The 72,089-nt window shown below is 40.7% G+C and overlaps 3 protein-coding genes across 5 annotated transcripts; 1 reads left to right on the top strand and 2 right to left on the bottom strand.

Moving 5' to 3' along the window:
* Positions 1 to 14,065: 14,065 nt before the first annotated feature.
* LOC147879635 (dirigent protein 19-like) lies at positions 14,066 to 14,506 on the top strand. The gene has a single exon (XM_087371413.1). It carries the CDS (start codon positions 14,066 to 14,068, stop codon positions 14,504 to 14,506), a length of 441 nt encoding a protein of 146 aa, XP_087227539.1.
* Positions 14,507 to 37,591: 23,085 nt separating this feature from the next.
* On the bottom strand, positions 37,592 to 48,040 carry LOC147879634 (putative ABC transporter C family member 15). 3 transcript variants are annotated; one of them, XM_087371450.1, is made up of 14 exons: positions 47,776 to 48,040; positions 47,328 to 47,464; positions 44,407 to 46,008; positions 43,598 to 44,298; positions 43,201 to 43,287; positions 42,253 to 42,882; positions 41,243 to 41,407; positions 40,343 to 40,637; positions 39,957 to 40,171; positions 39,488 to 39,793; positions 39,302 to 39,365; positions 38,634 to 38,873; positions 38,294 to 38,529; positions 37,592 to 38,175 (listed from the first exon to the last, which is right to left on the bottom strand). In XM_087371450.1, coding segments are annotated over exons 2-13 (4,431 nt in total). In that variant the 5' UTR covers positions 47,329 to 47,464; positions 47,776 to 48,040; the 3' UTR covers positions 37,592 to 38,175; positions 38,294 to 38,404. The 3 variants fall into 3 exon arrangements, with proteins under 3 accessions (XP_087227576.1, XP_087227574.1, XP_087227575.1); XM_087371448.1 differs by having other exon boundaries at positions 37,594 to 38,175; positions 43,598 to 46,008; XM_087371449.1 differs by lacking the exons at positions 47,328 to 47,464; positions 47,776 to 48,040 and adding an exon at positions 46,948 to 47,046 and having other exon boundaries at positions 37,594 to 38,175; positions 43,598 to 46,008.
* Positions 48,041 to 69,763: 21,723 nt separating this feature from the next.
* Positions 69,764 to 70,643, bottom strand: LOC147879633 (uncharacterized). The gene is made up of 2 exons (XM_087371412.1): positions 70,087 to 70,643; positions 69,764 to 69,917 (listed from the first exon to the last, which is right to left on the bottom strand). The coding sequence occupies exons 1-2, from the start codon at positions 70,641 to 70,643 to the stop codon at positions 69,893 to 69,895; spliced, it is 582 nt and encodes a 193-aa protein (XP_087227538.1). The 3' UTR covers positions 69,764 to 69,892.
* Positions 70,644 to 72,089: the final 1,446 nt, after the last annotated feature.

Here is a 72,089-nt window from a genome sequence, read left to right as displayed (position 1 = left end):
CCACCTCTCACTTCCACATGCACTTGATTGATCTCCATGAAGAAGAAAGTGGATGTGGGATTGTTGTCGCTTGCCAATGGCATTAGGGTTGTGGAGTTGAGCAAGCACTTTAGACTTCGCAAGTCCATGATCATCAAGATCACTTGCAAGTTTGTCCTTGCACATCACCCGACTTTCATTGTGTGTCCCATGGATGCAGATGTTAGTGCTCGAGTAAAGTGATGATTCCAACAACAACAATGTTTTTTGAATTGTTACAAGGCAATGGACATTACTTTGTTTTGTTTTGAGAGCCAGCTTCACTGTATAGGCACTTACACCCACTAGGAGATGTGGACTAACAATCAGATAGGCTTAAATCATAGAGGTTAAGATTGACATATTTTATGTATCAAAAGGACTGTTAAATGGATTGTTGTTGTGTAAACAGGGAGTCATAAAAAATGACAACAAAATCATGGAAATGACAACACAACTCCTATTTTGAAAAAAAAACAAAAGAAGTGCCTTTTTCCAAACTATGGAGACAAAATACACAATTTTATGTCAAACATCTTTCAAAAATAGCTACTTTTATGGGAAAAAACATTACTTACATCTTACTCTAAAACCTAAAAACTCCAATATTATGAATTGGAAAGAGTGTTCTAACCTGTAGTTTGGAAAACATGATGAATTACAAAGGAGAAGTAACTATTGTATTTAACTGAGAAAGTCATTGGACCTTTTGCTGCTTAATATATCAATTATTTTTCAATGCTTATCTATCCAAATTTTAATAGCTCAAAATCATACATAAGAATTTCTACAACTTGCAATTTAAATATTTCTACACATTAATTAATTCCACTTTTCTTTTATTTTTTTTAAATTTTAAGCATCTTTGAATCAACTTTCTCTTTAGCACCTTTGTTAAAAGAGTTTTATACCAATAAATGTTTTCAAACTCCATGTTGTATGTAATGTGCTATCCATAAACCTATAGGAATGCATTGTCTTTGAAAAAATATTTATTTTTATACAGTGTTAATCAAATGCTTGAATTTAAGAATATTTCAATATTAGCATAGGTAGTTCTATGGAGTTCATGGCCATCGAAGAGGTTTGTTAAATGTAAAGATGTCTTTAGATTTAAATATTAACTAATGATATTTATCATCTTACATTATTTGGATCAAATAGTTAAAATTTAATATAAATAGTGGCAATTTTAAGTTTATCAATTTAGTTTATTTCAATCCAATCCATTGTGATGTGAACTTGGATTTTGGAATCCGAAATTGGGTGACAAATTAAAATTTCCGTTGAGGGAGTGAAATTTCCATTCAAAAAAGGGGGAGACGAAACGTACCAAATGTGTGAAATCTCACTTTCATCCAATGAAACTTTCAGTGCCAAAATTTCCTGCTGATGGGAAAAAAAATCGTCCAAAAAATCTGCCAATGAAAAAATTTCTATCATCAAATTCAGGATTCTAGAATCCAAGTGGATTTTAGAATCCCAAAGTCCATCGTGACGGAATAAAAGTTTCCATCGACAGACTGAGATTTTCATCGATAGATTGAAATTGCACAAGGAGGGCTTAGTTCCTTGACAAGATGCAAGGGCTTAGTAGCACTTGGTGCTCTGATACCATGATACAGTGGAGAGAGAGAGAGAGAGAGAGAGAGAGAGAGAGAGAGGGAGAGAGAGAGACAGAGGAGTGCACATGATATAGCTACTTATACACTATGTTGTATTAAACATAATCTCATATATATACATGAGAACCCTGGTTTGCCCCTAATGCCCTTAAGGTATGGTGCAATTTACACCATCCTCCAATAGGCATTTCTAACATGGTGATGGCATACAAGTACGAGATGAAAATTTGTATATTCTTCATAAGATTTCCAATTAACTACATGAATGCCTAGAAAAGGAGATGGCAATGGCAAACACTCAAGTCAATTTGGTGGCACAAACATGGAGCAATGGAGAGGCAATGCTAGTCAGAAGGGCTAGGGTTCCCCTAGTGACTAAGTTCTTCCTCAAGGCATCTTCAGGCTGGGTGGAGTGGATTTATCTCCCTTGGATAGATAAATTGAAACACCAGTCATATTTAAGACACTTGGCCAGTGGCCACCATAGACAATTGTAGAAAAGATCAGGAGTGGTGGGGATGATAGAGACAAAGAAACTCCTCCAATCAACCAACGGTTAGGTCTACATGGCATGTCTCATCCCTTCCTTTCTCATGTGTGAATTCTTGCACCTTAGGTGTCTCATGTGTGGATCCTGGTACTTTAGGTCCCTCGAATGAAGTTGAACCTTGTTCAATGGCACCCTGAAAGTATTCAAGCATTATCTTTGACATTTTTATTGCTTCCTCAATGGGAAATTCCTCCCACACATGTTGGAGGATCTCCAATGCGGGAACCAATTCAAGAAATCTAGGTGCTTTTGGAGGTGGCATCACAAAGTGCATTGCATTTGTCTTTGAAAGAAGAAACAATCTGTTGCTCATTCTTGACTTTGTGTAAATCATCAATGTATTATTGTCTTTTTCAAATTTTATTCCTAGTAAGGTGCCCCCTTGAATCAAATTGCTCTTTAAGAAAGATACATCTGATGCCTGCTCATCTTTCTCTAACCCTCTCTTTGTCATCACTAGAATGAGATTTCCTTTTCCAAGAACCATGCTTTCTTTGTGGTGTCAACAATGGTCCAGTTTGTGAAGTTCTTCGGGGCATAATCTCTTCCACTGTATTTCAGTGTCATGCCAGTGACAAATGATCTATCCTCAAGATCCATCCTATATTAAAGCATAACAAAAAATTTAGGTATAAATAATATAATACTTTTGCATGAAAACTACAATTACTTTGATAAATCAAAAGTACAATGAGTCCCATTGATACACCTCAAGTTTTCATTCTCCCCAATGGTATAAGTGTAAATTTCATGCTTTGGGAATATATTGCCTAAAAGGCTTTACAAGGATTAGATACATGCATAAATGTGAAAAAAAAAAGGATTTACAATGAACTCATGGATAGTGTAAAATGAAATAAAGTACAATCGGATACACTGAAGTCTATCTAATACAATTGCAATATGCTATGTCAACTCCCACAACTGATACAGCTGTAATCTGTCTTGTCCACCATAAATACAACTTCCAATCATCTTGAAAGTTTTAAAACCTTGATCGTTGCTTAAATGGTAGGGTTGTTGTGAGTGTGAAATCGCATGTGAACGAATGGACTAACTCCAATTAGGAACTCGTCGGGAAATTTTGAGCATGGCTTTGATTGGTTTTTTTAGAGTTCTCTCCTCTAAGGATAAACTAATCTATGCTAATCTAGACTACACTAGCCGTCGAAGCGAATAAAGGCAAGAAATAATTTCTTTTCCATTGTTCTTTTAATATGCTTAGGTTGCGAGTTAAAAGCAAGAAATAATTTCTTTTCCATTGTTCTTTTTAATACACTTAGGTTGTGAGCTTAAAAATTTTGAGACAAACAATTTTAAAAATGAGACAATATTTTTATTTACAAAAACTAATTTACTTACAACTCATAAGAATTTAACATTCACATTAAAAAGAAGTTAAAATCTCAATAAATTTAAATTTGACTTTATGAAAAATAATAAAAACTAAAAATTAAAATTCACTTCAAACCCTAAACCTTGAACCCTAACCCCTAAACCCTAGTCCAAACCCTAGTCCGAGCCTTCTAAAACCAAACCCCTAAACCTAAATCCCCAAGCCCAAACCATACAAACCTGCAAACCCTAAACCCTAACCACCAAACAATAACCCCTAAACCCTAAACCCCAAACCCCAAACCCTAAACCCTAAACCCCAAATCCTAAACCCTAAACCCAAATCCCCAAACCCTAAACCCTAACCCCCAAACCCTAAAAATGCTAAAACTAAACCCTAAAATTTAAACCCAAACCCCCAAACCCTAAACCCTAACCCCCAAACCCTAAACCCTAAACCAAAACCCTTGAACCCTAAACCCTAACCCCTAAATTCTAAACCATAAACCCCAAACCCTAAACCCTAACCTCCAAACCCTAACCCCTAACCCCTAACCCCTAAACCCTAACTCCCAAACCCAAAACCCTAAACCGTAAACTCTAACCCCCAAACCCTAATCCCTAAAACCTATAGGATCTTGGCCTTCTAAACCCTAATCCGTAAACCCAAAATCCAAAACCCAAACCCCCAAATCCTAACCCCTAACTTCTAAACCCTACCTAAACCCTAACTCTCAAACCCTAAACCTTAAACCCTTAATCCCCAAACCCCCAAACCCTTTTCTAATTCAAATTAATTTCACTTAAAACTAATAAGAATTTAAAATTCACATTAATAAGAAGTTTAAATTTTGACAAAGGAACTTCTGATTAATTTAAACTGTAAATTCTTATTAGTTTGAATCACAAAATTCAAAATTTAAATAAATTAAAATTTAACTTTATGGAAAAATATAAAAATTTAAACGTAAAATTTAGAAAATAAGGCTTAAAATAAAAAATTCAAAATTTACGTAGAAAAAAATCTCCTTAAAAGGAGATAAATTAAACTAGTATATTGAAAATGTAAGCTAAACTAATTTAAAATTTTCAAAAAGGTTAGAAATTTAAAATTGTACTTCCTATATTCCAACACAAAATACATTTTTTTCCTACTATATTCCATAAGTTTCAATTGACAAATTAAACTAGTAAATTAAAAATGTAAGTGAAACTCATTTAAAATTTTAAAACAGGCGAGAAATTTGAGATTCAAGCTTCCACAAGTTTGTCTTTTCACACACTTTTCAAGTTTCCACACGTTTGTCTTTTCACACACTAAGGTTCATAGTTTTGTTTGTTTAAGTTTCGACTAAATCACACACCAAGGTACATAGTTTTGTTTTCAAGTTTCCACATGTTTATATTTAGTCATTCCTATCTTCTCTTTAGTAGCCTCTAATCTCCTTCCTTGATCGTCGCCTCTACTCCTATATCCATTGTCGTCTCTCATCTCCTTCACTATCTCTCCTCTAATATCCCTCATTGATCATAGCTCCCACATCCCTCCATAAAATCATCTCTTCTCCATGCCTCCTTGATCGTCGCGCACTGCTTTCTCCTCCTCATTGGTAAGATTTTCTATCTCTTTCACTCTCACTCTGTCCCTCTCTCTCATACTCTCTCCCTCCCTCCCTCCTTAGATTTTCGTCTCTCTCTCTCTCTCTCTCTCTCTCTCTCTCTCTCTCTCTCTCTCTCTCTTCTCCTCTCTCCCTCTCTATCTCTCTTCTCTCTCTTGCACAAGCACGCTCTCTCTCTCTCTCTCATCTCCCCTCTCCCTCTTCTTTCTCTCTTGCGAGTATGCTACTCTCTCTCTCTCTCCTCTCCTCTTCCTTTCATCTCTCTCTCTCTCTCTCTCTCTCTCTCTCTCGTGTTGCCATGGCAGCGGCACTCTCTCCCTACACCTCTCTCTCTTTCCTCCCTTTCCTTTGCTCTCTCTCTCTCTCTCTCTCTCTCTCACGCAGGCTCATGCTCGCACGATGCCATGATAGTGCGCTCTCTCTCTACACCTCTCTCTTTCTCTCTCCCCTCCCTCTCCTTTGCTCTCTCTCTCTCTCTCTCTCTCTCTCTCTCTCTCTCTCTCTCTCTCTCTCTCGCTCACTCTCTCTCTCTCTCTAATGTGCACTACTATGGCAGCGCACTCATTCTCAGTCTCTCGCTCGCTTGCCTCTCGTCTATCTCTCCCTCTCTCTGTCTCTCTTTGGCAGCGTGCTCTCTCCCTACACCTCTCTATCCCTCCCCTTCCTCTCCTTTGCTCTCTCTCTCTCTTTGTCTCTTTAGTGTGCACTGTCATGGCAACGCACTCGCTCTCCTCTCCTCTTTCTCCCCCTCCCTCCCTCTCTCCCTCTCTCTCTTTCTCCCTTTCGTGCTACCACAGCAACACGCTCTCTCCCTACACCTCTCTCTCTCCCCCCTCCCCCTCCTTTGCTCTCTACTTCTCTGTCTCTCTCTCTCTCTCTCACGTGCGTGCTACGGTGGGAGCATGCTCGCTCTTAGTCTCTCTCTCTCCCTCTCACTCTCCTCTCCTCTTTCTCTCCCTCCCTCCCTCCCTCCCTCTCTCTCTCGCACGTGTTGCCGTGGCAGTGTGCTCTCTCCCTACTCCTATCTCTCTCTCCCCTCCCTCCCCTTTGCTCTCTACTTCTCTCTCTCTCTCCCTCTCTCTCTCTCTCTCTCTCTCTCTCTCTCTCTCTCTCTCTCTCTCTCTCTCTCTGTACTATGGCAATGCGCTCTTGCTACCTCTCGTGCCTCTCGCTCTCCTTTGCTTTCTCGTTGCCTCTCGCTTCTCTCTCTCTCTCTCTCTCTCTCTCTCTCTCTCTCTCTCTCTCTCTCTCTCTCCTCTTTCTCTTCGTCTCTCTCTCCTTCTCTCTCGCCTCTCTCTCTCCCTTCTCTCTCTCTCTTGTGTGCTGCCTCTCTTTCTCTCCCTCTCTCTCTCTCTCTCTCTCTCTCTCTCTCTCTCTCTCTCTCTCTCTCTCTCTCCCTGCCAGGTCTCATCTCCTCTTGCTTGCTTCTCTCTCTCTCTCTCTCTCTCTCTCTCCCCCTTCTCTCTCTTGTGCTACCGCGGCAGTGCCTTCCTACTCTCTCTCTGCTTTCCTACTCTCTCTCCTCTCTACGTCTCCCCTCCCTCACTCTCCCCTCCACCTTTCTCTCTCTCTCTCTTCTTTGTCTCTCTAAGTTCTCTCTAGAATAAAATTTCAAAGAAGAAATTAAAAAAAAAAAACCTGGAAGAAAGTTGAGATAATTGAAACGTATACGTTCCAGAAGAAAGCACAGTTTATACTTGATCAATGCTCTTTGATGGCTACTAATAATGCAATTGGCCTCAAATTATGTAGGAAGGGGCCATTGTAGATGAGGCTAATGAGAAATCCCATCGAGAGAAGTTCAGGATCATTGGATGACAGTAGAGTTGTAGGCAAAAGTGCTATGTAATTCTATCATCAGGTCATGAGCCCACAAAATTGATGAATGTATAAGGATCGGTTGGAATGTAATGCAGCCGAATATGTAGCGTGCCGAATATGTAGCTATCTTGGAGCACAGTATATTACAAAATCAAAACACACAGAATCACTGGGTACGTGTTCCTAGCCAAAAAGTAATTGCGTTGTGTATTTTGCATATAGTACACACCAACTTCTACTCCCAGTAGTAGTCGGGGACTCGACCCATTGTCATGATATACCTATAGCCTCTCACCAAAATTGGCAAGCCTCCCATGAACGGCATTGGCAATCTAGACTAGAAGTCTATCAAAGGACTCAGCAATGAAAGGGATATTAGTATCCAACCTCGTACATCATTAGCATGGAGCTATGTGATTACTATTGTCATGGCAGAGAGCATAAGGTAGGTTACAGTGAAGCTAAAATGCTTTTGAACAGCATTCTATAACCATAAGTGTGCTCATTGATCGCTTGGAAATGGCTCTGCGACTGTGCTTGGAGAAGCCAGCGTGAGCTAATTGTGAACTATTGCCCTATTGCCAACGTAAGTATGCTCTATTAACCTTGGGTGTCCACCAAGGCAAAGAAGAGGCTGCTTTCCATTAGAAGGTTTTGCTTCTATCGGAGGGTCACGGATCATGTGGATTTCATATTCCCTCTGTCAATGAGGTCCGCACATGTGCTCTTGGACAAGATTCATGAAAGCATCATAGAGTACCTACTCTGTATCCTATGCAAGTTTGACAGTCAATTTTCGAGCATGAAGGCAAAGCTGCAGATGTCATAGTGGGCAATATTTCTCTTCCACGGATTTCTTGAGTCATAGGGGCCCAATCTAATAACCTGGTCTCTAGAGTATGAGCAATCTCCATTACGTTTCAGCGCCAGGGCTTCACCATCTTGTAAGAATGTAGCTAGTCTCCTGGTGCTCATAGAAACAACACGACTAGCAAAGGGAAGGTTGAAGCAGGCATCTACGAGCAAAGGGAATGTAGTGAGCTGCTACAAGCAAAGGATATCCAACTAGTAAAATCCTTTCACGGTATACCAGGCTCTCTCTAAAGTTATAGTGTGCACTCTCTCAAGACTCAGAGGCTTGAAGTTTCCTGCCATTTTGGGTTTGAAATCGTATCGCCCTCACAGAGTCATCAAGTCAAGGATCGTGGGGGAGCATCTTTACAGTAGTCTCACTGAGGTAGGAGCCACAACTTGTATGTGAAGGCAAGGAGACTAAGCTCCAGCAGGCAAAGCATATGATCTAGTACAAGGAATAAAGATCGCAAACCTGATGGGATGTGCCTGCTTGTCCCTTGAGTCTCTGGAGCTTTGTGCCATTCTTGAATTTGTTTTGTTTCTCTTCCCTTGAGTCTCTGGAGCTGCATGCCAAATCTCGAACCCGAGTCTTCCTGATTGTTCCGAGTGTCCAATAGTAAAAATCTTGTTGCTCAACCAAATTAGCTAGGAGACCGATGAGAAGTAGGCTAGACACCAGTATGGAGAAGCTCATAGTATAGGGAAGGGGAGGCCAAGAGTTTGGGTGCTAGGAAGAAGAGGAGTCCTGAGCAACAGGCATGCATTCTAAGATAGAAGAAGGGGGAAAAGGCTATGGGCATGTGGCCACCTCTTTTCCCATTCCCAAGTACCAACCTTTTCACCCTCATCACACTATGTGCCATCCATTGGAATAAAATAATGCACTAGATTGTTAGACAATTGAATAAATAATGAACCATATGTTAGCCTTTTGAAATTATTAAGAGGATGGGTGAATCAAGTCACATTGTGGCTTGCACAAGCCAATACTATTTTCAAATGTATTCACCATATACATCCATGTTCCTACCACCACAAGGCCTCTCTTACAAAGCCCCCTTCTAAGTCCGAATTTTCCTAATGTGAAAAAGCATGCAATAAATATCACATGAACGGATGGAAAATTTTTGTGAACTTTTTTGGCGTCCTAAAAAGTGTGCAAATTGTTTCACACATTTGGATAGGTCTCAGCCATATCTATGGATTACATAAGACATTGAATTTATCTATATAAATTCTAGATACATTTATGTGTATATATCAATCTGTCCATATACACCATGATTGAAATATCAAGGATAGGATTCTTGGTCTCTTTGGAGTTGAAAGAATTTTTTTCACACATAACAAGAGTTGTTGGGTGTGTGTGCATGTATGTGTGTGGGAGGGGGTGGAGGGCAAGGGTTGTGTGAGGAATTATTTAAAAACATATCATGAATTCCCAAAAAGCTCATGACAAAAATATCACAAAAATATTTCCCTTGTTAGGAGGCAAGGATCACTTTTTTCAATTCACTATCTATTGTTTTGCTTCTTTTAGTACGTTTTAGAATGTAGAATCAAAATCATTGAAAGTAGCATGGGTATGGCTATAAATGTTAGTACATGAAAATGGAGAGGGCATGTATAAGGGAGGAATATAAGTATGCCTATAAAAAGTACAATGGCTCTCTTCGACTTGCTTTGAGAAAGGAGGGAATACATGCCCTTTGTTGATGTAAGATGTTCAAACTACATGTCACATTTATTTTTTAATGCTCAAATTGAACAACCAGAAGATATACTAACCTCTAATGCATGTGCGTTTTGAACAACCCCAAGATGGACATGAATACTTAGCAAAGGCCCAACAAGATGCTCCACTTTCCCCTCCCCTCCCCTCCTCCTAGCCATTCCCTCCCCTTGGCTGCTCTAGTTGCTCTCCTCCCCCTCTCCACGACCGTCCACTAACCTCCCCTCATTGCACCCTTGGGTAACCCCGTTCCCTCTCCTTGCTGCACCTCCCCTCATAGAAACCCTTGTTAACCCTGTCCCCTCTCCTCATTGCACCCCCTCCTCCCCCCCCCCCGCTCTCTCTCTCTCTCTCTCTCTCTCTCTCTCTCTCTCTCTTTCGGGGTGGGGTGGGGTGACATGGGAAGGGGGTGTGTGAGGGGGGAAGGGACCCCCACCCTCCAACCGCTTGCGTTCGGGACAGGTTGGGAGGAGGGGGGGGGCTATTGGGGGATAGAGGTAGGGGGTTTTAGTCACCGAGAATAGTGGGGGGTAGGGGTAGGGGGGTTAGCTAGGGGGGAGGGTAGCGAGAAGGGGGGTTAGTTGGGGTAGGGGTAGGGGCTTAGCCGAGGGGTAGAGGTAGAGGGAGGGGGCATTAGGGGGACATTGGGGGGGCTAGAGAAGGGTAGCATTAGGGGGGGTTCGCCGGGGTGTGTAGAGAGTGGGAGAGAAGTAAGGAGTCTCACTTTGGCTTTCTCACATACACAATGGGGGAATACACACAAAGGTGGAGGCTAAAAATAGTTTTCCTCTTCTTAGTTGTGAAAGCCAAAAGAACTCTCTAAGTACAAAAGAATAGGTGAACCCTATATGTGGGTCTCAAACCAAACTCAGCTAACTAAAGTGGCATACTAACTGAGCCACTAACTAGAGTACATCAAGATAGCTGTCATCCAGCTATTATTCATGGGCGGTGTACCAACCGCATCTACAGCTAGCCAGTCGGTGACATAAATGCACAACAGTCACCCTGGCATATCACAAGTGGAGTTCAATATCTCAACACTCCCACTTGAGCTCAATCCCATTCCTGCACACCAAGCAGGCCTCTGAACTTGCGCAGCTTCTCTGCACCCAATGCCTTCATGAATATGTTGGCTACCTGATCCTCTATGCTGACATAAACTAGATCAATAAAACCCACTAGAACCTTCTCCCACACATAGTGATAATGCACCTCAATGTGCTTTGTTCTAGCATGATAGACTAGGTTATTTGCCAAGCGTATACAGCTCATGTTGTCACAATAAATGACAACTGGCCCATTTATAGACTGATGCATATCATAAAGTAGCTTATGCAACTAAGCTGCCTCACATGCAGCCATTGCTGCACCCTTGTACTCAGCCTTTGTGCTTGACAAGGCAACTGTAGGCTCTTTCTTGCTGCTCCAAGTGACTGTAGCACTCCCAAAAGAGAACACATATCCACTGGTAGATCATCTATTAGAAATACTACTAGCCCAATCAGCATTTAGTGTATCCATGCAATTGTATCTGAACCCCAGTCTCGTAAAATAGTCCATACTGCAATGTGGACTTCACATACCTCAGTATGCGTCTAGCCGCATCCAAATGCGATTTCCTTGGAGCTTGCATAAACTGACTTACCAACCCAATAGCATAGCTCAAATCTAGCCTGGTAATAGTCATATAAATCAAACTTCCTACTATGCGTCTGTACATAGTAGAGTCTTCCAGAAGCTCACCTGCATCTGCGCTCAACTTCACATTCTACTCCAAAGGAACTGAAATAGGCTTACAGCCTGTCATCCCATATTTGGATAGCATGTCCAATCCATACTGCCTCTGCAAGAGCCATATCCCACTTGTGGATCTAATCACCTCAATGCCCAAGAAGTAATGTAGCTCTCCCAAATCCTTCATCTCAAACTTCTGCTTCAATAGCATTTTCACATGAAGGATATCTTCATCACTATCACTTGTGATGATCAAATCATCAACATAAATGACAAGAAAACTAATACCTTTCTCTGTTTTTCTCACATAAAGTGAGAAATATGCCTTGGAAATCTGAAAGCCAATAGTGACAAGATACTGTCCTATCTTGTCAGAACATGCTCTGGGTGCTTGCTTCAATCCATACAAGGCTTTCTTCAACCTGCAAACAAACTCAGGATGAATAGCATGAACATAACCTAGTGGCTGCTCCATATAGACCTCTTCTTGCAAATCACCATGCAAGAAAGCATTGTTTACATCCATTTGATGTAAAGACCATCCCTTTGATGCAGCCATAGCAATGACTGCTCTTACGGTTGCCATCCTTGCAACTGGACTGAATGTTTCTTTATAATCAATGCCATATGTTGGTGCATACCCCTTGACAACTACTCTTGCCTTGTATGTGTTCACTGAACCATCTGCATTGTGCTTCACCTTATAAACCCACTTGTAGCCAATTGCATTCTTGTCTTTAGGCAAAGGCACTAATTCCCATGTAGCATTTGCTTCCAAGGCATCCATTTATTCATCCATGGCTTTCTCCCATTCTTCTTTTCCTGGCATGGCTTGCTCAAAAGAAGTGGGTTCTGGTTCATGTATCACTTTGGCCATATAGGCATAGTGAATGGCTATAAATCCATCATATTTCAGCCTATCCATAGGATACCTAGCTCTGGTAGACCTGCACAAAATAGGCTCACTACTAGGTGCTCTCAAAACATCCCTTGTCTTCCTTACTCCAAGTGTAACAACAAAAGGAATACCCAACTCAAAATCAAGGCTCTCTGTTCTGAGCCACTGGATTCACCATCCACATAAGAGTGACCTGCATTCACATCAACCATGGGTTGATCTACTTTCTCTTTTCCCTTTCATGATACTTACATACCACTATCTACATTGCTTTGAGGAGATCCTCCTGCTGGCTGTCCATGGTAAAGTATGTGAACCACTACTAGAGAACACTATAGGTCCACTAATATTTTGTGATTACTGTTGTGAATTCTATGTAGCATTACCATTTTGCGCATCTACATCATCAATCACATTTATTGGTTTATACCAGCTGCTCATCTCATAAAAAACAACATCTTTGCTCACTGTAAACTTATGAGTAGAAGGGTTATAGCATCTATACCCTTTCTGCTGCAGAGAATAACCAATAAATCACTAAACTTTGGTTTTAAAGTTTAGCCAAAGAAATACCATTACTAGTGTATTCATAATTTGTGAACTTTTTTTAGTCCATTTTTGAATTTGGACTTTACACAAGTCCAACATTTTGAATATTGTGTTTGTATAGAAAGAATATTTCAATAGTGTGTCTTCAACATTGTGTTGCCATTGGATATTTGAATGCTAACAAAAGTTCCCTCTCTCTCTCTCTCTCTCTCTCTCTCTCTCTCTCTCTCTCTCTCTCCTTTTGGAAGGCCTAAAGGAGAGAGAGAGAGAGAGAGAGAGAGAGAGAGAGAGAGAGAGAGCTAGGGGGGGGGAGATCGGCTACATTTAGGCCTTTTGGAAGGCCTAAAGGAGAGAGAGAGAGAGAGAGAGCTAGGGGGGGGGGAGATCGGCTACATTTACAAATCTCAACATTTTTATGCTTTTAACCTAATTCTTTAATGGAATTCTAGTGAAGTTCTAGTAGTCCCCTTACTTCAAAAAAATATTTTTATATCAAATGCTAATTGGCTACATTTCCAAATCTCAACATTTTTATGCTTTTTAACCTAATTTGTTAATGAAATGCTAGTGAAGCTCTAGCAGTTCCCTTACTTTGGAAAAATATTATTATACCAAATGCATCTCTCTCTCTCTCTCTCTCTCTCTCTCTCTCTCTCTCTCTCTCTCTCTCTCTCTCTCTCTCTCATGCACATGCGCGCACACACACGTGCACGTGCACGCACATACACACAATGGGGAGGGGTATGCAATGCTATGGAGAATGTTTTTCAAATATGCTAAGGCTTAAGAGAGATCCAATTTGAAAATTCCCTTAAAAGCATTGAGAATTACAAATAAAACTTAAAATGTTATTCCGAGGATCCCAATTTCTTTGACTTAAGACCTGACTAAGGTGGGCTAACTCGTCGTAGATGGCTTAGGCTACTTGCAATATTATAAAGAAAGGTGGAATTTGAGTCAAATTTTCCTTATTTTAGTGAGTGCAAAAGACACTCAAGGGCAAGCACTAGTGCTCACAAGGTATCTGTTGTTGTATGGGTGTAAGCACAAGGTATTTGTTGTATGGGTGTAAGCACAAACAAATATATTGGGAATGGGGGCGATCGAAGATGTAAGGTCAATGGAGATGCGAGGAGGAGGAGATAAACATATTCATATTCAAGTATGTCACCATAACGTGTTAAGTTGTCAATGGAAGTGCGAGACAAAGAGAATGATATTAAAGTATGTGTGTAGTTTTTAAATATTATGGACGACTCTCTATATGGTCTATGGGAGGAAGGAAGACGAAGCGAAAGCAAGCTTTCAATAACACAGCCCACCACCATGGAAAAGGCTACTACAGGCACAAACACCTTCTTCTTGGCCTTCTTAGCTCTCTCGCTAGCTCTCATATTGTCATCCACCACCATACCTGGAGCCTGTGAAAACCACCCCCATGGGCAATGGGGCTCTACTCGCCGTGATTCCTTCAGAGTTTACTGGCAGGACGATGTCAACTTCACCGATTTCCTTATCGTCCCTGGCATCCCTAGTCTTGGCTCTAGCACCATCACCCCTGTCTCTGGTCAATTTGGCGCCACGCTTTGCTTCAATGATCCTCTCACAGATGACCCTCAGCCCACCTCGAAGCAGGTCGGTTCTGCCGTCGGCCTCTTTACCATCGTTGGCTTCGATGGCTACGCAGTTTTCTATTCATTTACCTTCAACTTGAATACCACACGCTACAACGGCACACTGAGCCAAGACCACAATGTCTTTAATTAATTTCATGAAATAATTAATTTCAAGTGTCAAGACCAGGTCCACCGAAGGCACCACTTGGCTTGGCTCATGATAAGTTCACTCAACGATTCAGGTAGATGAGTGGCCCTGTGATGTTGACCAATAGGAAGAGCATTTGCACAAAAAATCCCTCCTCCTCCCTCGATCTCTTCCCCCCTCCCCAATGCGCTCTCTCTCTCTCCCTTAAGAAATAGAATAGAAAAAATATAGATGGTCACCAAATCATTTGAGGTATTCTCGAGCCTTCGAAAAGGGATCTCCTTCAAGCCTGCACTTGACAAACATATATGTCCTTGATGGGATTGCCAAATGTCTATATTTCAAAACTTGGTCTTGTAGAGGTTTTGTCACTTTTATTGATGATTTTTCTGGATTCAAAGCCACTTTACTTGCTTGCCATCTTTAGCACTTATGTTGTTAACTTGCAAGCAATCGACAAAAGCTTTATGATTTGCTATGACACGTTCCTAGCACATCTGGGAAATCGCAAAGACATGGCGTGCATCCTCCATGCTCCCACACTTTCCATACTTGTGTAGCGAAATGTTTCCAACAAATACATTTGACTCACATCCATGATTCACTATATGGGAGTGGTTAGCTATTCCTTTCTCTAGGCATCTTGTTTTCATATAGCTTCTAGCCCCATCTGGCTTTTATTTGAAAGTAAGGATCCATCCCTTGTGGCCATTTGGGTAGAAACTAGGGAGCAAGCCTAGGCCCCCGGACATTTTATGGCTACAGCCTCATTCTGACACTTGTTGAAGTATTTCTGGAGTGGCATATTAAGAGGGTCCTCTCTCTCTCTCTCTCTCTCTCTCTCTCTCTCATTTTTATTTGAAAGTAAGAATATGTCCCTTGTGACTATTTGGGTAGAAACTAGGGAGCAAGACTAGGCTCCCTGACATTTTATGGCTACTACCTCATTCTTACACTTCTTGAACTATTTGTGGAGTGGCATATTAAGAGGGTCCTCATTCACTATTTTTCTTTGACCAATGTTGTGATTTGCTTTAATAAATTAATCTTTTTAGTATTTCTCTTCTTTTGTTGAACACCAAAACACTGTGTACCAACAATAGTTCCTTGTGACCTACTAGTTGGCTACCTTTGTCCTTCATGCATGTCATACTATATCTTTGGACATAGCCGATCAAATCTTTCTTGCACCCCTCCTTTAGAATCGCAGTTCTTTCCTCAATCTCAATACTTAAGTCTATCTAGTGTATGACTATCCTCGTTATATGTGGCTCTCCATAGTTTACGTGCATATTTTTACTATATGACTTTTAACCTTTTTTTAACTTTCTATTGATGAATCTTTGTATAGGAGGTCAATAAAATACATATTTTTTAAACTTAGATAACCCATTAGCCGGCTTTCTATATGCATTACTACTATAAACTAATTGAGTGGAAATTGATTGTCCTCTTTAGTAAAAGATAGGCAGTCATGGTACTCGTCTATCCACTACTATGAGTTGATTGAGTGAAATTTGGTAGTTCTCTTAACAAAACATGAGTATGCATGATATTGATGTTGGTAGGGCTCTCCTAAGGCTTGGACATACTATCTCCATCTAATGAACAAATAAGATATAGCTTTATCTCGTCCTATGAAGGTCATGTTAGCCTTATGTGTAGTTTATTAGATGTAGTAGCTAACCTGGATTCGAAATCCTCTAGAACAAAGGACACTTACTTTTAATATATCCAAGTCTAGAATGTAATCAACTTAATAGGGATACAAATTGAATTAATGTTTTCTCAATGTGCCTAAGTGATACGTAGCCTTGGATAGCTCATGGATATCAAGCAAGAAGAGATGGTATACACTCCAAGATAACTTTTGCTCAAGGTGCTATATCAAGTTCAAGAGAAAGCTATTTCTGAAATAGGGTGGCAAACAAACCAATCTCTGAATCCCTCATAGAGCTTCTTGTTGAGATGGAGGATGCTAAGATGTTCTACTAGTGCATCCTTCTATTCCTTGAGGTGCCACGTGTGGGCCCATGTTAACTATATTGGCATCAGTGCCATGCTAAGCATCCCTTTAGCTAAGAGATGACATAACTAGATTGGCAACAGTGCCATGCAAGAGGTGACAACTAGAATGGCAGTAGTACCATTCTAAACATGACTTTATCTACTTCAACCTTTAGGCTATGGGGAGCCATCCACAAACTCTCATGGTCAAGAATGGCAAAGGTTCCATTCTCTCTGAGAATGGCAGTGGTGCCAATCTCTTTTGTGATAGCCATCACAAATAGGATCACATCAGTGCCCACTAAAGGTAGATTTCAGAGAAATCTCCATGTTAACTATATTGGCATCAATGTCTTGCTAAACATCCCTTTAGCTAAGAGGTGACATAAGTAGATTGCAAGCAATGCCATTCTAAGCATCCCTCTAGCTACTTCAACCTTTAACCTATGGGGGAACCATCCACAAACTCTCATGGATTAAGAATGGCACAGGTGCCATTCTTTATAAAAATAGTATCAGTGCTAATCACTTTTATGACAGCCATCACAAAGAGGATCACATCACTCCCCACTAAAGGTTAGATTTTAGAGAAATCTCCATGTTAACTATTGGCATCAGTGCAAATCTCATTTGTGCTTTGAAATATCAATGTTAACTAGATTAGCAGTAGCGTCATGCCAAGAGACAAACATCCTTTTAGCTGCTTCAACATTAAGGCTATGAGGGAGCCATCCACAAACTAAACTCATTGATTGTGCCATTCTCAATGAGAATGGCTCTGGTGCCAATCTCTTTTGTGACAATCATCATAAAGAGGACACATCAGTGCCATTCTAACCATCTCTTTAGCTACTTCAACCTTTAGGCTATGGGAGAGCCATCCAAAAAAAGTTAACTAGATTGGTAGCAATGCCATTTCAAACCTCCCTTTAGCTACTTCAACCTTCAAGTTATGAGGGAGCCATCCACAAACTCTCATGGATTAAGAATGGCACTGGTGCCAATCTCTTTTTTGTCAGTCGTCACAAATAGAATGGCATAGGTGCCATTCTCTATCAGAATAGCATCTCTTCTGTGATAGCCATCACAAAGAGAAATATCCATGTTAACTAGATTGGCAGCAGTGCCATGCCAAACATCCCTTTAGCTACTTCAACCTTCAGGCTATGAGGGATCCATCCACAAACTCTCATGTATTAAGAATGGCACTAGTGCTAATCTCATTTGTGCTTTGAACATAGCTAGATTGGTAGCAGTGCCATTCTACATATCCCTTTAGCTGCTTCAACCTTGAGGTTATGAGGAAGCCATCTACAAACTCTCATGGATTAATAATGGCACAAGTGCCATTCCCTATTAGAATGGCACTGGTGCCAATCTCTTTTGTGATAGTCATCACAAAGAGAAATCTCCAAGTTAACTAGATTTCCCTTTAGCTAAGAGGTGGCATAACTAGATTGGCAATAGTGCCATTCTAAACATCCCTTTAGCTACTTCAACCTTTAGGCTATGGGGGAGCCATCCACAAACTCTCATGGATTAAGAATGGCAAAGGTGCCATTCTCTATGAGAATGGCACTGGTGCGAATCTCTTTTTTGACAGTCATCACAAAGAGGATCATAGCAGCAATGCCCACTGAAGATTAGATTTTAGAGAAATCTTCGTGTTAACTATATTGGCACCACTACCATGCTAATCATCCCTTTAGCTAAGAGATGACATAACTAGATTGGCAGTAGTGCCATGCCAAGAGGTGATAACTAGAATGGCAGTCCTGCCATGCTAAACATGCCTTTGGCTACTTCAACCTTTAGTCTCTAGAGGAGCCATCCACAAACTCTCATGAATTAAGATGGCAAACGTGCCATTTGCTATATGGCACTGGTGCCAATCTCTTTGTGACAACCATCACATAGAGGATCACATCAGTACCCACTAAAGGTTAGATTTTAGAGAAATCTCCATGTTGACTATATTGGCATCAATGCCTTACTAAACATCCCTTTAGCTAAGAGGTGACATAACTAGATTGGAAGTAGTGCCATTTGAAGCATTTCTCTAGCTACTTCAACCTTTAGCCTATGGGGGAACCATCCACAAACTCTCATGGATTAAGAATGGCACAGGTGCCATTCTCTATGAGAATAGCATCTATGCTAATCTCTTTTGTGATAGCCATCCACAAACTCTCATGGATTAAGAATGCCACGGGTGCCAATCTCTTTTGTGACAGTCATCACAAATAGAATGGCACAGGTGCCATTCTCTATCAGAATGGCACTGGTGCCAATCTCTTTTGTGATAGTCATCACAAAGAGAAAATATCCATGTTAACTAGATTGGCAGCAATGCCATGCCAAACATCCCTTTAGCTACTTCAAACTTCAGGCTATGAGGGTGCCATCCACAAACTCTCATGGATTAACAATGGCACTGCTGCCAATCTTATTTGTGCTTTGAACATAACTAGATTGGGAGTAGTGCCTTTCTAAACATCCCTTTAGCTACATCAACCTTCAGGCTATGAGGGAGCCACCCACAAACTCTCATGTGGATGACTGAATGGCACAGGTGCCAATCTCTTTTATCACAATCACAAAGAGGGTCACATTAATACCCATTGAAGGTTAGACTTTATAGAAATCTAAGAAATATAGAGAGAGGGTGGGAGACAAAGGTAGAGCGAGTCATATAGAGAAGCGGGTCTAGCTGCAGAGGGACAAAGAGAGAGATGGGGGAGGATCTAGCTGCTCAGCAAGATAGAGAGATGGGGGAGGACAGACAGAGATGGGGAGTCTAGCTTCAAAGGGAGACAGAGAGAGAGAAATTGGGGAAAGGTAGAGATAGAGAAAGTGAGAGAGGGGAGGATCTAGCTGCTACAACTGCATAGATAGAGAGAGAGAGAGGGAAGGAGGGGGTGGCAGGGTGGAGAGAGAGAGAGAGAGAGAGAGAGAGAGAGAGAGAGAAGGAGGGCGGTGGCAGGGTGAAGGGGAGGGATCAAGAGAGAGAGAGAGAGTCCATGTAAAAGAATGTTGAGATATCGAGCGGGAGGGATCAAGAGAGAGAGAGAGAGTCCATGTAAAAGAATGTTGAGATATCGAGCTCCACTCGTGATATGCCAGGGTGACCATTGTGCATTTATATCACCGACTTGTTAGCTACAGATGCAGTTGGTACACCACCCATAAATATTAGCCGGATGATAGCTATCTTTATGTACTCTAGTTAGTGGCTCAGTTAGTATGCCACCTAGGTTCGTTGAGTTTGGTTTGAGACCCACATATAGGGTTCACCTATTCCTTTTGTACTTAGAGAGAGTTCTTTAGGTTTTCATAACTAAGAAGAGAAATTTTGTTTTCAACCTCCACCTTTGTGTGTATTCCCCCATTGTGTATGTGAGAAAGCCAGAAGTGAGACTCCTTACTTCTCTCCCACTCTCTTTACATGGTATCAGAGCTCGATTCGTGGTAAGGAGCTCAAGAAAGCAAACCAAGTTCGTGGTGTCTTGGTAAGAGGATTAGTGTTGCTTTCCTTTTTCGAGTTTGGGACCAAATCTCTGCAGGTAGCACAGCCAAAAAGTGTAAGAGTGCACTTCTCAACTTTGAGGCCATTTCGGGGCCTGTTTTGGTGGCAGAAGTTTTCTGCAAGCACTCAAAAAAGTGCCATGTTTTTGCTGTGCGACCACTGTTTTGCAGGTCAGTGAAAAGTTGCCGCAGAAATTGCATCATATGCCTGTGCTAGAGATATTGGGAGTGAGAGAATCATTCTTATTACCTGTTGATGCAAAATCGTCAATAGGAAGTGACTGTGTGGTCAAATACCACTTTCGATAGTTTCGCAAATTTGCCCTTATGAGATGGAAGTTGTGTTTTTTGTAGTGATAGAATATTTTTGCAGTGTTCCGTAATGGCGTCTGATGCTCTTTCATAGATAGTCACTGAAAAGCTTGACAAGAACAACTTCCAAGCATGGAAGTTTAGAATGATAAATTTCCTTAAGGGAAAAGGCTATTGGGAGTTCATTATTAGAGCTGAACAAGAACCAATTATTCCTAATTTTCCCAATCAACAGGAGCTGCAGGCATTTAAAGGATGGCATGAGAGAGCCAGAAAAGTTATGTACTGGCTGTCTATCTGTATTTCAGATTCTATGATTTTGCATATTTAGGATGCAAGCACGCCGAAGGAGGCATGGGATACTTTAACAAAAATGTATAGCACAAATATGCAAGCCAGGAAAATGCAGCTCAAGCAGGAGTTGCATAATGTGCAAAGAGAAAATATGAGCATCAATGACTACCACATGAAGGTGAAGAAGATTGCAGATGCACTTGCTTCCATTGGGTCGCCAGTGGAAGATGATGATTTGGTTTCTGTGACCGTGAATGGTCTAGGAAAGGATTATGCACAATTCTGGACATCTATTGTCGTCCGTGAAAAATTTCTCGACTTTGAGGAGTTGATTGCTCTTCTAATTTTTAAAGAGCAGAGAAATGGTGGTGCATCTTCTTCAGGAGGAACTTCAAAAGAAATTATCTTCTACTCAAATGTTGGAAGGGGTAGAGGCAGAGGTAGAGCAGGCGATCTGAAGGCTATGGCAAAAATCAGAATATGTAGCAAATTCAAGAAAACCAGTCCTATGGAGGAGGACATGGTAACATTAGAGGCAGGGGGAGCTAAAGAGGTTGTGGTGGATGGCGGAGAGGCCAAAATGCAAACAACAATGTTGAATGCTACTACTGTGGTAAAATGAGTCATATGGTTAAAGACTACTATAAAAAGCAAAATGACATCATGTGCATCCTCTAGTAGACAGGGTGATGATAGAAATGAGCATTTGTTTATGGTGTAGCACATGACTGATTCTGTGACAAGTACAGAAGAAAGCAATGATGTGTGGTATGTTGACTCAGGTGCGTCAAACCACATGACAGGTCATGCAGAATGGATGCAGGATGCAAGGAAAATGAAAGACCAGGATTTGTGGAGACTGGTGATGATACTGCACATCCTATTGCTGAGTTAACAAATGCTTGATACTTTGCTGATCAGTTTTGATAAGAAACTCAGATCCCATCAAATAATGTTTCCACATTCATAAGGCATGGACAACAACGGTTAATTCTTTATCATATGTGCTATAATTGCATTCTGCTGGTTTTAATTTTCAGCTCTCATATGCTATTGGATGTCCATCTCGCATAAGTACGGCTCCAATTCCATATCCACTAGCATCAGTTACAACTACAAAGAATGGTCTAGAGAAATCGGGTAATTGCAACATAGGAGCTTGAGTGAGAGCTTCTTTCAAAGTTGTAAAAGATTTATCTCGACGCTCAGCCCATAAGAAATGCTTAGCTTTTCTAAGAAGGTCTGTCAATGGATGTGCAATGTATGTGAAATTCTTGACAAACTTTCTATAAAAGCTACACAATCCCAAGAATGATCTCAATTCATGTATATCTCGGGGTTTAGGCCATGTGACTATGCACTCAATTTTCTTTGGATCTACTTGAATCCCATCGACGGATACAATGTGACTTAAATACTCTATCTGATCTTGAAAGAAACTGCTCTTTTTAGGATTTATGTACAGTTGATTTTCTTTCAAGAGTGAAAAGACTAGCTTCAGATGTTCTTTATGCTCCTCAACATATTTGCTAAACACCAGAATATCATCGAAAAATACTACCACACAATCTTGCTCGAGGGGGTCACTCATCATATGTAACCCTATCACGTGCGTTCAATAGAAGGTTATTTTTAATTACTAAAATTTATAAAATTAATCTACATAAGGGAATTTTTAAAGTAATTTTGGAAAAAAATTACATATTTGTATAGAAAAAGGGTACTTTTAATTAAGAAATTTGTTATAGATAAGGGATTTTACAAATAGGCCTTGAACGCACGTGATATAGAGGGTTTATACATAGTGACCCCCTTGAGCAATCTTGGCGTTTAAGAAAGATTCGGTTCATCATTCTACTAAAGTCCTAGCTTGTTGCATTTGAAACACCTTATTTCTTTCTTTAGAAAAGTCCCACTTTTCCGCTTCAAAGAAGAATCTGTCTTCTGTGGAACAAAATCATTTTTAGATTTACAGAAGGGCTTTTGATCAAATCTCTTTTTCTTATGGAAGGGTACATGCCGTTCCAGATCTTTTCCTTCTTTTGGAATCCCATTCTTCCTTTCATAATTCATTGTAAATTCCTTTCATAATTCATTGTAAGAGAAATTGCAGAGCTCAGTGAGTGAGGATGAAACATGTTAATCTCAGCTCTCAACTTAGACTTTAGACTTGCCACATACTTCCTTCGTTGATCACGCTCATTAATTTTCTCTAAAGACTGTAATTGGATCAACGCTTCAAAGAAGAATCTGTCTTCTGTGGAACAAAATCATTTTTTAGATTTACAGAAGGGCTTTTGATCAAATCTCTTTTTCTTATGGAAGGGTACATGCCGTTCCAAATCTTTTCCTTCTTTTGGAATCCCATTCTTCCTTTCATAATTCATTGTAAATTCCTTTCATAATTCATTGTAAGAGAAATTGCAGAGCTCAGTGAGTGAGGATGAAACATGTTAATCTCAGCTCTCAACTTAGACTTTAGACTTGCCACATACTTCCTTCGTTGATCACGCTCATTAATTTTCTCTAAAGACTGTAATTGGATCAACGCTTCAAAGAAGAATCTGTCTTCTGTGGAACAAAATCATTTTTTAGATTTACAGAAGGGCTTTTGATCAAATCTCTTTTTCTTATGGAAGGGTACATGCCGTTCCAAATCTTTTCCTTCTTTTGGAATCCCATTCTTCCTTTCATAATTCATTGTAAATTCCTTTCATAATTCATTGTAAGAGAAATTGCAGAGCTCAGTGAGTGAGGATGAAACATGTTAATCTCAGCTCTCAACTTAGACTTTAGACTTGCCACATACTTCCTTCGTTGATCACGCTCATTAATTTTCTCTAAAGACTGTAATTGGATCAACGTTTGCCAAAATCTATCAGTATATGTGGAGATCGTTTCCTTATCGAATTGCCTGAAAGTGTCCCATTGTTGTCTAGCTTTTTCTTTGAAATGTGAGGGAAGGAAATCTCGCTTGATGAGCTTTTGAAAAGACTTCCAAGATTTTGGTCGCCTTTTATTGTGCTTAGTGATGTTCCACCAAAGTGCAGCACTCTCTACTAAATGATTTGCAGCACATTTAATCTTATCTTTTTCAGAGAATTTCTCCCTCGAAAAATAATCATCTAGCTGACTAATCTAAGACAATACAGTGCGTGCTTCTTTCTTTCCATCAAAATTTTGAAATGAGAAAGCTTCTCTAATTATGTTACTCTTCTTCCTCAAATTTTGTGCTCTCAGTGTGGCTTTAACTGTCTTGATAATAGTATCATCATCAGAATCATCGTTGGATGACTCATCATCAGATGAATATCTCTTCCTTTTCTTACCATTGATTTTCTTTTCCAATCTCTCCTATGCTCACGCTCATCGGCCAACTGTGCCTGAAGTGCATCTAACTGCTCTTGGAGCGTGGGTGGTAGTGGTTGATGCGCCATTAAAATTCAAAAAGTACAAATAAAGCGGAGCGGAGAAAAATAAAGATACTAAGTGTATGAGAAGCAAAAGAAATCACTTATCTCGCTCTTTGATTGGAGGTGGAAAAGACTAGAGTGGGAGATATGTGACCCATTTATGCTCTCGACTGATCTCCAATTAATTGCTCAGTGATTCGTGGTTCCAAGAAGTCTTCTTGATTCAAACGTCTTCACATTTTTCTTTTGTCTCTCTTCTTCTTCTTTTTTTTAAAGGGCCTTTTGAACCTTAGGGACCCTTTGTTTGAAGTCAAAGGATTTCCTTTGACTTAATGAATGATACTCTTGAGACTCCAGACTGATTACGTGCCACAATACCAGAGAGTTCTGCTATCTGTGTTGATAGAGACCCGCGGGTCAGAAACTGCTGGTGCCTTGGAATTTGGTCTACAAGAGGGCACGTTGGCCAAGAGACTGTAGGCGGGCAGAAGCTAATCGGATGTGCAGAACGACAGAGGTAAAATAGGCTGGAATAGGCGGCTACGTAGGTTGGTAGAGACAAAGGAGGTGGTCACTATGTGATGAAACTGCAAGACTGCACTATACACAAAGTCAAAAACTAGACTATCGATTGGCGGTAACTGTAGATGGGCGTGCGTAGACCAAGAAACTCTCGAGTCCAGAGACAGCTTCGATCGTGGCTAATCGAGGTGCTGCACAGTGCGCAATCTAAAAAAATGGAAGAGCCGTAGGCCCTAGAGGGCTCTAGGCTCCTTTTAATTATTGCGAGCTGCAGGTAGGCACACGGAGGTGCTAATGGCACCGTGCTGCTCACTACAGTGCTCAGTTGCGTCCCAAGTCCTCTGGTCCTTTGGCCCTGGAGTCTGCGCACACGTGATGGTGACCCCTTGCGCAATTCGCAATGGCAGCTCCTCTATCACTGAAGTGCTATAGGCCCGTTCCCTTTTGCAACAAGATGACCATGGTAAAAGCTTCGTAATAATTTTATTTTTTTCCCCTTTCTTTCTTTCCGTGGGCTCGATGCGCACATTCTTGAATGCAAGATTTCTCTCCCCCACGAACTCTATTTTTGCATATGTGTCCTGTAGTCCTCTTCAAGACTTCTCCCCTTTGAATTTCCACACGAGGGAGCTTCTCTTTAATTCCTTCACAAGAGCGTGACCAAGGCTCTGATACCACTCAAGCCAGAAGGTAATTCTTTTCACACAAATTCACCACATAATCAATTGGAGAAGAAGAAACACAAACACAATCACACCATGAAAACAACAGCTGAATGGGTACAATCTCCCCCCCCTAGATGAGTGGCTCACGCTTCCTCATCTTGAGTATTTATGATTTTTCATAAAAGCACCAAGGAGCCAAAATTATCCCTCTCATCCAAAAATGAGGGATTTGCTTTACATAGCCATCTTAGGGCCCAAAAATGAATTATGTCCACTAAAATATATTGCTCAAACTTGCAATAATAAAACAAATACAAAATTGGCCCATGGCCATAAATAATGTGCTGTGCGACACCTCAATCGATACCCTCGCACTAACTCTAATCCTCGCTATGAGTTCCATCACCTGTACTCAAGCTGCCAATTACATTAGTTATTAGCAATCGATTGAATGAATCACCGAATCAACCGATCCCAACATAACCGCACTCAAAGCACAATAATTAAGCACAACACCAATAACACTAATGACATCAGTATTAACATGGAATTACCCACAATACCGATCATCTAGCATGGCAAAACACAAGCTAGTCAGGTGTCCCCAACTAACCATACAAAGTATCCACTAGGACCCCCGCCGCGTCCGGTGTGCTCCTATGGAGGACTTTGCCATAGTCACACTCGACTAAAAATAATAATGGCTAAAGCAAGATATAGCATAAATATAATTTTCGTAACAGTTACAGCCATAGAGGGCTACAAGAAGGCTATATGGCTTGATCGGCTAGTGGGAGATTTGGGGATTCATATAGGTGTACCGACATTGCATAGTGATTCCATGAGTGCTATTCAACTAGCACGAAAACTGGACTTTCATGCAAAGACCAAACACATTGAGGTCAGGTACCATTTCATCAAGGAGGTACTTGAGTACAAGTGCTTTGGGAAACATCCTTGGGAAGAGTACCCAAATACTCCTAACCATTATCTATCACCTTAGGTAGATCATGTAAAACAATAGATATAGCTTGTCGGCGGTTAGGTCCAGTAGATGTGGTATAAAGATTCTCTACAAGAGATTGCTTCTTGAGATAATGATGAAGGCACAATTCACATAGACTTGGATTTTTTCTACTTGCTTTGTAAGGGATTCTCTTCTACTCCTAGATAGATTGAGCTCCATGGCCAAGCCTAGGGGTTTAGCTTGCACTTGGAGCCTCGAAGATGATTATTTTTCTTTACTACTATGAACCATTGTAGTCCCTTTCTAAGTCAACCTATATCCCTTTTTGATTAATCAGGACATGACCTAAATACTGAATATTTATCTTGAAGAATTCACTCTTCTTATTATTCAAGAAAATTTCTTCTCCTTTGATAGCTCCACCACTTGGGAAATATGTTTCTTGTGCTCCTCTTCATTTTGGCTATAAACCAACCTAACATCCAAGAATACAACAACAAACGTAGGTTCAAATGACTTTTCCCATCAATCGACAAAAAGGTATAGTTGAATTAGTAAGTCAAAATAAAAGTACCCAAAACTCATAATGGTCATTCTATGTCCTAAATGCAACCTTATGGATGTGTTCTTAGCTTGATGATAACTTCACTTCAAGTCTAGCTTACTGAAAACATTGGATCCCTTTAACGAACTAATAAATAACCTACTCAATTCATCGGATACCTTTTCCACCACTCTTGTTGAGAGCCACACATCCTAAAAGTCCCATTTTTCTTCTTCACTACAAGAACCAAGGCTTCAAAGGATGAATTGCTTGGTGGAATCAATACTCCAACAACTCATCAATTTTCTTCTCCTCTTCTTCTAATTTCATCTTAGTCAATCTATAGGGTGCTCTGCAATGAGATGAAGATCTTTATGATAAGATCAAAGGTCTGATCCTCTAGCCTATAACTCATGTCAATCACCCATAGTAAATTTTTTATCAAACTTTCTTAGAATCTTTGAATTTTGACTCCTATGTGCTATCCTTCATCTTCACATCACTTACATAAATCAAACTACAACTTACTTCTTTACACATCTCTTGGCATGGGATGTGAATTGAATTGGTCGTGCATCTTTTTCTCCTTACAAGGTAATGGTGGATCCTCAATGTATAAAAGAACATGTATGATTTAATACATGCAGAAGAGTTTTAAGTCATCTGTCCAAGGTTTACCTATAATCATGTCAACCTCTTGACACTAGAGAGTCACATCGATCCTCATACTATCTTTAACCCATATCTTTTCTTGCCCCAAAGAATATAAATTTGTATTAATTTAGTGAATAAAAGATTTATAGAAAGAAAGAAAGGGTGTTGCATTGTCAATGCTTAGAAGCAGTTTCTTTGAGTGATTTCACTTCCATCAAGAGAAGATTTTTGTTCATTGTGATGAAAGGTTTCCATTCATTTGAAAGAAATTTTCATCCATTTCTCTTGAGTTATTTGCGAGATTGAGTTCATTCTCCTTGTGAAAGAATTGGTCCAAAATCCATTGTGTTTGAGAAAGAGAGATTATCTTTGTTTAGTCTTCCCTATTGTGAGACTTTATGAACTTCTAAGAGTCTCAAAAGAGACATTTCTATTCTTGCGAGAGCTTAGGGAAAGAGAGTTGTGTGAGACATCTCCCTTTGTAAGAGAAAAGGATAGAGACTTTGTCCAAGAGATCCTACATCTTTAATGGCCCAAATGCCTTCATTACGAGCTCCTAAGATCCTATTGGCTCCATCAACCCAGCCTCCATGCCTACAAAGCATCTGTGGGTGACCTAAAGCGAAGCAGCAAGCAAGGCAATAATAGTTGCATAGGCAATGACTACTACACTCGACAAAGCAATAGCTCACAAGCACTAGGCGACTCCTCCAAGCTCAACGACTTGAAAACCAAGGCTTCTACAACCTAAATAATGAGTCCCTACCAAAACAAATCCTTCAACAAAGCAAGCGCTTGTATGCAAGCAACTCCAACAGGCTTAGACGACCTTCACAACGATAGCTGAAGGGCAAGTGTTTGGCATGTTGTTGCCATCCCTAATTTCCTTATTCCATCTAGGATTTAGCATATTTGCATGTTTCCTTATCTATGACCTAGGTTCAAAGTACCTTCAAGGCACTTGGTTTCCCAAATATAAGTGAGTTGTTGACTTGCTACACACAAAAGATAACTCGTTGGTGACTTTCATAGCAGTAGTTGAGGGGTAGTTGTTGAAGGGATGTCATTGATGTCTCCTCGCATACAATGTCTCCATGTAATCCTAATTTAAAACCTATTTCCCTCATTCATTTAGCTATGTTAGAGAACCTAATCATTGCCAATAAACATAAAAATTTGTCGAGAAATGTCAAACCCATTTGTTGAGATTTTCTCTTAGCACGTGCCCTTGCCATTACTGAATGAAACTAGCTTGAAAAATCTTTTTACCTATAATATCTTTAGAGAAGTGTCCTCCTACTGGTCCTCCATTGGCTTTAGCTAGGACAGCCTTATGCTCATGACCTTGCACACATCTTCTGATCACCTGGTCAATTCCTCTTCTATACAAAAAATCAAAAATTACCAGGAAAGGTTTGCTCTATAAAACAAGTTTCTTCTCTAATCCCTAGTTAATGTTTTAGGGATCAAACCATCAGTAAGAAAGAATAGCATTTTATCATACCAATTTGGTGGTTCTTCAATTCTTACCATGAGAATTCCTACATCAGGAAGTTCATCTGGTATACCTATTGGATCTTTCCTTGATAGTAGCCTGCTCAAGTAATTAGCAATGGCATGTTGCTTTCTAGGCCTATGCACAATGCTATAGTCAAACTCCCAACAAGAGCCTATCCATCTGGCCAATCTTCCTGTTAATTGTAGTTTATTCACTAAGTAAATGAGAGTTTGATGATCTACATGAAAATTCACTTTGTTGCCCAATAAATAATGTCGAAATTTGTGCAATGCATAGAGCATTCCAAGTGCTTCCCTTCCTATGAATGCATAGTTCTTTTTATGCTTTGTTAAGATTCTAATGTGCAAAGTAAATTGGTCTAAACCACTTTGGTGTTTTTTGCTGCATAAGCACTGCACCTATTGCTGCATCAGTAGCATCAACAAAGACCTCAAATAGAAGATTCCAGTCAGGGGGTTGTAGTATAGGTCCTATCATCAACATTTTCTTTAAGATATTAAAAGATATTGTTGTGCATGACCCCAGATGTATGGCTCAGTTTCCCTTGTGAGTTTTGGGAGAGGAGGATAGCATATATCAGCAAGGTATCTAAGAAAAAATGCACATTTGGCTGGGTTTAAGCTGAGACCAACCATTCTACAATTTGCGAAACATAAACTCAAGTGTTGTAGATGCTCCACTCTTTTCCCAAATACTGAAAAATCATCAAGGAAGACTTTCATAAAAAGATGTAAGATACTCGGCAAATACCTCTTGGATGTACTTTTGGAAGGTTGGTGGAGCATTCTTAAGACCAAAGGTCATGACATTAGAAGCAAATACTCCCCATTCAATGACAAATGTTGTTTTGTCCTTGTCTTCAGGTGCCATTCTTATATGGTTGTAGCCATTGAAACCATTAAGAAAACTATAGATTTCATGACCTGCTACAACATCTAGCAAAGAGTGACAAAATGGTAGAAGGAAATGGTCAGTGATGGTGGCAGCATTCAGCTTTCTATAGTCCACACATATTTTGAGTTTTCCATTCTTTTTGGGCACAATGACAATAGGTGAAAGCCATGTAACATAGGTGAGAGGATATATAAAACCAACTCTCAAAAACTTATCAATTTCCTCTTTGACTTGTTTTGCATAGTTGGGATTCATTCTGTATCCTCCTTGCACCACTGGGATAGCATCTTGCTTTAAGTTGATCCTTTGTTGACATAACTTCAGGTCTACTCCCTTCATATCAGTATAATGCCAAGAAAAGATGTCTTTATATTCTATCAATAAGTCTTTAATGCCACTTTGAAAGGTGGAGGAAGACTTGTACTTACCAAAACTATCTTAGGGTTGTCAGGGTCTCCAAGGTTCATCTCTTCCAAGTCATCCTATCGGACTTTGGCACTCTTTTTCATATGCTCCTCAAATTGAGTTTTAGCTTCTAGGATGGCATGTGCAACTGATTTCTAACTGTCTTCTTGTAGGGTGTCATCTGGGTTGGTGGCATGATGTGGTTGATATTGAATTTGCCTCCGACTATTTTCCAACCATGTTCTGTTTTGCAGTGGTCAGTTGTAGGTTGGGCTATTGTGTTTGTTAATTTGAGCATTTATACTAATCACAATAGGATTTCTCCTAAGGAAAATCTCATCCTCATCTTCCTCAAATCCAGCTATCATGTTGATGCCCTCTGCTTGTAGTGGATGAACTTGTTTTGGGAAGCTTCTCTTTGAAGAGAGATTGGTTTTAAACTTCTTTTTGCCTATCTTGATCATTATCCCCAGTCTTGTTTTACTTTGGCAGCTCTCAGCCATGGCCTACCCAATAACATGGTATAGGCACAGTCTCTTTCCTCCATTCTAATTATTACAAATGTGACTATAAAGGATAGTCCCATAATGCTAATTTCTTGTCCTCTTAGTATTCCAAGAGGTTGTTTGGTCAGCCATTATGACCTGAAATGGTGCTGGTGAAAGTTCATTGCAATAAAATTTCCTAAATAGATCCTCAAGGAGGATGTTCAGTCCCGCCGATCCTCCATCTACCAATACTTCTGGTATCCTTTGCCCTTTATAATCCACATCTATGAGTGGGATTTGATAATCCACATCTTCAATGGTGGCCTTGTAAATGACGAGTGTTTCCTCTTCATCTTCACTTTGTGGAAATTTTTTGTTTGAGTAATGTCCTTAAAATACAAATTCTGACATAATTGGTTCTTAAATGCTGGAACAACATTCAGAAGTTGATCCAATGTCTGAACTTTGGAATCCAAAAGCTCTTTAAAGAAGAGTGTGGGGTCTTCATGTTCATATTTGGCCTTTTCCTGCATCTAACTTCTATTCTTCAATGTGGTGTCTGCAATTGGAACAGCGTGCTCCTCTTTGATTTCCATCAAAGATGATGGGTGCTAGTGGGAAAGGGGAACAAGGGAGGGGAAAACATTTGAGGGGGAAGGACCTCAGGTTGGGTGGGAAATGGGGACCGAGGACATGGGGGGGTGGGGGGGTCAATGGGAAAAGAGGAAGGGAATGGGTAGGGTCTAAAGTGGGAAAAGTGGAGGGTTCAAGTGGAAAAGGGGGAGGGGATCAAGTCAAGAAAGGAAGAGGTATTTCCACAAAACAAGGGTAAAGGGGGAGGACAAGTGGGAGAAGCAGCAAGGAGGATGCAAGCAAAGGGGGAGGAACATATGAGAGGAGAAGCAAGAGGGGGGGGGAGGGGCACACACATGGGAGGGCAAGCAAGGAGGGGGCACAATTGGGGGAGGAAGCAAAGGGAGTTGCAATTGAGGATAAGCATGGGTGGGGTGCACATCGGAGTGGAAGCAATGGGGGGAACAAATGGGGGGTCATACATGAAAGGGCCATAATAGGGGGTGCACAGGGGATGTGTAACGGGAAGGGGGGTACAAGGAAAGGGGGGCTGAAGTGGGGTCGCAATGGAAGGGGGAAGATGATGGGACCCAATGCAAAGGAAGGGGTGGGATGATGATGGAGTGCAATGGTAGGAAGGGGATGAAGGTATGTGATTAGGAGTCCAATTGGCTCCCTTTATACTTTTGAGAGCATGTGAACCCCTTCCGGAATACCATCAATTTCGTGCCATTAGGATCCACCACTTTGATACTAAGAATTAATTTTCTTGGAACTCCCTATAAATTTTTGAGCTTCATGGAGTGAAGAGAGACAATTTCCCCTTTCTTTCAAACTCTTGATGTGCCACGGTTCTACCAAGCAAGCCAACTTTGAACAGACTTGGGATTTGGTACAAAAAGCTAGGGAAGGGAAATCTACATCCCAACATTGTCAACGGACAATTATTAATCACACCTTTCCTTGTCCTCTATGTGGTCCTTGGAGTTGGTGTCCAAAGTATGGCTGGCCAAAGCATGTAAGAATGGGGCTACCATGTGAGGCACAATGTATGGAAGAGAAGGTTCTTCCTCAAGTTCTATGGCTCCACAAGAAGGAATGCTCTACAGTAATTATTAAAAAATTATTGATAAATTTCTAGCTTATCTTCTAGTAAGTGTAGCAACCGAGGGGGATTCAGGAGATGCTTCTACACTCCCACAAAATTGGTCGAAGGGTTAGATGGACCAGAGGTTCCAAGGAGAGACTGTGTAGCTATTTCAATTTGAACTTTTGGGAAATCTTCATGTAATGATCCTTGTCCTCTTCATAGATATCTCAATAATGTTCTCAAGTTACTGTTACCATCACGCTTAAGGTGAGAAAAAACTTTTATCTACGTATAGATCTCTAATGATTTTGAATTGTTGGCTCTATTTTTTGGGGTCATTTCAAAACTTTTGCCAGAATTTTCCCAATCCTTCTTACAAGTAGCGTCCCCACCAAACTATCTCTCCCCACATCTCAAATCTTTAATTTGTGGTGGTTCATCAATCCTCACATGTAGTCAACTATTTTTTATCAAGATGCAAGTGTTCTAACATGATGAACTCCCTAGATACATCACATCGTATCTATTACAGAGTTTTTATTATTTAGGGCTTGGTAAGGAGGAGCTCCTTTAGAGAATCTGCATTGGACATTTGTATACTCCCCACACTAAAAGCACATGATGGGCCCATCTTGTAAGGTCAAAGAGGAGAGAATGATGATGCCATAGCATATAGTTGACGGGTAGAAATGGGGACATATAATAGTGAAGTTTATTGCAGTGCATACATTGAAAAAGTCTTGTGGGCATAGGGGAAGGGCCTACAAAGATGTATAGGATTGGAAAAAAACTACATTTGAACTATAGAAAGGGTTAGCTACTTGAAGGAAGGGAAGTTGAGAAGCACTAACCATGTAGTCCTCCACAACGGTGGCACTCCTTGGTGCAAGTCGTTCACTATATCTTTTGCATTCCCTTAAGATAACAGCAATCACCAATGTCTTATCTTGAGTAGAGGTGACCTGGGAATAACAAACATAGATAAAAAGAAGAAAGTGAAGAAAAAGAAAACTAGGGGACCCTCTCTAAGTCTTGCTCTATACACATTTTCACCAAAACATACCTAGCATACCACCTCCAGCAATTGTACCTTCGGCCCATTTGATAGGTCATACTATTTAGTGAGAGTTTCTCTTAAAGAAAAAAGTCTTTGAGTTTCTTCCTTAGATTTCACTACATATAATAGATCTTGTTCCCTGGATAATCTCTTGAATTGGATTTATCATATTTCCCTAAATTCACTTAATTTGAGCACCATGATGTGCACAATTAGCATTATCGACATTTCACTTGGAAAAAGATGCTCCTTTGGTTGCTAGTGCATCAATTTGAGGCTACCTTGTGAAAGAGTGGCTATTTTTGTATATTTTTTGAGGCTATTTTCTTTTCCCATAGGTATAAGAAGGATTAAATATTGAATTGCCAAAGAGTGACTAAGGACAATTGTCTACAGAGTTAGTGGGCTACTTTAGTACTAAGCTTTCACATCTATGCTTAGAGTTTAAGGCTAAGGATGATACAAAAAGATCATACAATTTTCTATCTAGCCTTAAACTCAACATATGACATGAGTTAAAACTTCTAAGCTCAAGTACCCTAAATGATGGCATTAGGTTGGTGGAAGTAGCTTTAAAAAATTGGGACCAAGGAGAAGAGATAATACTCATGAAATCTTACCTGTAGGGGCTAGTCCCATTTTTTACCAGGGTTTTCTTAGGTGTATGGGAGTTAACTCTATGGATGGTGGACCATGAGGACGTTTTACCCCATATAGACTTCTTAGACCACTAGCGACAAGTGCACACGAACAAGAGATATTGATGAAAAAAAGGAAGTGCTTTGCATACAAGAGAGCAAACAAACCATAAGTTATTTGACTGGCCTAAATTGAATAAGAAGTTGGCAAATACAAATACTACTAGGTCATTTTCCCCTAAGCAAGAGGGTGAAGCTTCAAAAACACGTTGTAAAGAAAAACAATTCTCTTGAGAAGACTCTGCCTGTGTAGGAATGGGACCGATGTCTTCCTCTATGGGATCCATGCCCTCCTACTTAAAAATCTTGCTTAGAGACTTTTGCATTACATGATTTGCCCTTATAAACCCATTCTTGCATCGACAAATGTAATATCATTTCAAGCATTGGAACGTTATGCTTGGTTGAAGAATGCATATGTATTCATGACTATACTTCAAGAAACAACAAGATCAATTTTTTGATGATGGGGATAATTCCATCCTTGATGTTCACCTTAATACTATAAATGTTTCTTTCATCCCACTCAATGGATGTTTTGCAAAATGATGGGTTGTCCCGTTAACAATGTTCCACAACTTGAATCTAGCTTACTCTATGACTTCAAAAAGTGGTGTCATCATGATTTGACATTGGCAAATGTACTATTGTTCTTTTTGCAAATAATGTGAAGAAGACTATATATATATATATATACATATACATACATATACATATATATATATATATATATATATACATACATATACATATATATATATATATATATACATACATATACATATATATATATATATACAAATATATATATACAAAAATATATATATATATATATATATATATATGTACATGTATATATATATGTACATATATATATGTACATGTATATATATATGTACATATATATATGTACATGTACATATATATGTATGTATATGTATATATATAAACATATATACATACATATATATATACATGTACATATATATATATATATATGTACATATATATATAAAGAAGACCTTTGTCCATTTTGCAAACCATGCAAACTTGGAGAAGACAAATTTAAATCCAACACTATGGTGGCAGTAGAGAAACGAATGGTAGAGAAGGAAGCGAATTCCCTCTATATTGGCAAATACCTAGAATAAAGCACTAAGTGCTTCTACAAATGATTGCAATAAATGATTATAGTGGTTATTTTTATCCTTTTGCTACTACTATGTTATGCTCTTTGGATGAGCTCTACACAAAACTAAGTGTACCTGAAAATAGTACTTGATTGCACAACACTACACTGAAGATAAATCCAAAATCAAAGGAGGGAAAATTTTCCATATTTTTGGCTTGAAATAGTGGAATTGATTTTGAAGCTGAAGATATTGTGTGCTGAAAATTGAGGACTAAAGAAGAGTTTTGGACTAACGAAATATAATTCTTTGAAGAGCTGACAGAGTGCGAAACATCCAAATTAACTTGAAGTCTAATTGCACAAGAGCATTGCTGAGCATTGGGACTTCATGAATAATCCATCATAATTTTGTGGCTTCCTCAAGGAACTATGTTAGAGTGTAAAACAAACTTTGTAAAACAAAAACTGGTGTCAGAGGGTAAAACAAGATGTGTATAAAAAAACGCTGTCTAGAAGCTCTGTGGACTAGAGCTACATATTGCCAAATTTGAAGTGAAAAATCCAAGGGTCCGGGACCACAAATCTGAGATCTAGAAATAAAGATAGGAGCTTTGCCAAAATCAAAATTGAAGGTTGGTAATGCATCCTAAATGAAAGCTAAAAGCAAGAAAAGACATCTGAGAATAAAATTTGGAAGCCAAGAATAAGTTCAAGAAACAAAAATAGGGAACTGACAAAGGGAGGGTCATCCAAAAAGGGTATTCAAAGAATGAGAAAATGACCTAGAAGCTTTGTTGGAATCTAGGATCGAAACCTATCTAGAATGATTTGGATATTGAAGCCAAAAAGGATCCAAGAAAGGATGTGGACCATTCATGTATGGTCCATGTTACCAAAAAGAAGGTGCTGATGTGGAGTCATTACATATATATCGAGATCCAGCAGTGGTGATGTGTAGCTCCATCCTTTAGTTTGCTCATCTATACTTCTTAATCCATACATATAACTTAACCTAAGGAGAAAGGGGATTGAAAATGCCTTTATTTTTGAGTTGAGAAATTGAATAGATTTCTTAGGTGAAAAGACGAAGTAGCACAATTAAACCAAGGTCAAAGGGGTAGCTTTGAAGTTTCATGCAAAGAGGGGATTTCAACGCAAGACATCCATCACCCAAGGTTTAACCACATTAAGGTGTGATTTATTAAAGTAGAGTATAAGGGTTTTCTTATCCTAATAAATAGAGGAAAAGAGACCCTCCTCTTATAAGTAGAGGCATTGATCACTCTCCTCTTATTCCTCCCGTTGCAATTCTTACCATCATAAGTAAGAGAAGAGGGGATCCCTCCCCTCATAAATAACGGGATGCTACGTTAATCACTCTCACATTAACCCTTCCCTTACCCTTCACCCCTCACCTCCTCCCTTTTCCACTAATTTATATTTTTGAATTATTTTCCATTAGAGGGACCTATGAAAGAATCCATGCAAATTTGAAATTTAGTAGGCCGCCTCTACTTCTAGCCCACAATTCCTAGCCTATTACATGCATTAATTATACTAATCCCCGCCCCCCTCCCCCTCCTTATTTTGTATAAATTCAAGTTGGCGAACATCCTCATTACACTAGAAACTTAACATTGCCATATTGTATATCTTTTACAAGAAATTAGTTAGAGGCACCCTATTGCGCACAAGTAACTTAGATCTCTGGAAACCTCTTTTTGCAAATCCATGCAAATTTGAAATTTAGTAGGCCGCCTCTACTTCTAGCCCACAATTCCTAGCCTGTTACATGCATTAATTATACTAATCCCCACCCCCCTCCCCCTCCTTATTTTGTATAAATTTAAGTTGGCGAACATCCTCATTACACTAGAAACTTAACATTGCCATATTGTATATCTTTTACAAGAAATTAGTTAGAGGCACCCTATTGCACACAAGTAACTTAGATCTCAGGAAACCTCTTTTTGCAAATGGACAAGATAATCCCCAACTAAAATGACAAGACTCCAAATAAAAGGTAGTGGACACAATGACCCTTAAAAAATGATTGCATGTACCTCCTAGAATTGAGATTTAAAAAATGTTGTTATGAATGGCCATTTCTGATTTTAAACTTATGCCTTATGAAAAGGTGGACTGACCACACAGTTAGTTAAATGCTAATTAAACTTATGCCTTATGAAAAGGTGGACTGACCATTGCCCCACCCACAGTTAGTTAAATGCTAATTTTTGTCACACGACGTGTTGAAAGAAGCATGCATTGAAAGCCATGCCATTGTAGACTCAAAGAATTTCACACCTAGATCCTTTAAGTACAGGAGGGAATGACATGGAGGATTTGTAAAGCAACATCTGCATTTACTAAACTATGCTCTTACAGAGCAAATCACAATCCTACCAGGGATAATTCCTGAGAGCATGATTTGCCATGGAACAGAAGCTCTAACTGACTAGAAAAATTAAAGCTCTAGGAATTTAACTAGAAATACAAAAATACAAAGTTCAGATCACCTAATAATCAAGTGTTGCAACAGAAGAAAACCAGTGCTTAAATTGGAGTCACTTGCAGGGTTAAACAAGCAAGTTATACATCAAAACTGGATACAGACATAAATTTGTAAGTATTCCATTTCGTAGAGGATCTTTTCGTCTATATTGTGGTCATTTTGAGTTGTCTAAAGATATAAAATGTGCACAGTAAGAGAATCTATGTGCAAAGAAGTTGCCACAGAAGCAAATGATTGGAGAGGCGATACAAGTAGGGAAATTCTTGCTGTAGTTTCCTGAACCAGCACTGGTTACTCTTGAATTTCAACAGCCAGGAGGATGGGAGGGAGGGTGAGGATTCACCATGCAAATCTTTGAGCTGACCATGTTCCCAATGATAGAGCAAGATGTTGAACACCTGTGCACACATGCAGATATGAAGGGGGCCACATAGAGAACCTGTATGAAAAGGTATTCACGAAAAAGGAAATAACTGTGGAAAATATCATTGCATGAACAATCTCTGATAAACTTACCCACATCCTTATGGCATGGCAGGAGTGTGTAAATATTAACTTTTTGCATAGATCTCTCTCCAGATGGAGCATTGGCAGGTACTCTTGGAGCGTTTGTTGGGCCTAACTCCACTAATCCATTTCTGTAAGATTAGAGACACTGCTCGATCTTGTGGTATACTCTGATACAAGCTTTGCGAAAAAAGAAGATCTATCCTCCAGAAGCCTTGTGGGTGAATTGTATTCTGCAACTCTTCCTGCAAATTAAAGGATATGTACACTGAGTAACTACAGGCACTTCATGGTTCTACCCTTGTGCTAGAACTAAGCAAGTGAATAAAGAACCTAGTGCAGATCATACCATCATTCAAAACCAAAACTGAATCACTGTCTGTCACAGTTGGAATTCGGTGGGCAATCGTAATGACAGTGCAATCAGCAAATTCGGCCCTTATAGTATCCTGAATAACACTATCAGTTTCCGTATCTACAGAGGCAGTGGCTTCATCAAGCACTAATATCCTTGTGCATTTCAATAAAGCACGTCCGAGACACACAAGCTGGCGCTGCCCAACACTCCAATTTTCTCCATTTTCACTGACTGCATGAAAAGTCATCCAAAACTTGTCAAACATGAGGCTGCTTGTACCCTTGGCTCATGTCTTGACACTTTTTCCATCTTTTTTCAAACCATTGTTCTTGACTTCTTATACGCAATGCATTTTGAGCGAAAGAGAGAGAGTAGAGTCAGATCAAGAGCCATTTTAAAATTTTCAATTACACTTCTGCATGAAAAGTCATCCAAAACTTGTCAACATGACAAGAGGACTGTTTTTTTCATATAAAGGCAGAGTCAGCCACTTCAAAGTTAAACACTTACGGTAAAAGCTGACAAGAATGACAATGATTCAACATGTATATTCTATAAGTCAGTCAAGAGTCAAAGCAACAAAATTGCACAGGTCTCACACCTTTGCACTAACAGTTTTCACACATCTTAAGATAAAAAGAAATAGGAAAAGAGATGACCTAATGCATCAAGCTTCTCCTCTTTGGCTCGAACAATGTCGGCAAGCTGACTCTTTTCAAGAGCCTGCATAACGTATAAAGCATGCGGCATAGTTACAATCAAGGTGCGCAAGAGGAACCTTTAGCAATCCTTTTCCTAACATCCTCAACTGGAACCACAAACCAGAACAAAATGAGGTCCCTTACCTTCCAGACCTCTGAATCTGTGTGTTCTTCCAGTGGATCAAGGTTGCTCCGGACAGTACCTTCAAACATAGTTGGGTCTTGTGGGATGATGCTTAACCTTGAACGCAGGTCATGTAACCCAATTTTGGAGATGTCAAGGCCATCTATCAGCACCTTCCCTGCAACTGGTTCCACTATTCGAAATAGTGCTTGTATAAGAGTGGATTTCCCACTACCAGTTCGTCCTACGACCCCTATCTTCTTCCCTCCAAGAAAAGTGCAGCTGATTCCACGGAGAACCAAAGGCATGTGCGGGGCGTATCGTATCTGTAAGATTTCCCTTAATGCTTAATAAGAAAATGTTTAGAACTTATCATCTCAGAATTCCATCATAGTTAAGGTTGGAAATACAGAGAATCAAGCGCGTTTTGGTACACAGGTACAGCAACGATAGCATAAAACACAGAAGGCTTAAACTTAGTCATACTACCTGCAGATTTTCAAGGGAAATGGTTCCCTCGGACGGCCAATCTGCTGGAGCACGAGAATTTTCCATGACTAAAGGAGCCTCACTAGGAATACGAGTGTACTGTTGAATACGTTCTACTGATATTATCTTGTTCTCCAGATTACACAGATTCCATGCGACCATATCTTGCAACAAGCTTAAGTTCAATCCATAAGTCACTGCAAGTCCGGCAATACCTGTGCACCATTCCATCCAGTGAATTCACATCATTAACACAATTTACTGTCCTTTGCTTGTGTTCCCATGGTATCCACACCTTCAATTAATATCTGACTGCAGTCTATAGTATCAACATATTCACGTAATTAAACCTACTGTAGGGAATATCGAAGTATATTATAACATACTTGCATCAATAGCAGCTTCAGGTAAGCTCACAACTAGCACCAGCGAGAATGCAAAAACGGAGTTTGCCAGGAGGTTCAACCGTAGACACAGCCATTCCATTGCTGCAGAGTTATTAAAGAGAGGTCTAGAATAACAATCAATAAGCTGTAAGTTTGCTTCCATGAATCGAGTCTGCTGACCAAATCCTCTAATTGTAGCAGCTCCAGAAATAGTCTCCCCCAAGTGGTGAATAATAGGTGATTTGCAAATCCCCACTAACCTTGCAAGCTCTCTAGCAGAGCGTATGTAATACCGCTGAAAACGGAAAAAACCACCATTTATTGTGACGATGAAGAGTATATGCTCAAAACTTAAATGATAAGAAATGTTACAATGTACAAGCTGATAGAAAACAATTTATGCAAACTGTAGTAAACAAAGTAGCAAATTTTTCCTTGCCTAACATTATCGCATAATGGCTGCCATCTTTACATATTCCATGTTACTGTTACTCTTCATCATTAACCCAAACTATGTAACCCCCCGTTAATCTAAGCCCACTTTGTTTCTCATGGTAATGAAATGGATCGCAGTGATTTATTTCCCAATGCTATGCAAGGAAGGCGACGGAAGAGAGGCTCACGCCCTGGGGTGGGGGCCAGGTTCCCTTCAAAAAGCTTCTCCACACAGTCTCTACTCGTTGCATATATATTTTAACATTTGATTTTGGATGTAGCATATAAATTTCCAGGATACATAGTGCATACTGTTGTTCGATTTCTGATTCAATATTAACATTCAAATGCCACAATTACATTTCCAAAACTGTTCAAAGTTTGGAGTTTATTTTCCATGGCTTTTGGATACTTTGTGAATTCATCTTCGTCCATGTGAAAATAAAGTAGTTAAAAAGTAGATACCTGAAGCCATAAGCAAAGAGCCATCACTGGAATGAACATAACAAAAACTGGCCACGCAGCTTGAGACATAACCGCAATAATGCCAGCAAGCTGGATGATATTGAATGCTAGTCCTGCCAGTCTATTACAGACCTCCAGATCAAGAACGCTCTGGTCAGTCGATGCCTATGCAAAAAGGAAACAGAAAGTAAGTCAAACAAAAGAGCTGACATCTATATTTGCATTTGTATTTGCCAAAAACAAAAACCTTTATCTTTCAAAATTGAATACTAGTCAGCAAGATTTTTGGCAGCATACCTGCATGCAGACATGTATACTATGGAAGCAAAAACAGAATCACAACGGTCTTGAACAGTTGCAGGATATCATGCGTAGGACGAGGTCAGCATGAGCAGCAACTCTAAATGCTGTTGTAGAGGGGTCACACCCATTCATTTCTTTCCTATCGTCTACCATATTTCATAAATTGTTTCTAAAATTTAAGATGGGTGGTGTAAAATGGAATATTCAAGAAAGCTACTCAGACATGATCATCATTAGCATAATGTGGCCCACAGGAGAATGAACAGTGCCTCTGTGGGGCCCGCGGGGGGGGGCATGGGGTGTTTGGGGGTGGGGAGGCCAGAAACAAAATATGGGAAGCAGACATGAGAAGCTAGGGGCAAAGACAAACTACACAAAGAGGAGGAAAGAAGCACGCAACAAATGATGTAAGAACATTGGAGAATTAAGTGGCAGTGAAGTATAGGTAGTACGAAACATGACCGTGCAGGAGCAGGGAGCACCTGAAACAGTTGGGATCAAGATAACCCACAAACCAGAAGCTGGTTGACATACCTGTTTTGCTTAGTGAAAATAAATTTTTTGGGGGAAAGAGTGCTAAAGTTTCATGCTCAATATAGGAATGAGCTCAACCTGACTGGCATGAAAAGAATCCAAAAGATAATTTCCTTTCAAAGCACATATCACAATGTATGAAGCTACAGTCTATTGCAGGGAAAGCATCTTACTCGATTCAGAATGCGGCCAGTTGGTGTGGAGTCAAAGAAGGACATAGGAGCATGAAAGATGCATTGTAACATGCTCATGAAGAACTTCTGAGCCGTCTTAAGGGCAACAGTTGAAACTAGGATGGTCCTAGCAAAGATACTAAGTGCACTCCCAGCTGCTAGCCCAGTGAAGACAAGAAGGAGAATGGTGTTCTTAACCCTTGGATGTTCTCCACTTGTTAGGGGTGTCGCCCATGCCATCCAGTAATTACTGGAAATCTGGAATGATTGAAACATAACCTGTGCCAGTAGCATAAAAGGAACCAATGCACCTCCATATACTGCAGTGACCAAAGACCAGTAAACTGCCATACTGACTTGACCGGTTTCTTTCTCTTCTTCCTGTACAATCTGTCTCAATGGCTTTGGATCTGTGTTTTTGTCATCCTTTTCCTCCTTCCCATTGTTAACCTGCATGTCAACATGCGCCTCTCCCTGAAGTTTTTCCATATTGCCTCGTGAAAAGCTCTGTGTCACATCCATGGATTCTAGAGCTTTGTTGTGAGCCCCTACCAATCTGCTAAATGTAGTTCCAGAATGCAGAAGATCATCAAACTTTCCAGATTGGACAATCTTTCCATCATCAAGTACCTGGACAATTTAAAGGTCAAATGTTACTTTCAATCGTCAGCAGTCATGTTTATGAAATAGGCTAAAACGTCGTGGCCAGCCAACTTAAACAATGGCCCCTTTATAATAGTATCAGAGTTGTTTCACCCATAAATTAGGATGATTTGTAAGAGTGTACATATTGTAAGCCTCCAACGAAATATCAAAATCCATAGATATAGATCACTTGAATCCCTGGACGACAGTAAGGATTGTGTACGTATGTAAGCTTCATCGAAATGTCAAAATCCATTAGATATAGATCATTTGAATGTAGTAAGGATTGTTTAAAGAAATTACCAAAATAAGGTCAGCTGCAGGCAAGAACTCCACTTGATGTGTCACATACAGCACAGTCTTGCCACCAAGCATTTCCAATATACATTCCTACATAGCAAATCGGTCTTGTTAAGGTTGCTTTACATATAGCATAAAAAATATGATACATACAGGATGATCTCAGTTCAGTCCCATAGTTTCTTTCAAGAACACGTTTTCTAATTAAGGTTGATACCAGAGTAAGACAATTCGATGGAGCTTTCAACATTGCTTGCAGGCTTTCAGATTTTATCCAGTAATTAGTACTCTTTCCATTATAAAAGAGAAGGTTATACACATAATTTGGCATGCTTCTTTTAATCATTATCCTATTTACGAAGTTTATGAATATGCTTGTAAAGTCTTCAGGTGTACTTACCTTAAAGAGATGTGACCCTGTATGAGCATCTACGGCACTGAAAGGATCATCAAGAAGGTAAATGTCAGCATCTTGATAGATGGCCCGAGCCAACTGTATTCTTTGCTTTTGCCCACCACTCAAGTTGATACCCCGCTCACCAATTTCTGTTTGGTCACCATGTGCAAAAACTTCAAGGTCTTTTGTTAGCGAACAGGCATTCAGCACACGGTCATACTTTTGTCTATCCATAGGGTTTCCAAACAAAATGTTATCTTGAAGCTTTCCACTCTGAATCCATGCCGTCTGAGAAACATATGCTCTACTTCCAGAAAGTTTGATAGAGCCCGAAAGCTTTGGTAGTTCACCAAGAATACAAGACAATAAGCTCGATTTTCCAGATCCAACTAGGCCACACACTGCCACCCTTGATCCTCTCTTTATCTGCAAGTCCAGCACGGTTAGGTTGGGTTTCTCATGACAGGAATCCCAGCTGAAGAGTGCATTTTGAATTTCAATTGCCATTTCTCCTTCAGTTGTTTGCACATGATCAATGGCATCCACATCTAACTCTTTCTCTTGAAGGAAGCTCTGAATTCTACTAATTGAAACCTTTGTTTGAGCCAGCATTGAAATAAGATCTGGAAGGCTGTATATTGGCTCCTGCAGAATTCTGAAAGTGGCCAGTGCAGATAGAACCCTCCCTGCTGTGAGGGGTATGCCTATCAACACACAAGTGCCGAAGGTAATAACAGCAACCAGTGCTGGTGTACACCAGTAAAATGCCACTATAGCTGATTGTGCGTAGAGAGCTTTACGAAGCCACCCACATTCCACTTTCCTTAAATCCTCCAGCTTCTTCAGATATTTCAACTCCCATGCCTGTAATTTGAGTATTCTCATGCTCCTCAAAACTTCTGTTGTGGCTTTCATCCGAGCATCCTTTGCTGTCATGATTTCATTCTGAAGATTATCCTGAACTGTAGACAGTGGAAGGTTTGCAAGCATACTAAGTGCAGTGGCTCCCAACGTAGCAAGGGCTGCCATGCCCAGGTTCTTGTAAAGAATCAGCAGAGCTAAAGAAATCTGTATAGGCAGTAGCCACACTTCATGCAGGTACCATGAAAACTCACCTATGCGCTTGACATCAATACTTACATAATTAATTATTTCCCCACTCGTATGAATTTTGCGTGATTGGTTTGACAAAGCCAATCCCTTCCGGTAGATCAGCGCAGTCAGTGCTGCTGTTACACGCAATCCCAATTGCTGTGCACCAAAAAACCATTGCCGTTGTGTCAAATTTTCAACAACCTTTGCCCCAAAAAAGACACCGGTCAAAATATATCCTTCATTGACAAACCGTCTCCTTCCACCCAAATATTCCACAAAATCATCAATCAAATATGGGCCAACATACGAAGCACAAACATATGACCCTGCAAAACAGGCATTTACAGCTACTCCTTTCCACCAGGATAGTAAAAGGCAATTGATTAGGCTCTTTGATTTCAACTTGTCCCAAGTAGCTTTCAAAATTCCAAATGTTGAGTATGCACGATCACTCTGTGCGAGCTGAGGTATGTCGTCAAGTTCAAGGGGTTTCCTATGGCCAAATGCCACTAAAGAATTCATCCAGGAAAAAAAAATCAGGCTAAACAGACCTGCTATTGCATAAGGAGTTGTCTTATCTTGGATAGCTGGCTTGTCTGAGATACCATGCAAAAGAGGCTCCTGCAGGCCATCTAGCACAGACATGCTGAGACCTGTTCTTCCATAGATGGCAACAACGCAAAGAAACATGCATATCGGTAGTGCCAACACATCCACCCAAGTATCAATATGAGTTCTCACATATCTCTTCCACAGGATAACTCTTGAAGAGAAAGTCAAAATGGCCAGAAAGAAAGAAAAAATCCACCAGGTACGCAAGAGACCGGGAAACTTCTCCCTTCTTTCTCCTTTTGCACTCACTATCGCAGCAGTCATTGCAAGCCAGGCAATCATTTGGACCATCCCTGCTGACTCCACCAGAGCAAACCTGTACCATTCTTTGTCCCATACATACGTCACCCCCCATATTGCGACAACAAAATATGCCGCACTAAGAAAAATTACAGCACCAAGAGTTGCCTTGTACAAAGCTTTCACACAAACGTTCTGTTTATTTATAGAAGTGGCCACCAACTCAGCTGTAGCGCCCTTGCGATTCTTGGCTTTCTTCCAAAAGCTCGCTACAATTATTGAGAACAAAAAAATGAGATGAACTGTCGAAACCACAGCATATTGGAAGCATGGAACAACCATCTGTGCATGTTCCCATGGCGTCAAAATCGTGTCCTCCTTTAAGTTCTTTTGAAGTAGAATTTCCCGGCACCACGTAGAATCTGTGCAATTTGTGAGCCGACAATAGGCAGTCCAACCTTGTGGCACTGTATCACAGTAATCCAAGTTACATGTATTTAGACTCTCTCCCTCTCTCTCTCTCTCTCTCTCTCTCACACACACACACACACACACACACACACAATGCACACGCAGTATCCATTTTGTTTGGATGGTGTGGTGTGATAACCTCCTCACACAAAGAGATGGACAGCGTCTATTTCTAAACACACAGAGCCAGGTAGATATGCACCAAATAAAGATCATGCACTTGCAAATTGACATCAAAAGACCAGGCTCATGTCATGTATATTGGGATGGAGGTGTATGAACCGGGGTATGAACCTTCCAATCCTGAAATATAGTTCAATTGAAAACCGTACCTCTCGTTGGAAGCATCCATACAGATTTCTAAAAACATTACTAACGGTTAACGTTAACCAATCCTTTTGCTCTTAAACTCTTGAAGCTTCACGGGATTCTTGTAAATTAAGCTGGCCTATCAGCGTCTGCAAATGATGGCACTGAGAGATAGTAATTGGACTGCATGACAAGAAGAAGATAAACTCCCATAAGCTGGCTGCCCATACTATCTAAGAAATGATTTCCAAGATGGGGACTCATGCTTTGCTTATGGCAGACTGTCACTTGAGCGCATAGGCATGGTATGCCTCCAAAAACAACCATAGATGCTAGCAGATGGCACTCAAACATAGATTCTGATTTCAAGTGGGGCAAGAGAAATGAAACTATGAAAGCCTCACAAACAAAGCTAGAAGGGTAAGCAACTCTTTAAAATACAGGGCACAAAAAGCACAGATGCATGTATGCACGTATCCAGGACATAATACTGGGAAAAGGAAGCACGGACTATTGAGAATTTATATTTTTCAAACATTCTGAGACAGGTAAGGAAGACTATGTGACAGTTATGGTATTGGTTTAGTCTTCCAGTCGATATGCTGATGGCTAATGAGCAGCCTTACTTTTAATCAAAGGCTTGTTGCACACAATGCCAATTCATGAAAAACTCTCCTACAAAGTTTTTTGTGGGCTTGATTACTATAAGCCTTTTCCCACGCTCTTAGCAAATGCCGAGCTGCCTTCATCGATATTACTGCCGAGCACACAAAATTATATTCAGAAAGGTGAACACGTAATACTATTTTCCCGACAGAAAATATGTACTCTACATTTCTAAACAATTGATTATGAGAAAGGATTTTGAGTAAGTACATCACAGACGTGGTAATATCTATGCATAGTAATTTTGTTCTTACTGAAGATCCTTTCTCATACGTGGTAATTACTATGCATACGTGGTCATCACAGAGTCATTATGAATAAACGGATACTTAATTCTTACTTGAAACCAAATGGCAGCGGATAACTAGACGCAGGAACACTGCACCGCCGCCTCTCGAATTGTCGATTAGCTCAGCAGGGCGCGAAGACAATTCCCCGGAGTCGAACAAAGAAGGCCGGGTTTGTAAGAAGTGTCGCCTAATACCAACCACGTAGATCTTTGTTAAGTAGATTATCAGAAGACCAGAGCGCACTACGACACATTCAAGACTACGACGAAGTCGAGGCAAAGCGAATAAAATTCCCAGCAGCTGTCGCAGCTCTTTCCATCAAAATTAGGGCCCTGGGAAACTAAAGCAGTTACAAGACGGTTCCTGTACAAAACCAAGATACTATGTGGGAATGCACGTGTCACGCATCAAACCCGCGGAAAATTCGAGCGGCCGGGCAGCAAGACACCCAATTGCCACTGTGTGCAACCGGTCGGCAGTTACGATGCATGCGTTTACCTTGCGAGGGGAGCAACGAAAGGGAGAGGGCGAGTGCAGCGGCGAAGGTAGTGGGAAAGGAATGGGTGGATGAGTAGAAAGGAAGACTAATAATGGGCGAAGGGTAGTAGAGGAGATGGAAGAATTCCAAAAGCGGCAGGAAGGGAGGGTTGAAGGAATGGAGGTGGAGAATGGAGGTGGAGCTCTGAAGCAGGCGAGGGTGATGAAGGAGGCAGACGTGGAGGGGACGGAGGGAGGGATGAGAAGGGAGCGAAGGGGGAGGAGCGATAGAGATGGAAGAAGGAGCTATGGAGGTATAGAGAAGGAGAAGGAGCTGGTGAGCAGCAATGGCGATGCTGCAGCAGCTACTGCAGCAGACGACGACGATGAGACGATGGTGATGAAGAAGAAAATTGATATGAGGAAGAAGTCGACGACGACGAGACGATGGTGTTGAAGAAGGCGATGATGAGACGATTATTCTGCACAAGTCCTTTTGTTTTATTTGTTTTGGGTTGGCCAGTTTTTTCTACGTCTTTTCTCCCCCCTTCCCCCCCCCTTTTCTTGTTCACCACTCTTCCCCTTTTCTCGCACGTTTTCCATCCCCATCCCTCTCCCCCTTTCCACTCCCCTTATCCTCCTTTTCATTTAGATTCCCATTCTCAATCTAACATGGTGAATAATATAGATCATCAAAAGATCCAAAAGAAGGATGAATTGTATGCACAGCATAGATAAGAGAGCAGAAAGCTCTCTTTGTGTGTGTGTGTGTGTGTGTGAGAGAGAGAGAGAGAGAGAGAGAGAGAAAGGGGTGGGGGGGGGGGGGAAGAGCGACAGAGAGAAAGTAGAGAAAAAGATGGAGAAATTTAAGGGATGAAAATAGCAAGTGAAACTTGAAAGACAAAGATATTTTCCCTTTGGGAAGGCTCTACTAAAGCCTACCCTCATAGGGCAAGCCAAAAACCTAGGTTTGATCTCACGTGAATATCACATGGTAAAAACCTTCTCTCCCAAGTTTCAAGGTGCATTTAATTTATTATTAGCACTGCCTCCTTAGGACGAGTGTTATAGTGAGGGATTTAAACTATTTTGTGAATTTCCAAGTGTTGTTTTGATCAATTAATTAAGTAGTGTCTTTCAAATTGTCATTTATGGAGATCATCCCTTTGAAAATTCGTTTGCTTTCTCTTTTGCAGCAAAAAATGCTTGCTTTACCACTATACTAGAAGGCAGTGCCCACTGCGCTCTTGTATTTTAGTGGAAAAACCTGCAAAAGCACTTGTAAAACTTGAAGTTGAAGGTTTTTGTATTGGTACCAAAAGTGTTTTTTAGTGAACACTAGAAATTTCCACACAGCACCTTTAGAAAACTTGGTAAAACTACCTTTTGTCATGCTCGCAAAATAGAGGGGAAAAAGGAATGGTTTGTTGGGATGCTTTTCCCTCAGTGTAAACAAAATGAGGAAAACATACTTATCGAAGTGTAGGTCATTAGGTAATCTTGCCCTAGTGTAGAGTTATGTAAATATTAGGCCATGCTACCACTTTTAAGGCTTCAATGTGTGCAAATTGTATACTTAAACACGTTTCGAGTAGAACTTGAGGCATGTTGTAAATTTTTTGGGTGAATTAATAAAACTTAAAGCTCTAAATATTAGCCCAGCAAACTTGGAGAAGCCTTTAATTCATCATTAGGCTAATATTTGCCCTAATTTTTTCCCTTGTTTCCCCTAGGATGCACATAATTAGAAGTTTTTTCATGTTTCCCTTGTGTATGACAATGTCAAACAAAAATGAATTTAAGACCACATCAATGTGAGGGCTTGTGGGGATGTTTTTGACTTGGAAGCGCATAATTGCAAGTTTTTCCCCTTGTGTACGACATAATGCCAAAGGAAAAAGGAGAGAGGATGACATCAATGACAAGGCTCTAAAGAGGTGTCACATAAAGGACTCCCAAGGGTATAGGAAATAGCACAAGGTTCCCCGACTTTTTCAAAAAGGAGAGAGGATGCCATCAATGACAAGGCTCTGAAGAGGTGTCACATAAAGGACTCCGAAGGGTATAGGAAATAGCACAAGGTTCCCTGAAATTTTCCTTGATTTTCCTTGGTGCATTTGGCACATCATAAGGAAAGTACTTATTCCCCTCTTTCTAACTCCATTACATAAATCCCTAAAGACCTAATGATTTTGGATTCTTATGGGAAAAAATATTCCCCATTGTAAATATCATAATGTTTGGTGAAAATGTGGATTTTATATCATTTTCTACCTCAAAGTCTTTTTTCACACAAAACCATTGACCTCAAAAGCTCAAGGGTTTTGTGGGAAAAAATGGGAAAAGTAAAGGTGGGGAATTCCCCTTTCCTGAGAAAAAAAATAATTTTAAGCCCCCTCATAATAGCCATAAAGTACCTCTATCATGTCTCGACAAAAATGACAAATTTCATTCTCATTTGTTGACATTATTTCTTGGCTTAAGCATCCTTGTGGGTTGTAACGGTGGCTTCTAAAAATAGGCCAGATCAAAAAATTATATATATTAGAACATTATTTAAGATTCCTTTGTTAAGATGGTCAAAATGGCAAAAATACAAGCTACTTAAAATGTAAGAGATCGAAATTATTTGTTGGCCAAATCTCAAGCCTAGGGAGGGGGTGGGAAGGAAAGAGCAAAGGCTAGGGGAGGGGGAAGAATGAATTGTTTGGAGGAGAAGCAAGATGGTAAGGAGAGGAACAGGGGTGGCCATCGATGTAAGCTAAGAGGGATAAAAAAAGACGAGGTGGATGAGCTCAAATGAAATAGGAAAAAAAAACGACACATGAGAATGTAATTTGTATGGTTTCCTTTAAGCTTTACATATTTTTATATGTAATGTGAATGCTTTGCTTTAAGCACTACGTTATTCCCAATGATAAAGATCATGGCTATACAAGGAGAGGTTTTTTGTTTAGATGCGCCCTTTTGCAAATGTATATGCTTTTTCCTCTCACTATACCCCCCTCCCCACATGAGACAAAATTTCAAAAACAAGATGCAAAACTACAGGTTATTTTCAATCACAAAAATCCGGTGGATTAGATATATATTCCCCAGTGAGTATATCCCCCTAGTTTCCTATGAGTACAAAATGGTGACATCCTATAACCATTTAGACGTTCCCTAAAACAAAGCAGGATAATAAGACCATTATACCCTTGTTATAAATGCCAAAAGAATATATGATGTCATTAATTTTATTGTTTATTAAATACACTAGTAATCCTTCAAATAAAAATAAATGAATCCTTATTAACTAGTGAAGAGGGGTGAAATGGGAGAGGCCCCTTAATCTTTTGTAACATCACAAGTCAGGATTTATCTCCAACCCCTTCAACCATCTTCTTAGCAGAGCTGGTTTGAATTCATTCATTAGGCCTTGAATATTAATGCTATGAAAGGTAAATTTATCTTGACTTTTTCACTGAATGGAACCTAATTTTCTTTTTCTTTTTCTTAAAAATCATTGTGTTTTGCTATGGAGACAACATAACACCTCTAGACATTCTTGAAGTTCTCTTTTTCCTAGCCTCAACTACATTTGATCCCTCCTGGTTCACCTTAGTGTTACCACTCTTAAGCTGCACTTCTTTCCTTTCTGCCTGCATGGTCTTTTTCCCCTTGACTACTGTAACGGGTGGACTCTCCAATTCAACCATCAGCCTTGTGTAGTTGCTCTTCGAAATTCTGAGTATTGGTAATGAAATCCTCAAGTTCATTTTGATCCTCCGAATCCAGGCTTTCTTCCCTTAACACCTCAAAAAGATTGTTCATGTCTATAGCCTTATCCTTTTCACTCTTTTTTTTTGTTCCCTTATCTTGAACTTCCCTTACTTTTGAAACTTTCTTGCTCTCTTCCTACACCACCCTTCAGGGTTTCCTCTTCCTTCTTTTGTTTCAAGCCCTTGCGTCCTAATCTAAATGGGAAATTATTAATAAAATGACCTCCCAAACTGTAGTTTTGTATCAATATGCATCTGCATCCATCTACCACACGGATTGCACTTAGGGGTTGGATGCTAGGTCCATAAGGATGCAAGCTTGAGGATTTACCCACTAATTGATAAATTTATCCGCTTCAATCCTAGGAACTGTCCTAGAGGCATGTAAAGAGTTTCAATCTACAAGAAGAGGGATAGAGGCAAATTAGGAAGTTCCACCTAAATTATCCAATGAAAAGGACGGATCCCACATTTGCATTGATAGAGGATTGTTTTTAATGGTCCAAGTGTGATGACAACTAAGTCCATTTCCGATTTCTCAAAGAGGAAAACCATGAAACCACCATCCCTCAAGAAATGAATGTTGGTTACAACAAAGCTTTTTCTAGTCCACATGTTACGAGCTGATCCCTCAAGAAAAACCACTAGTGGGTGGGGGCCATGTACGTAACCTACCATTGTGCAAACAGAGAACCATTTGGTCGTCTGATTGAGCTCCCCATTATGAACTTTGATGCAAGGTACATTACAATGTTGAGGTTACCCATTTGCTTGAATAGACTCTTCGCATATGGTGGCAGAGGTGCCTGGTTCTAAATATTACCACGCATACCTACTTTGGGAGAGGGCCTAAAGATTTTTCTTGCTCAGGTATCAAGGATCTCCCAAGAGTTTTGCTTCGGCACTTTAAGAGCTTTAAGAAAGCTCCTCAGCCCTCCTTGGATGGCCAGTGCATAGGAGGAATTATTCAGCAACTCATGCATGGTACTTTTTCCTATCCCAGTTGATGAGGTCGACTGCACCCCTGTTGTAGAACTAATGTAGTCTTTGAAGGTAAAAGTTGTTTGAGTTCTATGCTAATTTTTTGCTCCTGCCTATTGCTATAGCCATTGTCGTACCCTTCTGTAGCTCTTTAACTTGTCTTTGTTGAATCATTTAGCTCTGCCAAAAAATGTCCGATAGCTTCATCTTCTTTGTTCTCTTTCTCTATGAAATGCAAAGTGAAGCCGGGGAAGGAGACAAAATGACTTGGCACATTTCTATCCTCTTCTTCCCATCCTGGCATTTCGATGTCAATCCCTTCTAGCACTTGTTCTTATGCATGATTTCTGATGTCAACGGATGTATTGGATTGTTGCATGTCAACATCAGTCTTGTCAAGCAAGAGAACTTCAAATGTTATAAGAGTCTTGTCAAGTTTGGCTGTAGATGTGGTGGCAACCCTATCTCCTCTGCCATCGCTAGAGCAAAGGCCCTCTCTCCCTTGTCTCATGTATTGGGAGAATCCTCTAATGGATTTTTTCTATGGGTAAATTAAAAAACCTCTCCTATATATTGTAATTTTGTTAACTGTTTTTCTTGAAGTTGAATTAAAATACCCCTCCTATCAAGCGCATGTGTTACACCAACATTCTATGAGGTGAACCCCCGAGGTGATTATAAGCTCAAGTATAACACTTTTCAATAAACACATGCTTGCATATCTGATGAATAAAATTTTGGAGTTTTTGACCCAATTTAATATCTTATATAGTCTAAGATACATGCATCATATAGAAAACAACATTTTCAATTATTTTTTACGATTTTAATAAGGACACAAATTGTGATGTTTTGGGCTTAGATTAGGTTATACACCAAGTTTGCTAAGATCCATTGCAACACATGAATTATGGAACTTAGAGCAACTTGCCCATGCTATGCAATATATTCTCTAAATCTAACAAAAAATGGCTGCACTAGATCATACTTTAGCCCCTACATCCTTCTCTCCCAATTTAAATAAGCTCAAATGGTAGTTAAATAAGATAGATAACAAAATAAAATGGGTCGTCTAATCACGATAAGGGTAGCCCTTGGGGTGTGGGCGAATCTCGAAGATTTGTGCACCAAGATGTTAACCAATTTGGGGACCTATGGAATCGTAGTTTACTTTGGGAATGAAAACTCTCTTGTGAGATCTTCGCCATCTAGGCTCCTAACTCTGCTAGGGAGAGATTTCTTCTGTGGGATATTTTCCCCTTTCTCTCCCATTCCATTGTTATGGGAGACTTAAATATTGTGGAGTCAAATAGTGATAGGTAGAAAGGTTTGGGTAGTGTAATAAGAGGAAGGGAGGCCGTTGCATGGCAAGAGGCATAAGAGATAGATGAATTGTTGGATGTTTTGAAGGACACTTCTTTCACGTGGACTAACAATCAAATAGGTTAAATCATCATAGGTTAGGATTGACATATTTTATGTATCAAAAGGATTGTTAAATGGATTTTCACTATGTAACGGTAAGGCTCTTTCTTAGAACTCTACCATTTTCAGATCATAAGCTAGTCATGATGACCATCGATGGAGGAGAGGGTAGGAAAGGTAAATCGTGGTTCAAAGCAAATACCTTCTTTTTTTAGCTTCCTTATGTGCAGGTTAAATTAAAGAGGATATGGTTTGCTGCATTTGGAGGAACCATGAGTGCAACAGGTAGGTGGATCCAAGCGATAGAAAGAATAAAGGTTTTTCTAAAAGCCATTCGCAAGAGAGTGGCAAGGGCATGAAAATAGAGGAGAAAAGGCCTAGAAAAGCACCTGAAGGAATTGGAGGAGATTCCATAGAACAAGGTTTGATTTTACTCAAAGAATGCAGAGAAGAACTAAGAAGAGAAAAGATAATCAAAATTCAACATTCGCAAATTTACGTGAGGGATTGGTGGAAGGTAGTGGATAGAGCAAGCTGAAAAAAGCGAGCGAGTGGGAAAAAGCGAGCGAGCGAGGAAAAGCAAGCAAGAATTTGTTGAAGCAATAGGAAAATCAAGCAAGAAAAGAAAGAATCTAAGTGTCCCATAAAATAATTTCTTGAAGTAGAAAGTACTCAAAAGGGGTTTATGAAGAGTGACCCCCCGAGTGCAATTACAAAAGGTATTGGATGTTAAAATTTGGCTTTTTTTTCCCTACCAAAATAGATAGTGTCATCTCCCTCCCTATTATGGGGAACATTTCTTTAAATTTGGTGCAACAAATCAACCAAAATTTATAAAATTCATATTCTAATGCACACAATTTTTTTAGATGGTGCAAAAAGGCATGAGATTCATCTAAATCATGCCTTGCCATTTGATTTGATATGTAACATTATGCTATTTTTATTTGAAAATAAAAAGATGTAGGGATGCCAAAAACTCATCTTTTGGGCCAAAACAACCAAATTTTGATAGGTTACAAAGATATAGGGATGTGAAAATGTCATCTTTTGGGCCAAAACAGGGAGCGGGCTCCCAAAAGGTGGCATTTTCACATCCCTATATCTTTTGATTTACAAGTCCAAATGGGATCATGTCATATATCAAATCAAATGGCAAGACATGATTTAGATGATTATCGTGTCATTTTGCACAATCTAGTAACATTTCATGCACCAAAATATGAATTTGCGGGTCAATTTGTTGCACTGGTTGGATTAGTAGGATGTAAGAGTGAAGGATTGGGGAGGGATATTTTGCAATAACAAAGAAGCATGGGCTTTGTTACAAGAGTGAATAGAGTTAAAAATCCAAGCATTTACATATGCATGGAATGTAGACTAATCCATTTAAGGATTCCTTGGAAATGCCCCACTTGTGTGGAAGGTTGCATTGATGATCTCGATTACCATGGTGGAAAGAACTTGATTTCAATAGGGTTTGTCTTTGCTACTAATGATGACTTGGCAATGAAACATACCAACTGGGATGTGAAATTAGTGTTAGTGGCTTTGAAGTTATATGCATATTTATCCTTCTAGCATTGAGGAAACATATGGAATTTTGAATAATTTATATTTTTTTGCTGCTCAAATAGGGGTTTAGAAATCTTTTTTTTCCTATCGCTCATTTTTTTTTGGCTCGCTCGCTTTTTAGTAATCCTTGGATTGTTGGGAGGGCCAATGAGGATCTGCTCAGAATCTGCAAGAAAAAACGTGCACATGAAAATTTGAGCAAGCTGATTATTGAGGATACTATCATTATGGATGACAAGATCAATCTTCAAGGGTGGCTTCCCACTTCCAACACATTTTAGGAGAACTAGAGATGTTAACAATAGAAAAGATCATATCTAGAGAGATAGGTGTAGTGATTCGAGATCCAAAGTAGTTTCTTCATTCAATTCTTTGTACTTGGAAAGAGAGTTCACCTTATAAGAGCTAAAAGATGCCATGGATAGCATGGCTAGGTGCAAAATTTTGGAGAACATGGCTTACCTATGGAATTTTACCAAACCTTTTGGGACTTCGTAGGGCATTATCTTTTATCTCCAGAATAAGTCTTTAGAGAGGGGCATTTTGGATCCAAGAGGGGACTATTAAGATCATTCCTAAGGGAGGACAATAAGAACTGATTAAGAATTCGAGGCCATTGACCATGCTCAACACTTGTTACAAGTTTTTTGCTAAAGATTTAGCTTTGAGGCTTAAATTTAAAACCAAAGACTAGAACAAAGAGGAGGAAAAAGGTTTAATTAGAGGCAGGCACATCCTCGCAGCAATTTTGACACTTTGGGAAGGCCTAGAGTACGTAGAGGAGCAGGGGCAAGATATTTGCTTTATGAAGATTGAATTTGATACGGCCTACAACAAGATGGAGTGGGGATATCTATAGAGATCACTCATGGATATGGGGATTTCTAAAGAAATCAGTCATGGATATGGGGATAGGCCCAATGTTTTGAATGTATGTGGAAATTCTCTTGGTGTAGGCTAGAGCCAAAATTGAAACTAATGGAAAACATTTTGATGCTTTTCCTTTGAAAATATCCCTTGCTCTTTGCCAGAGGAGGAGTAGACTCTCTAGGTTGGTTGATGTAAGGAGAAGTTGATAGTGGTGTTGTCTATGTGCCAACATGGACTTAGGTAGAATAGAATGTGTGTGTAGAGTAGTAGCAAAGCTCTACTTGTACCTGCATAAGGCTAGAAATAATCCCTCTTAGAAATCCAACTTGCATGTTCTACATGCAAGTTCTACGTATGGTTCCTACATGCAACTCCTACATGTGAATTCTACATGCAACTCTTACATGTGAGTTCTACATGCGAGTTCTACATGCAACTCCTACATGCGAGTTCTACATGCAACTCCTATATGCGAGTTCTACATGCAACTCCTACATGCGAGTTCTACATGCAACTCCTATGTGTGAGTTCTACATACAACTCCTACATGCGAGTTCTACATGCAACTCCTACACGCAACTTCTATATGCAAGTTCTACATGCTCTCTACATGTAGAGAGAGAATTTCTTACAATTCCTACATGCAGAGAGAGAAGCTCACCAACTTTTACAAATACTCCATAATGGAATGAAGCCCACACTCTTTGGGGCATTGTGTTGAGTTCTACTTTGGCATTCCAAGCAATTGTCTCAAGTGTCCATGCTTCCTTGCACTCCACGTCCAAAAGCATGTCCTAACCTTGCAACTCCTCCTTCCCTCTCCTCCAACACTGCAACCCATCCTCTCCCTCTCCTCCTCCCTCCTCCTCCTCCTCCTCAATCCTCCCTCCTCCTCCCTTCTCCTCCTCCTCCCTCCTCTTCCCTTCTCCTCCTCCCTCCTCTTCCTCCTCCTCCCTCTCCTCCTTCTCCCTCCTCCTCCTCCTCCCTCCTCCTCCCTTCTCCTCCTCCTCCCTCCTCCTCCTCCTCCTCCCTCTCCTCCTTCTCCCTCCTCCCTCCTCCTCCTCCTCCTCCCTCCTCTCTCTTCTTTCCCTCATGCTCTTACACCTTCTTCCTCTCCCACTCCTATGCTCCCCCTAAACCCTTAGTTCCTCAACCCTTAACCTCCATGATCTACGAGGGAGACGAGTTCTCCATTATGTACTCTACCCTGAACCTTGAATCCTCCTCCTAACCTTGGAACCTCTCTCTAAACCTTGGAACCTCCTTCTAACCCTTGAACCTCCTTCTAAACCTTGGAACCTCCTTCTAACCCTTAAACTCCTCCTAAACCCTACAACCCCCAATGAAGGCGAAAGCCTTCATTACTTGGACCATGATGATACACGTTCCTTTTACACATCCATGCACTATGTTTGCTTACCACACTTAAGCCTACGTCTCTCACTAGAATACGACTTGAGGTCCTAAGCTACACATATACTACAAACGCCAACCTCGATATATCTGTAGGTAACAAAAAGCCTTGGAACCCTACATACTGAGAATAGCCTGCTCTTCCCGCAGAATCCGTGGGAAAGAGCCAACATTTGGCACCGTTGTCGGGGAGACTAGCATCTCAAGTAATGAGTAAACATACGTAGGTATGTGTGAAAAACAAACTACTTCGAACTTTCATGAACATATCACTCAAGAGCTAGGAAAGCTAAAATTTTTCCAACTCAAGTAAAAATTTTAAAAAAATCCTAGCTGAAACTCTTCATTATCGGTTTAGAAAAATGCATGTTTTCTAGAAAAATAGCACCTTAAGGAATAAATCGGACCATGTGATGGAGTGTAGAGCTTGAAATTCTAAACATTTCTCTTTTTTACGGAAGCACATTTTGACACAACCATCAAAAGTTATGGGCAATTGATGATTAAACGTTCTAAATGCCATAACCCAAAAGAAAAATTAAAAACACCTCCCTAGTCAAACTTGGACAAATTCAAAGTTGCACATGTGTTTGACTAACTCCATAGCTCCCCCTCCTTCCCTATAAAAGAGCACCCATCCCTCTCATACTTTTTCTTTCACATCTTGCCTCCATCCTCTTCCCCATTTCGAGCCCTATGCAAGACACTCCTCCCTCTCCATCGACCACCACCCTACTCCCATCCTCACATGGTAAGTTACTTCAAGCCCATCTCGTAGCAATAACCTAGCCATCCACCCACCGTCCATTGGTCCTCAACAATCCCGTTACATGGAGAAAGACTTGGAGAGTGTTCAGGTGACCATCTCTTCCTCCCTTTGGATTTCCGTCAAAGTTTTCTGTCCGTCAAGTTTCTTGTTTCTTTTTTCCCCATCCCCCTCCTCCATCTCCCCCTTCACCCTCCCCTCCATCTCCACCACCCCTTTCCCCCCTCCCTCCCTCCATTCCCCCCCACCCCCCCTCCATCTCCACCACCCCTTCCCCCCCCCCCCTTTCTCCCTCCACCCCCATCCTTTCCTTCTCCCTCCCTCTCCATCTCTCCAAGCATAGGAATCCACCTGAATCCTAGAAGGTGGTTTCTCTTTCCACCCTCCCACCTTCGGGAGGAGCTTTCATGTACTTGTGATATTGTATTGCCCAGGTCCCATAGGCCGGTTTTGGTCTTCAGAGGACGATAATATATTCTTCTTCTTCTTCTTCTTCTCCCCCTTCCATCTCCTCTAGCTCCCCCTCCACCACCACCCCTTTCCCCCCTCCCTCCCTCCATTCCCCCCCCACCCCCCCCCATCTCCACCGCCCCTTCCCCCCCCCCCCTCTCCCTCCACCCCCACCCTTTCCCCCCCCTCCCTCTCCACCTCCCCCCCTTCCATCTCCTCCATCTCCCCCTCCACCACCCCCCCCCCCCCCCCCCCCTCCATCTCCACCTCCCCCCCTCACCACCACCCTTTCCCCCCCCCCCCCTCCCCTCCATTTCCACCACCCCCCCTCCCATCTCCACCACCACCCTTTCCCCCCTCCCTCTCCACCACCTCCCTCCACCACTTCCTCACCCCCCCCCCCCCCCCCCCCCCCAAACCACCTCCCCCCCTTCCATCTCCTCCATCTCCCCCTCCACCACTACCCCCTCCCCCCCCCCTCCTCCATCTCCACCTCCCCCTCTCACCACCACCCTTTCCCCCCCCCCCCTCCTCCATTTCCACCCCCCCCCCCCCCCCCCCTCCCATCTCCACCCTCACCCTTTTCCCCCTCCCTCTCCACCACCCCCCTCCTCCACTCCCTCACACCCCTCCCCCCCCCCCCACCACCCCCACCCCCCTTCACCACTCCCTCACCCCCCTTTCCCCCTAACCCCCCCTCTCTCTCTCCCCCCTTCTCTCTCTCTCTCTCCCTCTCTCTCTATCTATCTCTTCCCCCCCCTCTCTCTCTCTCTCTCTCTCTCTCTCTCTCTCTCTCTCTCTTTCCCCCCTTCTTTCTCTTTCTTTCTCTCTCTCTCTTTCTCTCTCTCTCTCTCTCTCTCTCTATATATATATATATATATCTCTTTCTACCCCCCACTGACGGACCTCTCCCTAATCTTATCTTTCCACTAACACTGCATGTGAACACACGTGCCACCTCATCAATGCTCTAAAGGCCCACCTCGTGCTAGGCACAATTTTTGCATGTGACTCCTCTTGCCACATCATCATTTTCTCCTTTTTGGCCCCTCTACCTAGATCAAGCCGTATCTGTTGATCTAGGAAGAATTTGCAGGTGCTCCGAAAAGGAAAACGCTTGATTTTTTGTTCTCTACACACTTGTCACATCATGTGCAAATTTTGATACTTGTATTACATACTTTTTAGCCTTAGCATCAAATCCAATTCTTGCACACCGTTAAGACTCTACGTTGATGCATCTGGCCCAGCACCTAAAAGGAACAAAACAAAAAGAAATTATTTAATGCTTTTCATCGCTCGATGGTTAGTCTATATCTAGATCTGAGTAGATTAGCTCATCAATAGAGGAGAGAACTTCAAAGCAACTAATTGAAACCATGCCCAAAAAGTCCTAACTACTTCCTACTCGGAGTCAATTCCTATGCTCACATGTGGTTTTGTAGATCATTACATGTCTTGAAAATTGACAGTCTACACATTACTAAGCAAATTCTAGAGTATTCAGAGACATTGGCAGATTGTTTAGTAGGCAAGTTGCACATCATTTGATTTTACACTCACATGCCACCATTGTAAAACCCTTATTGGCTATTTTTCTGGTAATATTGAGCCTTGTAAAGCCTCTCATTTATTCTTGGCATCATTTGCCACATAAGCCTTATACCAAATTGTGATATATTGCAGTAATATCTTCAAGTTTAATAGTTTGCATTGCATTTGATTCAAAGAATGTTTTTCACAGGCACTTTGATTACATTTCTTTCATCATATCTACCACTAGCAACCTCAATTCGGAGGCATCTACTAAGTTGGATAACTCCGATTATGTCACATGGAAATGTCAAATAGAGACCATTATTGTGCTCCAAGACAAATGGGAGTATGTAAATGGGTCTACACCTAGACCATCTAGTGAACCATTACCCATGGAAACTGTGTAGCTGAGAGGATATCAGACGATGGGACATGGGAGCTCATAAATCAACAGAAGCTGTGAGGCATCTATCATCGTGAAGGTCAGAAGTGCTGGGTGCTAGCTACAGGGACCTCAATTGTGAGGAAACTTCAAGGATGGCAGCTTGAGCACAAGGTTGAGATCTTGCTCGAAGAGTCAGTTGTGGCTCTCTGCTAGGAGCTTCTTGAATTGGGTGGCTTGACTATTGGACGGGAGGTGGAGATCCGAGAACGAGGGAGATCTGTCATGCATGAGCAAGAGAGAAATTGTGACGCTTGGGATCATTACGTGAAAGGAGATGGGCTATTGGTGATCGATGCTTCTCCAGAGCATAGGCAAGTGCATGAGATATGGACCATGGGTAACGCCATGAAGAAGAGAGACCAACCATGTGCATGAAGAGGAAGTAGGGCATCCAAGTGGAGCTTGTCACCATAGAATGTGAGAAGCCTTTGCTCATTTGAAGAGATAAGGGTTGCAGTTTTGAGCATATGAGGCAGTTGGTTCATTTGATGACTAAGAAGTCAGGGGCAGTAGGAACTGGTGGCTGCAATCATTTTCTAGCCAGAGGGAGTTCTACAGGCATCCAACCAGAGAGTTTTCTAGGCTAGGGAATGGCTGAAAAGATTGATAACATTGGTGTAGTTAGAAAAAATGTTTTTGGTGTTTGAGATGAACCACAGGGTGGAGCTTATTATTGTACCACGACATGTGTGCAGTATGAAGTAATATTCAATGAAGTTACAGAGGAGCGATGGGTTCTTATTCTACAGATAACAGATGAGGTAGCTATAGGATTGGAGTTTCCCAAAAGCCAGTGGTCGAGGGATCTGTTTTATAAGATAAATGTGATACTAGAATATGAATTTTTCTAAGAACTTTTTAAAGAAAGACTTCTAGAGTGTAGATATTATATCAGAGTGATTTGATTGTGGGGTTTGATTCTGTAGATATTTTTGTGGAAGGAGATAAAGTGATACTAGTAGAGGAGTTACTCGAGGAAAAGGAAAAAAAACAAACTGTGTTTTTGTTTAGAGGTAGATTCACAGTATGATAGAGTGTGCTTCAGCTAGAACTTTTAGTATGTAGAAGCCCTTAACTTTAAAACACAAGGTGTGTGGCACATACTATTGTATGTAAATGATGAAGAGTGGCAGGGTGTTGTGTTACCAGCAATGGAAGACCTGCAAGAAGAAATTCTCTAAATGAGTCTTTGTACAGATGTTTTGATGAGTGGATATAAATATTGAAGAAAAAAGAAATAGGAAACTATATACCCATGTACTTGATCTTGGAATTGGGCTTGTCTGTGCAGAGCATTGAATTTGGTAATGATGTACATGTAGAAATTTTATACTTTGAAGTACCTGATCATATTTGGTCAGTCTTAGCATATGTGAGAGAGGAAGAGTAGATTAATCTGCTATTGCCACTAGCAGGACCTCTTTTGGATGATGTGTTTTGCTTTGAACTTGTTCGGGATGAAGACTTTCAGGGTTAAAGGAGTCTATGGTGTCTTGTGTTTGGGGTAGGAGTGAGTATACGCAAGAGATTGTAGTAGTTATAAAGGCAGTATAGTGCTCTATCTTTTTTGCAATCATCGCCACACTGCCTACCCCCTCTCAACCTCCTCTCTACTACCCTATTGTGCTACCCCTCTGCCCCCCGCTCACCCCACCGTCGCCTCCCTCCCGCTAGCTACTTACCCCTTCTCACACCACCTACCCCCTCTCAACATCCTCTCTGCTACCCTACCCTGCTACCCCTCTGCCCTTGCTCGCCCCACTGCCGCCTCCCTCTTGCTAGCCGCTTACCCCCTCTCATGCCGCCTACCCCCTCTCAACCTCCACTCTGCTACCCTACCTTGGTACCCCTCCACCCCCCGCTCGCCCCACCCCACTGCGTCCCACCCTGCTACCCCGCTACCTCCCCCCTTCCCACTACCTCCCCTACCCCGCCTCCCCCTCTGCCCTCCCCTCCCCTCTATAGCAACCTCCCCTCCCCTCCCCGCCGTCTCCCCCCTCTCGCCATTGCCACCTCTCCTCCCCCCTCCATTGTCGCCTTCCTCCCCTCCACCCTGCCACTTCGCTCTCAGACCTCTCTCTTTCTCCCCTCCCTCCCTCTCATACATCTCTCTCTCTCTCCTCCCTCCCTCATTCCCTCCTGCTGCCATGTTCTCCTTTCTCTTTCTCCTACTTTCCTCCTCCTAGAGGCCGTGGCCCCAGGGCTCCTCTCTTTCTCTCTCTCTCTCTCTCTAGTTCCTCTCTCTTCTATCCTCTCTTTCTTTCTCTTTCTCTCTCTTTAAATTTTAAAAAAACAAATCTACAAAACTTAGATTAAAAACTAATCAAAAAATTTTACAAGTATTTGGAAAAAGATTTGTAATTGCTCTTTCTTGCTTTCTTACTTCAATGAAATGAGGGGAGAATGAATGAAGGCAAGGAAGACTATATATAAGAAAAACTAGGGTTTCCCTTCTCCTGTCCTATTGGCTCCCCATTCCTCCCCTCTCTCATTGGCTCCCATCCCTCATCCCAATCTTCCATTGCCCTCCCCCCCATCCATTTCTTCTTCCCCCCCCATTGCCACCACTCCCATCCCACATTTTAACCATGCCCATGCTCCTCCCATTTCCCCATCTCACCCTTCCATTTCCCAAAATCCCACATTTCCCCATCCCACCCTCCTCTTTTCCATCCCCTATTAACTCCCCTCACACTCGCTTATTATCCTACTCCCCTATTACCTCCCCCTCTCCCATCCCACTCATCCCTCCCCACTCTCACTTCCACTTCCCATTACTCACTTGCCATACACATTTGCAAACTATTTATATATTATTATATTATCTTTTATACTATTAGCAAACTTACATGCTACCAAAATTGCAGGTGTCAAAGTGAGCCTATCAAGGTTAGACAAAAACTATGCTTTTATTCAAAGGCATAGTTACAAGGGTGTATTTATCCTCATCAACAAGCTTATTTGAGTGTTTATTTCATGGTATGAAGAGCATGATTTGTGGACGAGGTGTTTACTTTGTTGTATCAAAATTTTTTGCCACACACAAACACACACACACACACACACACACACACACATACCGTGAATTTGCTAATATTATCGCATCTACATTGATAGCTATCATACTTTGTACACACATCAACCTAGGTGGTATTGACTTGCATGCAAAGTGGCGTGCCCATCCTATAAGTACTTGTTCGGATAACACACCTGCAAGCGCATTTGTTGACGGTTGTGCATAACAATGGGAAACGGTGTATAATGCCTGATTGACTATGTAAAGAATATTTGATGGGCACAATCCTTTGCACATGCCTCAACCTAGGTAGTATTTACTTGTGTGCAAAGTGGCGTCCCCATCCAATAAGTACTTGTTTGAATAACATACCTAGGACTGTGTTTTTTTATGGTTATGCATGACAGTAAGGCAAAAACGGTATTTAATGCTCAATCGACCATGCAAAGCATATCTGATGGGCACAATATTTTGTAGCCGCCTAAAACTCGGTAATATTCAGCTGCATGCAAAGTGGCACACCCATTCAATAAGTACTTGGTCGGATACAACACCTAAGAGCGTGTTTTTTGAAGGATGTGCATAACACGAGGGGAAAAACAGTGTATAATGCATGATTGACCATGCAAAGCATATTCGATGGGCACAATACTTTCCATGCACCTCAAAATAGTTGAACTTGACTTGCTTGCAAAGTGGCGCCCCCATCTGACAAGTACTTGTTTGAATAATAGTGAACACACCTAGGACTGTGTTTTTTTATGGTTGTGCATGACACTAAGGAAAAAATGGTGTTTTATGCTTGATCGCCAATGCAAAGCATATTCGATGGGCACAATACTTTGCACACACCTCAACCTAGGTGTTATTGCCTTACATGCAAAGTGGCTCGCCCATCCCATAAGTACTTGTTCGAATAACACACCTAGGATCGTGTTTTTTTACGGTTGTGCATAACACTAAGGCAAAAACGGTGTTTTATGCTTGATCGACAATGCAAAGCATATCCAATGGGCACAATACTTTGCACGCACCTTAACCCAGGTCTTATTTATTTGCATGCAAAGTGGCACCCCCATCCGATAAGCACTTGTTTGAATAACACACCTAGGACCGTGTTTTTTTATGGTTGTGCATGACACTGAGGCACAAACGGTGTTTAATGCTTCATAGACCATGAAAATCATATATGATGGGCACAATCCTATGCATGCACCTTAGACTAGGTGGTATTGAGTTTCATGCAAAATTCCGTGCCCATCCGATAAGTACTCGATCCAATAACACACCTAGGAGTGTGTTTTTTGACGGATGTGCATCACACTTAGGTAAAAAAGGAACTTAATGCTTGATCGACAATGCAAAGCATATCCGATGGGCACAATACTTTGCACACATCTCAAAATAGGTGGCATTGACTTGCATGCAAAGTGGCGTGCCCATCCCATAACTACTTGTTTGCATAACACACCTAGGAGCGTGGTTTTTTACGGTTGGGCATAACATTATGGAAAAAATGGTGTATAATGAGTGATCGAGCATGAAAAAAACATCTGATGAGCACATTAATTTGCATATGCCTCAACCTATGGGGTATTGAGTTGCATGCAAAGTGGAGTACTTGTTTGGATAACACACCTAGAAGCGTGTTTTTTGACAGTAGTGCATAACACTAGGGGAAAAATGGTGTATAATGCATGATTGATCATGCAAAGTATATCCGATGGGCACAATAGTTTGCGCATGCCTCAACCAAGGTGGTATTGACTTGTGTTCAAAGAGACGCCCCCATCCGATAAGTACTTGATTGGATAATACACCTAGGAGTGCGCATTTTGACAGATGTGTCACACTTAGGCAAAACCGAAACTTAATGCTTGATCGACCATGCAAAGCATATCCGATGGGCATAAAACTTTTCACACCCCTCAACATAGGTGGTATTGACTTGCATGAAAAGTGGCACGACCATCCTATATGTACTTGTTTGGATAACACACCTAGGAGCGTGTCTTTTGACAGATGTGCATCACACTAAGGCAAAAACGGTGTTTATTACTTCGCCGACCATGCAAAGCATATCGGATGGATGCAATACTTTGCACACATCTCAATATAGGTGGTTTTGAGTTTCATGCAAAGTGGTGTTCCCATCTTATAGTTATTTGTTCGGATAACATACCTAGGAGCATGTTTTTTGAATGGATGTGCATCACAATGAGGCAAAAACGGTGTTTAATGCTTGATCGACCATGTAAAGCATATCCGATGGGCACAATACTTTACACAAAACTCAACCTAGGTGGTATTTACTTGCATGCAAAGTGGTGTCCCCATCCAATAAGTACTTGTTTTAATAACACACCTAGGACCGTGGTTTTTGATGGTTATGCATGACACTAAGGTTAAAACTCTGCAAAAATAGTATTTAATGCTTGATCGACCATGCAAAGCATATCCGATGGACACAATACTTTGCATGCACCTCAAAATAGGTGGTATTGAATTTTGTGCAATGTGGCATCCCCATTCAATAAGTGCTTGTTCAGATAACACACCTAGGAGCGTGTTTTTTGATGGATGTGCATCACATGGAGGCAAAAACGGTGTTTAATGCTTCATCGACCATGCAAAGCATATTAAATGGACACAATACTTTGCACACTTCTCAACCTAGGGGCTATTGAATTGCATGCAAAGTGGCGAGCCCATCCTATAAGTACTTGTTTAGATAACACACCTAGGAGTGTGTTTTTTAAAGGTAGTGCATAACACTAGGGGAAAACGGTGTATAATGCATGATTGACCATGTAAAGAATATTCGATGGGGACAATAATTTTCCCGCATCTCAACCTAGATGGTATTGACTTGTGTGCAAAGAGGCTCCCCCATCTGATAACTACTTGCTTGAAAAACACACCTAGAATCATGTTTTTTTATAGTTGTGCATTACACTAAGGAAAAAACGGTGTTTAATGCTTGATCGACCATCCAAAGAATATCCGATGGGCACAAAAATTTTCATGCACCTCAACCTAGGTGGTATTAACTTGCATGCAAATCGGCGCTCCCATCCCATAAGTACATGTTCGCATTACACACTTGGGAGCACATTTTTTGACGGTTGTGCATAACACTAGGGGGGAACCATGTATAATGCGTGATCGACCATGAAAATCATATTCAATGGACACATTACTTTGCACGCACTCCAACCTAGGTGATATTGACTTGCATAAAAAGTGGCACCCCCATCCGATAAGTACTTGTTCGAATAACATACCTAGGATCGTGTTTTTTTATTATTGTGCATGACACAAATGCAAAAACGGTGTTTGATATTAGAGCGACCATAAAAAGAATATCCGATGGGCACAATACTTTTCACATACCTCCAACTAGGTGTTATTGACTTGTGCACAAAGTGGTGTCCCCATCCGATAAGTACTTGTTCGGATAACACACCTAGGAGCTTATTTTTTGAAACGGTGTTTAATGCTTCATCGACCATGCAAAGTATATCTGATGGGCACAATACTTTCCACGCATCTCAACCTAGGTATTATTGAGTTGCATGCAAAGTAGGGCACCCATCCCATAAGCACTTGTTAACACACTTGGGAGAGCATCTTTTGACAGATGTGCATCACACTTAGGTAAAGATGGTGCATAGCGTGTGATCGACCATGCATAGAATATCTGATGGGTAGAATACTTTGCACCTCCCTCATCCTAGGTGGTATTGGTTTGAATTAAAAGTGGTTTGCCCATCCGATAAGTACTTGTTTGGATAACACAACTAGGAGCGTGTTTTTTGACGGATGTGCAGCACATTGAGGCAAAAACGGTGTTTAATGCCTCAACAACCATGCAAAGCATATCGAATGGATAGAATACTTTGCACACACCTCAAACTAGGTGGTTTTGAGTTGCATGCAAAGTGGCATGCCCATACGATGAGTACTTGTTCAAATAACATATCTACGAGCATGTTTTTTGACGGATGTCATCACACTGAGGCAAAAATAGTGTTTAATGCTTGCATGTAGAAGACGTTTACAACACCCCTTTCCATAGTGAAGAGTAGACAAATTTGGAGTAGGAAAGTGAAATGTTTAATAGATAAACATCCACAAAAAATGAAGTAGCATCATTAAAGGATGAACAATTTTTTCTAAAAGAGGAAATGTGAGTAGTAGAGCTTTGATAAGTCATTGGCAGCATCACTTTTATTGCTACCAGCTGTGGGTTGAGTTGACAAGCGAGCTTGCTTTGGACCTCTTATCATTGATCATCTCCTTCTCAAACTTGACAAAGCTAATGTTTTGTGCATGTGCATGGCAGTTCCTTTCAGCTCTTATGATGTTTTTTCTCTCTTACTTGGCTGATCTTACGTAGCTTTTCAGTCACCACTGTGTTCCTTAGACTCTCTTTCAAGTGTTGTTCTCTCCACTTGCACTTTTTCCTACTGTAAGTGGCTTTCAACTTTCATTGGCTTTTTTGGCTTTGGCTTTTAGCTCTTTAGTTGCTTCTACATTTGGCTTTGTCACCTCGATTGTTGCAGGGTGTTGCCACCTTACCTCTTACTGCCTTATAGCACTTCTTTTCTCTCTCACCTCTTGCTTTTATTGTTCCTGGTTTCTGTGCTTGTTTGTGTGGGTTAGTGCTTCCTTTTTCCTTATATATATATATATATATAAGGAGCTTGCTTACTTGCTTTTAGGTACTACTCTTTTTTCCACCCTCTTAAGATTTTTTCTACATTTAGTAACTTTTGTTTTTGGTCTTGTTTAGTTATTCCCTTAATTTCTTCCTCCTTTTTAAGGTAGTTATTTATTTAATTGTCTATATATATATTAACTTATATATTAGTCTTTTTAGTTTGTTCCCAATTGTGCTTTATTATTTCTTCTCCATTATTTTTAATGCTATCTATTTTTTATTCTATCTATTCTTAAATTAAAATATTATTATTTTGCTTTATTCCTTTAATTTTAATTTTAATTTTATTATTTAAGCAGTTTCTTGGTAGTTTTTTGTATTGTTCTTTTTTTCTTTTTAGTTATTTTCCTTTCTAAATTCATTTCAAGTGCTTATATTGAGCTCTTTTTATTTCAGTGCTTTATGTAAATTTGTGTTTCGTTTCTTAACACTAATACCATTTAATTATTCAATTGTGTTATTAATCTTTTCATAGCTTAAGCACTTGACTTGTCCCCGTAGGACCTTTTTGTTTATTTGTCCTACTTGCAAGTTTTTTTCAATCTTTTATTCATTTTTTAACCGTTAATTACACATCATGGGTGTGGATTACCCCCCTTCATCATCATCATCATCATCTTCATCTTCATTATATTAATTGGTTTTATTAAATAAGTAAGAGACAATTCTCTTTTCCACAAGGGTGTGGACCATCCCCCTTGGAATTCTTACACACACAAAGAGGTGGACCATCCCTTGATATCTTGTTTAAAGAAAGGCATTGCTCTTGTTTCATATTGTAGGTGTCTTAATGCTCCTTTCTACTTATATAATTAATTATCTTCTACTCTAGAATCTAGAAGGTTGTGCTCATTCCTAGGTAAAGCAATAACAATTCAGGGAACACATGCATTACCTGTCTTGCCACATGATACCAATTTTGTTCTAACAAATGGTTTTCTGTGGATGGTGACAGGTAAGTGGACCCTGACCTTAGAACTTAGACTACCTGATGGATTCGACACCCTTTTCCAATCTTGTGTTCCTAGTTTCAAACTCACTTCGTCAGAAGATTTCCCAAATGTAGCAATATAATCCGCTGACTCTCGGTCAAGTGGATTGTGGGAGTGAGTGGCCAACGCTTCCAGTGCACCCTTGTAAGGATACATGTAAACGATCAAGCATTCAGTGTCCCTCACACACTCAGTAATGGCATCCACCTGACAGGATCGTTGTATTAGAGTCAAGACGTGGCTTCGCAGGAAACTGAAAACAATTTCAAAAAGCGGAAGATCTGTAGCAGAGCTGAGGCCGTATTGTAAAACATGTTTGAAAACATAATCAAAGTAGGCACACAGACACTTGCACGCTTCATGTCGTTGGGAGTACCACGGAAAAGACCAGAAGCAGACAGAGATCAATTCAAGGCAAGCTCCAGCACACGAAACTATATAATAAAAATACACTGATGCAGTGCTCAGATCTGTTTCTACGTAGACTCCCCGCTGGAAACCGGATCGAAGTGGAAGGATGAGGCACAAGAGAGAAGGAACCATAGAAATTGCATGATTGATGAGAGCAGAAAAGGAGAGGCCACCGCCCAACAAGACTTTCCGGATGTAGATGGGGACGTGGCGTTGGGGGACAAGCGAGGTGCGAGCCAGTTGAGATAACACAACAAGCGGAAGGTATTGGGCAGGGTGGGGAGCCTTGAGGGACGCACCCAGCAAGGCACCGGTCCAGAGGACAATGACAAGGTTTAGGAAGGTAGAAAATGTCTGAATACAAGCAGACAGCAAAGCTCCATAATGAAAGAGGTGAAAGCGAGGGAACTGAGGGGAGTGAGGTGCGGCATGAGCGCGAGCAAGAGGAGAAGGAGACGGAGGGGGAGGGTGTGGACGAAGGGCAGAAGAATAGAATTGATCACGTACTCCCGTCGCATCCATTGCACAGGCAACGAGACTCGAGAGCGACCGTATGCGCTTATAACGTAAAACAATTACGTGAATTCTTTTTTCTTAGCAACCCTTTACCTTCCAAAGAGAAAAATTAGTTTGTTCCTAATTTCTAAATCCTTGTTTTTTTGGCCGTGCCATCGGAAGCCTAACTTAAGGCAAAGGCGATTCAGAAGCGAAAATGGCCATTTTTTATTTTCTAAAATTCACAAAATTTTCTTGCTATTTTTCTCCTCGACATTTTCATGGCCTCTCTCTCTCTCTCTCCTTTCAATTCATCATCTCGCCCTCTTTCGCTATTTGGATCTCCGGCAGGCCTTATGAATGATTTATTCTCATTCAACTTTTTTTTAAATCAAAGCTTTGCATTCGTCCATGTGTACATATCCGTTGCTCCTATTGGCCATGCACCTGCTGCATTCAAAACCGATTCACACAATTTCAACCACGTACTCCTCTGACGAGATTCTCTCTCGCCTTGCCCACCATATTCGAAGTCACAATTTTGGCTATTTCGTCTTCACCGCCATAGCTTTTGTGTCTTCAACCTTTGAAGCAGGCCCTATGAATCTATGTGTATTCAAACTCTTCCTATTATAACTTATTGCCACATGCGAACAAAAAAAGAAAAAACGCATTAATTAGCCTAGTATGAAAAATTGGCATAAGCTTATATGGAGCAATCCCCCCCCCCCCCCACCTTACTCCCCTCCAACCCCTCTCCTCCCAAAAGTGAATTGCAAATGCCCTCCTCAGCAAGTGACAACTTTGGGTGGCGAGATGCACATCTCTCAGAAGTAAAATTTAGTTGTATCTTTAACAACGTGAAAATTTCATTAGGCATGCCGAAGGAGATGCTACAGCCTCACCCTCAGATTAGGACAACCTTTAAATCCCTTCTCACGTTATTTTTCCATGATCGCATTTATTTAAGGACAACCTGACCCTTAGATTAGGATAGCCTTTAAATATGCTCTCACATTATCCTTCCATGATAGCATTTATTTAACCCTATATACACCCCTTCTGTAAATTTTGAGATGATTATTATATCCCTTATGTATGGAAATTTTCACTTTTTGAATTAAAAAATCCCTTATGCATGTATATTTTCTGTAACTACATAAAAATATAAAACCCCTTTCGTTGATGGCACGTGCTATCTTACATATTTCTTAGTGCCCCTCGGGAAAGGCCTATGGACAACTAATTGGTCCAGTCAAGAGAAGCTTTCTAGGAAAGAAGTGCGGAAAATTTCATGACCACTTCTTGGGTCCAGTCAAGTGAAGCTTTCGAGGAAAGGACTAAGGAAAATTTTTAAGGAATGGACACATCATATTTTTGCCTCTTTTTTACCTTTCATACATTGGTGCAAAACATTCAACCTTTCCTTCTTTCCTTTCATACATTGGTGCAAAACATTCCACATAAAGTAGA

The sequence above is a fragment of the Dipteris shenzhenensis genome, chromosome 33, assembly GCF_047967505.1.
Source record: "Dipteris shenzhenensis isolate YYH24624 ecotype China chromosome 33, Dip_SZ_1.0, whole genome shotgun sequence".
NCBI classification, from domain to species: Eukaryota; Viridiplantae; Streptophyta; class Polypodiopsida; order Gleicheniales; family Dipteridaceae; genus Dipteris; species Dipteris shenzhenensis.
Note: the sequence above shows the minus strand (reverse complement) of the source record. Positions and strands in the feature narration are given on the sequence as shown.

Coding starts and splice junctions, on each gene's coding strand:
- LOC147879633 (XM_087371412.1), bottom strand. CDS start 70,643: ATGGATGCGACGGGAGTACGTGATCAATTCTATTCTTCTGCCCTTCGT. Junction 69,918..70,086: donor TGCTTCTGGTCTTTTCCGTG/GTACTCCCAACG, acceptor CGATCCTGTCAG/GTGGATGCCATTACTGAGTG.
- LOC147879634 (XM_087371448.1), bottom strand. Junction 40,638..41,242: donor CTCTTTGCTTATGGCTTCAG/GTATCTACTTTT, acceptor TTCCGTTTTCAG/CGGTATTACATACGCTCTGC. Junction 38,530..38,633: donor AGTTTTGGTTTTGAATGATG/GTATGATCTGCA, acceptor TTTAATTTGCAG/GAAGAGTTGCAGAATACAAT.
- LOC147879635 (XM_087371413.1), top strand. CDS start 14,066: ATGGAAAAGGCTACTACAGGCACAAACACCTTCTTCTTGGCCTTCTTA.